Source organism: Nycticebus coucang, chromosome 19 (genome assembly GCF_027406575.1).
Source record: "Nycticebus coucang isolate mNycCou1 chromosome 19, mNycCou1.pri, whole genome shotgun sequence".
Taxonomy (NCBI): domain Eukaryota; kingdom Metazoa; phylum Chordata; class Mammalia; order Primates; family Lorisidae; genus Nycticebus; species Nycticebus coucang.
Window position 1 is genome coordinate 53,287,255 of NC_069798.1, and position 72,089 is coordinate 53,359,343.

Genomic DNA, 72,089 nt, shown 5'->3' on the forward strand with positions numbered 1-72,089 from the left:
TTAAGGCCACAGATCAGATAGGAAGAAAAGGAATCTGCTCTTACTTCCTCAGTGGCCATGTGGCAGCTTTGATGTTTCTTTCTTAAGCAAGAATATATATCATATAAGAACCACAAGTCTGTCAAAATGTTCTATGCAAAAAGCTGAGCAATCGCAAAAAGTGATATACCTACTTCTGTGAATAATTCATGGGAGCAAGGCCTGATCTCCAAGCATTGGGTCAGCCCAGAAAGAAAGAGCAGATGGCGTGGTGAATGCACAAGATTTCTAGCAGAGCTGGGGTTAGAGTCTTACACCCTCCTATGAACCAGCTGTGTGCTGGAACTTGTGCTGTAGCTAGCTGGCATGTCTGTGCAGGGCCTGATCCAGTCTGAGTCAGCACCAAACTTCATACCTACCTACTTGCTATTCTCAGATCTTTGCTGTGGCAAGACCACTCTGGAGCAAGACAGAACTGACTCCAGAGGTTTTTCTCTAAATGCACGAGATCAGGAGTTTATTTATGAGAAGGAACAGTGCTATCCAAGACGAATCTCCTTCACCCAGAAGCAATATCTATAGAAGATCAAAATACAAAGCCATTTCAGTCTGTTTGGGCACAAAGGCAGTTAATCCAACTTTCCAATGCACAGAGAATTCGTTCCAAGAATACTGAATTATTAATGAACTTAATGATTTGTGTTTTGTATAGATATCACCTTCTATGATAAGCAATTCAGTCACTTTACAAGCCTACTTAAATTGAAAGTAATTGTTTCTATTTTGTGCAACATGAAACAAACTGGATTTCCCATGCTGCATCGCTCCCCTCTGCTGTCTCCTCCCTTCAGTCAGTCACAGCTTCCATCCTGCAGTTCACTGCGTGGTGGGGGAAGCAGACACCAGGCAGATAAGCACTCCTTCCTGTCTTGTGGGGCTAAGATAAGGGAGATTCAAAGCAAAAAGTCCTGGCCCTTTCAGAGCCCAGTCGAGCTTTCATCTCTTCCCAGCTTGCCAGGCGCAGTCTCTATTTCCTGGTCTCCCCACCTGCCCACCGCCCAGGTGTCCTATTGATTTCTGACTGTGATGTAAAATGACATATCTTGATGTCCTGCTGAGCTAAGCTGACAAAGGTGAAAGGAAATTCGCCCTGGCTCCTGCCGAGAATTCCTTCCCTCACACCCACCACCCACCCCACCAGAGAAGCCAGTTCCTGGGTTACTTTGCGGCTGGGAGGGGGCAGCAAAGACACCCCATGGAGGGAGGAAGACAGATAAAATTTCCCTCTGACCCATTGATCTCCTGTCTGAGCAATTTACTAGTCAGGGAGGTGGAGAAGCAGCAGGGGAAGTGCTTAGGGCTGCTCTTTATCACACTTCTGGGGGGGGGGGACGTCCCTAAGTAAATCTGCTCCTTGCTGAGGCCACACTCTTTGCTGACAGTCCTTTGGTGACAACCCCCTAACTCTGAGCTTGAAAACAGAGAAAACAGGAGGCAGAAACAAATTGGAATAGGACAGAACAGGCACAAAGGAGCATGAGGTGATGGGAATTAGACAGGTGGGATGTGGGCAGGTCTCCCTCCTGGGGGCACAAGGGGTCTGGGACTCAGGCAGCCCCCCTAACCTAGGTGGAAAGGAACAATGACTCATCTTCCTCCTAGCAAGGACCAGCTGGCACCAAGGGAATGTTTGCTGGCCTTTCCACTGACCCGGGCAAAGTGCAGCTTCTCATGAGGAAGAAAATCAACCTTCTTCCTTTGAGAGGTCCTGTTGCCTCATTCTTTCATCCAGGGGCTGTGCTGAGATGGGTGGCTGCTCTCTGAGCCCATCTCAGAATTTTAGACAGCCATCTCCATCTCCTTGAGATACCCATCTCCCCCTGGGAAAATCCTCTACCTTCATGATGACATTCCTTAAGATCTAAACTTGAGGGCGGCGCCTGTGGCTCAGTCAGTAAGGCACCGGCCCCATATACCAAGGGTGGCAGGTTCAAACCCGGCCCCGGCCAAACTGCAACCAAAAAATAGCCCGGCGTTGTGGCGGGCGCCTGTAGTCCCAGCTACCGGGGAGGCTGAGGCAAGAGAATCGCTTAAGCCCCAGGAGTTGGAGGTTGCTGTGAGCTGTGTGAGGCCACGGCACTCTACCGAAGGCGATAAAGTGAGACTCTGTCTCTACAAAAAAAAAAAAATAAGATCTAAACTTGAATAGGGATTTGGGGGCTTTTCCATAACTACCTGAGGACAGGAAAGAACTTGGACCAAATGCCATGAGAAGCACCTGAGAGTGGCTGGGACTGGAACTCACAGAAGACTTTCACCTTGCTCCTTAAGCATCCCCACCCTAATCTGGGTGCTGTCCTCACCTCACTCCTCCCTGGGCCCTACAAAGGCCCCCAGCCTCTCCCTGTGGCATCCACCACAGCCTCCTGGAGGCTGATCTTGGATTTCTCACTTATCCCTCACCAGGCAACTATTCCAGAGGAAATCAGCATTTTCACTGCAGTCCAGCCTTGAGAGGAAGGGAGGGAGCCCCAACCGGGCTGGGATGGAGCTTTCAGACATGAGAAGACATTTTTGGAACCTGGTGGTTCTGAAACCACACCACATGGCTTGTCACCTGTCACCAGGGTGTAGCCGGCCTGAGGGCTTGATGCTAATCAGATTGCCAGACCTCATCAGAGTTGAAGCCTGCAAAGCCCCCTGCTCTTTATCCCCAACCTGGCCAGATATGAGTGACAGCAATTATAGCCAATGGATACAGAACTCCAGGTGTCCACTGTGGTTCAGGAGGCCCAAGCTGAACTCTCCTCAGTGCAAACTTCACATATGTGCACACAGCTCTCCTGCCCCACTAAGCCCACCCCTTCCCAGGCTCAGGCCCTTAGTTTTTCCACTGGTCTCTAGGACTTTTACTCTGGACCTCCAGGTATGCTTCAGGTTGTCACATTTAGGGCCAAGTGTCCCAGCATGCTAGAGGAAGTCCTTTCTAGTGTGAGTCAGGAAATTTAAGGAGCTGATTTCTTCAACTTATCCACCTGGGGAGAAGATGGTTCCTATAGCCATCCAAGTGGTATTTCTTTTCTTTAGTGCAACCCAATTCAATTATCTCAATAGATATTCACTAGACATCTATTATATGCCAGGCTCTGGGTTGCCAACTACAGAAAAACTGACCTCATCCTTGCTCTCATGGAACGTTAGCATAGAAGATGAAAGGAGATGCAGATGAAGAGGCAGAACATTTCGATGCCACACCGTCAGGACGCTGGCATGCAGGCCAAGGCTGCAGATGCGCCTCCGAGCTCCCATGGAGGTCAGTGAGCAAGAACTTATGTCCAGACTGTCAGGCTAAAGCCTAGAGGATGAGCTGGACTCAGCAGACAGGGGGCAGTGGGGAAAGGGCTGCAGGAAGAAGTCAGAACATGCGTGAAGGACTGGAGGCCAGAGAGACCCGCATGGGAGGGTGAATGGCAGGCAGTTGAGCATGGCTAGAGCTGGGGTGGTGGATGGGGCAGCCTGAGGCTGGAGAGATCCTGAGGTGGAAATACAAAGGGTGTTGTAAGCCTGGTTAAGAGTTGAACTTCATCTCTCCCAAGGGCACTGAGAGAATAGTGGACTTATTCTTGTATAATTAATAATGGCCTCTACCATAATTAATTCTTATGGTATTTTTTAACAAATTTTTATTGAGGTGAAATTTACATCGCACAAATTTAACTATATTTGGAAGTATACAACTTAGTGGCATTTAGTACACAACTGCCACATCTAGACAAAAGCATTCTCATCCCTCCAAAAGAAGGGACCTAAGCCCTTACCCCTCCTCCCCTCCCAGAACAAAAGGCCTACCTGGACCTACCCCAAGAGTTCTGCCGCCGGAAAGATCCTAGCCTGCCAGAACCTTCCAGCAACCTGTGGAATCTTCCTCCTCCTATGCCCAGTATAAACCCCAACCATTCTTGGTGCAGCCACCATCTTTGCCTAAGCAGGTCTTAGTCCCCTTTCATTAAATTTGCCTTGAACCTCTCCTGGTCACCTCTCTGGGTATACCGCCAACCCCATTCAGGAGTGATAGATGCAGATTTGCATTTGAGAGAGAGCTTTCTGATTGCAATAAGGTTAGTGGGTAATAGGGAATGGATGGCAGAGAGATCTGGTTGAAACTTCCTGCCCAGCCTGGGCAAGAGATGCCCCAGGGAGCACCAGTGAGAATAGAGACAAGAAGGGTCATAGAAAAATGATGGAAAAGGACAATGGATATACTCACCAAGACCTGAAATAGGGACCCCAAGGAAAAGGAACCTGGAGTGAAACAAAGTCTCAACTATAACGCTAGATGCTGGAGTGTGACATGCCACGTGGCCTGTGCCATATCACGCACTGGGGACATTACATAGACAACTGAACTTGTCATTAGGTGAATGTATTTTACGCTCTGTGTCCCCAGAACTTGGCACATAATAGGTGGTTAAAAGTGTTTTTTAGAGGTGTTCATGAATGAATGCATTAATAAATGAATTTAAGACAGAGTCTCTACACTTCAAAGTTCTTACCATCTTAATGTAAGTCAAGATTATCCCACATCAAACAATTAAAGAACAGCACAAGATAGAACATCATTAAGTTCTAAATCATCTAGTTTAGGTTATAAGTCCTGGAGTTTCAGAGAAAGGGAAGATCGATGTGGGCTGGAGGAGTTAAGGATGGCTTAAATATAATTCCCTGACATTACAGGACTGTGGAAACAGCAGTGCTGGTCTTAAAACTAAAGAGATGAAAGCAATGCACAGAGCCTTGTTTGCCCAGAATTGTGCAGCAGACCACCATGCTGTGGGGGAGTGAATTAATAACATTGGCCTTAGGGGTTAACACTGTTCAAGTAGACTTATTCTTGTATAATTAATAATGGCCTCTACCATAATTAATTCTCATTGCATTTTTTAACAATTTTTTTTATTGAGGTGAAATTTACATAGCACAAATTTAACTATATTTGGAAGTATACAACTCAGTGGCATTTGGTACACCACTGCCAAATCTAGACAAAAGCATTCTCATCCCTCCAAAAGAAACCCTGTTCATTGTATTCTTGCATTAATGATGCAATATGATAGACTGAAAAGATGCCTGCATTATGGGACCTTACGTTCTCATGTGAGGCCTATGAATAAGTAACTCATAATTGACCCTGAGTGATTTCTGGGCCTCAGTTCCATCATTTGCAAAATGGGAGAATATGACTAAGGTGAAAGCCAATATCTCTTCTAGCTTTAAGACTCTATGATTCTAAATATAATAGATTCATTGATTGTAATATGCAAAAAAATCATACTGAGTGTGTGCGTGTGTGTGTGTGTATTAAGAAGCAGGAATGGAAGGAGGCGAGGACTATCTGAGGCTAAGGTAGAAACAGAAAAATGCACTAGAGAAGAACATGGAACTGAGGAAGATTGTCTAGCGGTCTGTCTCTCCTGTTTCCATTCATTGTGTATGTTGGTGTTGAACTCCTTATTGGATTCTAGTTGAATTTCACAAGTGGAGGGACTTGTTTCAGAGTTGCATTAGGTGCAACCAATGAGCTGTGTTTGCCTAAACCTCCCAAATTACTGGGAATACAAATGTGAGCCACTGTGTCCAGCCATCATTTTTCTCCTTTAAGTGTTTGCATTCAGAATAATTTCATTTGCAATTTTATTGCAAAGAATTTCTTTCTTTTTCTTCCTGCCCCAAATCTTTAATTACCACTTCTCTTTACCAATTTCTGACTGTACACTTCATGGAAAGAACATGCTCCCAGATCTCCAGATAGGCTCAAACTGAGGCTCTATAGTCCATGAGAATACATGGAATCTCAAAACCAATAGAGTAGAAAAGGGACAATCATATGCTAAGTCTCATGGGTTTATGGGAAGTCTTCTAAAATCCAGTTGCCAAAATAAAAAAAAAAATGTGAAGCTGAATTCAGTTTGCTAGGATTTTATTGAGATTTTTGCATCTATATTAATAAAGGATATTGGTCTACAGTTAAAAAAAAATAAAAATCAGTTGCCATTTTGAAGTTGTCTCTTGCTGTGATGGTTAATTTTATGTGTCAACTTGACTGAGCTAGGAGCGCCCCGATAGCTGATAAGGCATTATTTCAGGGTTTCTCTGTGAAGGTGAATCCAGAAGAGATTAGCATTTGAATGGGTAGATTCACCACGGTGGATGTCATCCAATCTGTGGAAGGTCTAAATAGAATGAAAACAGTGGAGGAAGGGTGAATTTGCTCTCTTTGCTTGAGAAGAGACTCCCATCTTCTCCTGTCTGCAGATGTCACTGTTCTGGTCCCTGGGCTTTCACTCTCAGACCAGGACTTACATTTCCAGGGCTCCTGATTTTCGGGCTTCAGAAGAGATAAATCTCTTCTTGTATCTCTCCCCCTCCATACGTATATACTATTGTTTCTCTGGAAAACCCTGACTAATACACTTGACAGAATTTGAAGATCAATACTGGAGCTCAGGATGGGATTTTACATAAAAGGTATGTAAAGACATAAAAGATTGATTTAGGTAAAGACATAAAAGATTGATCTAAAATATTGGGCTTAGGCACCATAGGGTTGTTAAGAGTCCTCAAAATCTTAAGAGCAAAATGCACAATCAAAAGACAGAATGAATATTTACATAGGTGGTTAATTGGACAGATTTGGGTGCAAGACTGACTAGGTTTCATTTCTAGTTCATTCACTTAATATCTGGGTGCTTTAAGATTTGGGGAAACTTACTTAATCTCATTCATGTCAGTTAGCCTAGGCTAAATTGTGCTGCAATAACAAACAACTCCTAAATCTCAGTAGCATAAAAAAAGAAACAAAAGTCTTACTTCTCTCTCACTACAGATTTTACTCTGGTATCCAGGAGGAGGAAGGAGCCCCTATCTGGGACATGAACCTTGTAGCAGAATGAAAAAGAAATGAGAGAATCATGCACTGACTCAAAGTTTCTGCTCTGAGCTGAGTCATATCACTCCTGCTGGCATGTTAGTAGCCAAAGAAAGTTATACACAAAGCCAAGCATCAACAATGTAGGGAAGGACAGAAAATAATGAGAACAAGACAATCTACTGTACGGCCACAGTGTATTCTGTTTCTCTATCTGTAAAATGGGAATAATAGTATTTGCCTCAAATTTCTAGTGAGATTCAATGAGATCATATATGTAAAGTGCCTGGCGGGCATTAAGTACTAAAAAGACATTAGTTATTGTTGTGATTCTGCCCCCATAGATTTTGTAAGTGGTTTCATTGAAATATTTTTATTGTGAAAATAATATAACCACAGAAAAATAGGAAATATGCATAAGCAAAGAGAAAAAAAAACAGTCACTTTTATTCTGACCATCTAGTAAAATGCGTAGTAACTATTTTAGAGAATATCTTTTAAATATGTCACACATATGTCACATATATGTCACACACACATATATGTCACACACACTCACAGATGCATGTTACAGAAATGAAATAATATCATATAAGTTGTGTTATAGTCTTCTTTTCTCTTAATGCTATGTTACAAATATCTCCAAGACAAGAAGAATACATTCAATTCATCATTTTAATTAGTTTTATAGAATTACATTCTTCCAAAACACAATCCATTTACGATTGAGGATATTTTGATTTTTTTAATACTGTTGCTTTGGTGTATTTGTTTATCCTTTAGCCAATTACACACTGTCTCAAGTCTTGATATTTAGCAGTGAAAGTTTCCCTTTTTTCTTTTATTTTCTTTTTTTTAGAGACAAGATCTCTCTCTGTCATCCAGGCTGGAGTGCAGTGGTGTGATCATAGCTCACTGCACTTTCATACTCTTGGACTCAAAGAATCCTCCTGCCTCAGCCTTCCAAGTAGCTGGAACTACGGGAATTCAGGTCACTACACCTGGCCTAATTTTCTTCTTCTCTCTTCTCATCTCATCTCTTTTCCTTTCTTTTCTTTTTTCTTTCTTCCTTTTTTTTTGTAGTGGCAGGGTCTCACTGTATTACTCAGTTAGTCTTAAACTCCTGACCTCAACAGTTCCTTTTGCCTAAACCTCCCAAATCCCTGGGAATACAGACATGAGCCACTGTGCCCAGCCATCATTTTTCTCCTTTAAGTGTTCAGTTCCTACAAGGGATGGTGTAAATCTGGTTGGCCCTTACTTTGAAGGCTTAGCCTTTTGGGTCCCAAATCTCCCAGCTTTCAGCTTGTGTCTCTTTTGAAATAGGCAGATTCTCCTAAGGTCAACCAAGTCCCTCGGGGCCAGGCTCATCTATCTAGGCCTCCTCTTCTGCTGTTTCTTGCCATCATGATTCTTCAAGACTTGGTTCAAACTGAAGTATTTTAAGCTATGTTCACCTTCTGTAAGTATGAGCAAGAAGTTTAGTTTGAATTAACTAGTCTAGTTACTAATATTACTAGTCTGGTAATATTTAGTATCACTGAAAGGCAAAACTGTTGTCCTCTGGAATAATGAAATATATTTAAAAATGCAGTAAAATAATTTTTAAAATACAGAAACAAAAGTGCTCTCAAATCCATATTACTTCAGGTCATTATATAACTTCTGAATCATTGGACACTAAGTATAACCTTTCTCTAACTAAATGCTAATAAAATATTTTGTTGCTGGCAGAGGTCCTCACACAGGGGCTGCTTGAGGCTTTCTGGCCTAGAGCAGAGATGCCACAAAAACCCAGGCAGAAGCCTGGAGCCACACCTAGAGGTGGTGCCACCTGCACAGACACCTGCGATGCTGGACATTTGCCCTGTCCAGACAGGCAAGGTATTATTTAGTGTCACATGCTAAGAACGAAAGAGAGAAAAACAGCTGAACTGACTGAAGTTTTCACTTTCCAAGGCACTTCTTTGAGCTACGTCAGAAGCACCTTACATAGGCACGTACCCTATCTATCACTGTGGGGTCTGTGATGTTCTCATGAATAGGCTTTTATACACAGAAAAGACTTTTTCAGGTTTGGTTTTAGAAATAAGATTTTCAGTTTTTCTGGCTAACAAATGCTAACATTTAATCAAGTTCTTATATGGCAGGAACTAGTCTAAGGAGATGATGTCTATTAATGAATTTAGTGCTCTGTTAATATTCTGTTAATGTCAGCACTCTCGTTTTACAGGAGAGGATACTGAGGCACTGTCAAGTTCATTTACCTGTCCAGGGTCATATGGCAATGAACAGCAATGTTAGGTTTAAACTCTAGCGGTTTGGGCTAGTAACTGCACTCAGAAACACGATATTCTACTGTTTTTCCCAAAGAGTCAAATTAAACCTACTTAAATCTTTACCTTGAGCTTATACATCTCATTATTCCATGTGTAAATCTAACAAACTTTAACAAGCACTTTAAAGGAGGCTTTGATTCATGGCTGGCTCCATTTATAAACTTGGTTAATTAAAGTCTTTTAAACTGCAGTTAAAAATGTAATATGTTCTGTTTCCTTTTAAAGTACTTATTTGATAAATAAATAAAATCCTTCCCAATACTTAAATTCTCATCAATCTAATAAATTAAACTTAAGAATATGGTAACCTCTAAATTCTCCTAAGTGGACTAACTTCATATGTTAATTTTCTAAGATATCCACTTAAAATCACTAGTTGAATGAATCACTCAGTTCACATATTAAACTAGTAATAGTATTACAAGATTGAACTGTTACCACAGAGGGCAAGTACTCTTAAACATTACAAACTTAAGATGCCCAAACCGCACAGAATTCCCTTGTACAAAGATACCAATGTTATCAGTTTGATTCTTTTAAACATCTGTATTGTTGATTTTAAAAATTCCAGGGGTTAACATGCTTACAATGTATGGAGATAATTTTGTCATCTTAAACAAATTTGGGGGTTAGCGTCTCAAATTTGTTTTTCTCTCTGCTAGCTGAGATTCCTTAAACGACCAAGGATGTTTACCATAATTTGACCAGAGTCTTATCTCTAACCCCAGCCAATGTTCAGGCTAGAGCTACTTTTTACAATCACTGTATAATGATTTTCGAAATTCAAGAGTGGGATGGTCACAGTTTCTAGGTCCTCACTTCCCCACCCCGCTACTCTGGGTTATGATTTTTAATTCACACAGTGCCTACAATATGTCCTCAGGTAGCCACATACTTGATTAGCTTCAATGATCTATTTGCCACTCTGTTCCATTCTAATGTATTTTTTATTCTTCTTCTCTGTTAGGACTATGCTACTTGTATGGATATTAATATAATGACTGATTGAATTCTGCATGTCTCCCATAGACTTTTCTTATTCTTAATTGTAACTTGTCCCAGTAATATACACACACATTTCACTCACCCACACGCCTCAAAGTATTTTTAGACCTACCTAACGTTATAGACAATCTTCTGGCCAAATTTGAATATCCAAGAGAATCGAAAAGGCAAACATTCTCTTAGGTGTTATAAGTGGAAGAAATAAGAATGTTTGTATAATTGAAATGTTGGCTGAAGAAACATGGATTTGATTGAAGATTTGAAATCAGATTTCAGACCAGCTTGGGAATTGCAGTATCCACCTTTATCTCCATCTCACCCGGAAAATATTTCCTTTGCATTTTAAGACTTTTAAAAACAGTGTGAGGAATTCAGGAGTTCATTCTCTTTCCTGCAGACCCAGCACTTAAGCCTCTTCTACTTGAATTATCATAAAGCCTCTGTAATTGCTTGAACATGTTAATTTATCCTGCAACCCGCTGGTTTTATCTGACTGTATTTAAGGGATTTAAGGGGTGACAGGGAACAGCTGGCAAGAGGGTGTTCTGTGAATGTGGGAACTGTGCTCAGAGACAGATGTGTAAGGACTCCAGTTTGCTAAGAGGGGAGAAAGGGAGTGGCTCAGGGCACAGCTGGGACTGAGTCCCCTGGCTTCTCTCCTTTCTCTCCTCCCGCTTCCCCCCTCCTTCCTCCTACAGTTCCATTTCTCCCTGCTCCCACCTTGCTGCTCCGTCACCTACCTTCCCTCAATCCAGAGATTATAACCTTGCCAGAGAGTGTTAGCTCGCCACCTCCTGCCACCTCCCCCACCCCCCAACCATCTTATTGCTGCTCCAATCCAAGCCAGGAGCAGTTTGAATGCACGTATTGATAATCACAGCTGGGAATGCGTAAGCAAACTAAAACCAGTAAAATACGAGCTAGTGGACAGTCAAAGACCATGAAAACCCATCCATTGTTGGCTGTGGCTTCTCTCCATGCAGCAGAATGAGCACGGAAGAGCTGAGCTCTGGGTAATTTCTAGCAGACAATGTGCTTCACCGTGTTATTTGTAGGTCCTGAAAATCGAAGAGGAATCCCAGATCCTGGCAGAACGTGCTTTCTTAGCGTGGAACAAAGGGCTACTGCTGGCTGGGCACAGCGCTTTCCCATTTCGAAGCATGGAGCGGGCTGGGGAGGGGGCAACAGGGACCATGGAGGCTCAGGGAGGCTGTGCTGACGAAGTCCCTGCATCAGACAGGGCCCCAGGCCCAGAAGAGGTGCCCTCTCCTCCGTGTAGACCCTGCCATTAGTGAGGTCAAAGACGACCGCCCTGTACCAGCCAGCCGTGGGGCCTTCAGCAGCTACTCACCCCAGGGGCCTCAGTTTCCTTCCTGTTTCCCTTGCAAGGATTTTGTGATGATCAGATATGACACGGTAATATAACAGCATCTATTTTTATGCATGTAGATGGTTTTAGAGATATGCCCAGCATTGTGATGGGGCTGAAGTACGTATCAGGGACACATTGGTCAGGTGCCAAGGAAGCCAGTGGCATGCTCCACTGGGTAGCTGGAGAAGAGTCTGGTGAAGGGACTCATATGAAGTGTGAACGGGATTAAGGGAAGCCAGCAAAGGATTATAGAACCCTGACTACGGTAACACAGCAGAGAGTTCTACCTTAAGACCAAAGGGCTGAAGGAGGGAACAGGTTCTAGAACTTAGAGCAGCAGCTGTAGATGCAGAATGGGGCTGCCACATAGAAGCTGTGCTCTTTGTTGGGACCCAAAGAGTGGGTAATAAGGAGGAAGCAGTTGGGTGTGTGTGTGTGTGTGTGTGTGTGTGTGTGTGAATACCCTGGCCTCATTCCCACACTCTGATCTCGCAGAGACTTGCAGTGTTCAAATCTGACTGGACCCAGAGCAGCTAAAGAAGCATAGAAAGTGTTTCTGGAGATGTCCAGCATTAGTGCCTCTGCTGTGTCCCCAAATCCCCATGAGGGATACTTATCCACTTATGTTCCATTTGTCCACATTAGACCCTTGGAAGCAGGGCTGTATCTACCCCAGTGGATTCAACACTGAAGTAGCTAGAAGGTTTGAGGCTGCTACTTGACAACATTGTCAGGCAGGCATCTCTGGGATTATGCTTGTCACCTCATGGTGGCATGATCCAGGCATCTCTGCACTCCATCCTCAGTGCCTTACCTGGTCCCTGGAAAGTTGAGGCGCTTGAGAAATTAGAAGGGGCTGAAGGAATGAGTTGATGATGGCCTTAACACCAAATGAAGATAGGACAGAGGAGAATGCTTCCTTTGCCTGTGAGCACCATCCTCTGGGGAGGCTTTCTGAGCACAGACCACACACTCAGGAGCCTTCAAAAGAGGCAACATGTGTGCTCTAAGGTCTCCACTGATGACATCCCCTTACTGGCTGTGTCCCCTGTATCCCTCAAGCACATCTGCCCCATGACATCTCTGCCCTGGGTAGTCCACCCCTGCTGTCCACCCTGCTCATCTCTAGCTCTGAGAGCAGATCTGTCCTGGCCCGTCATTCTCATGCCCTTCTTACAGAAGAGAAACTATCTCAAGATCCTTTTTCTTGGCCAGAAGATTCTTCATGATCCTCCTACAGTGAAAACCCTAGGCTTCATCTTAGGGGGGAAAGAAAAAAAAAAACAGCCTACTCTCTTTCTCCACCCCCAACCTTCTCCACCATCCCACAGCCAGATGCTCAGAACATAGGCCCTTTATGAAATCTTGATTCTTCAAAGAAACCAAAAAAGAGAAAGAAAAAGAAGGGAAAGAGAAGGGAAGAGAGGGGAAGAAGGAAAACAAAGAAGAGGAACTATAAGAAGAAATCATCCCCCTAGCCTCCTAAGATTAATGTAAAGGAGCCCAAATGTGCACCCCACTCCAGTTTCTTGGGCTACCGGCCACACTAAGTAGATTACTCTGCAAGGCAAGTGGCAGAGTTGAGATGGATCAACTCCCCCACTCTTCTTTCAGGTTTTTCCACAAAAATGTCAGTTCCAATGAGTTGTAGATACTGGGTCTTCTCTTCAAACCAGCAATTCACAGAATTCTCCCAGTAGGTGGATGATAGGTTAGAGCCAAAGTCAAAAATGCCATTTGTCTTGAGGGACAGACATGCTTTTCAACAATGGAAGGAGTTATTAGGTTAATTAGTTACTTCTATGCAATCTAGGCTTGTATAATCCTCCAGAACACCAGGCTCCAGGCCCCTGCTGTCTTGTAGGCCTGCCATTCCTCAGACTCCAAAATGGTCACCAGCTTGTCTGCCTATCTGCCAGTAAGGATGGGGAGTGGGAGAGGAAGAAACTCTCCCCTCCCCTTTAAGATCCATTTTTAGACAGGAAAATGTTCATGCATTATTTCTACTTTTAATTCTACTGGCCAAAATTATTTAATCACATGGCACCATTAACTGCAAGGAAGACTGGGAAATGTAACTTTTATTCTCAGTGGCCTTGTTGCCCAACTAAAAATTAATTCATTCTGGAAGAGAGAGGAAATATTTTTAGGGACAATTGGTTCCTACTACCACTGCCAAAATAGAAAAAGTGGACTATTTCACCTAAAAACATGGTTTCTAGACTTCGCTTTTAAAAGTTGGAGGATCTGACAACATTTGGAGATATTCCTGCAGGGTAAGAGTCAGCCAGACTGAGTGGAAGCTGAGCTCTTTTCAATAAGACAGGTTTTGCCCAGTTCCTACCTGGAATTGAGAAGAATGTGGAGCTGAATGATGTCCCTCAGTTTCCCTTAGGGACAGCAAAGCATGAGAAAGTGATGGTTTGGCTTAAACCCAGCCCCAAGAGATGCATCTGGTTCCTAGCATTCCTCCTCTCCTGCACATTTCACCCTTCCCATCACCACAGTCATCGCTGTAGGAACAATAGTGCTTAAACTCAACCTCGATTCATAGAATTCATTCATTTGATTTATTCAGCTCACATGACATAAGCCCCTGCCACTTCCTAGTTCTCACACCTAAGGAGACAGTGACCAATAAGATACTGATTTTATCTTCAAAGAGCTTTTACTTCGTTCAAACATTTGGAGTTCTTTAAAAATCTTTTTTGGACCCACAAGTATTTTAAAAATTAAATTAATTGCTATATTAATACATGTGGATTAATTCTCCACTGTGAGCTCAGCACAATATAACTAAAGCTGTCAGGGAGGTATTTATGTCATGTAAGATAAGAGCTAGTTTCTTAATGACAAACTAGAGAATCAGTTATGAAGACCTTCACCATGGGGACTTTGGGGGAGGTGCTTCCTGCCATCCTGATTCCCATTTTCTCAATTGTAGATATTTAGTAAGGTAGGCAGCATGCTGTTTTATAGTCTAAGAGACCATATTTGTTTCCCAAACATGTAGTGTATTTCTTCTTTTAAAGAAGACAGTATTTCCTTGCCAATTCCATTGGTTTCCATGTGTTGTTGAATCTTCATCATTAGGGTTGGGATAGCTGTAGCACACAAATCTGTAGATCACCACAGGACAAGCATTTGGGGCCAAACTTCAATTTCAATTCTGACCAATAAGTGAGCTCGGATCAGGTACAAGAGGAATGGCATGGACCAGGTGTATTGTAATTCTCTTGGCATGGAACAATGACAGCCTCCTGTCTTCCCTACCCCTGAGATTTTCTATGAGTTGTCTACTATTTGATCACTCTGAGTAGCAATTATGTGCACTACTTTGGAGTCACATAGATCTGAGTTCAAGTCTCAGCTTTATGACAAAAATCCTGGCAGCCTTTGCAGAGACATTATCTTTCTAAAGTGCAGCTGGCTTCTCTTTAAAATAAAGATAATGAAGATTAACAACATAAGATTGTTGGGAAGAATGATCCACTCATTTTCACAGACACTTTTGAGGTCCTGTGATGTTCTAGGAGTTATATATTCTAGTGCCGGCAAAACTGTCGCGAAATGCTGCTCTCTTGCAACTTGTAGTCTAGCAGGGGTGTCCAACCTGTGACCTGAGGGCCACATGCTGATTTTGTGAGGGATTTTTTTTGCTTATCTGTGGTGTCAGATATCATGAGAAGTATGCACAGACCTGCTTTTTACTCACCAGCTTTTGTTAGTGTTGGTGTCTTTCATGGGTGGCCCAAGGCAACTCTTCTTCTTCCAGTGTGCAGCAGAAAAAAAAAAAAGCTAAATATCTCTGGCTAGAGGGTAAATGAGTTAATGTGAGCAAAGGGTTAAGCATGGTGCCTGAAATGTGGTTTGAGTATTATTAAAACAGAAGCTAGGAGAAGTTTGTGCTCCTGGATACACTGAGGGTCCAGGGAAGGGACCAAAGAAGAAGTGCGATTGCCCTAGGTCACAAAGGGAAAAAGTATCCTGTCCAGTCATCCTCTAAATTCCACCGACCCAGTGTGTTGCCCTCCAGAGGGAGTACATCCTCCATGAAGATGTGTAGGAGTTGCTCAAGGATGGGGACCCAGAAACAAATTTAAGAAAAAAGAAAAAAGAAGGAAGGGAGGCAGGGAAAGGGAGAAGGAAAGAGGGAAGGAAAAAGAAAAAAAAAAGAAAAGAGAAAAGAAAAGAAGTGAGCAATCAGGCTAGCATATGCATAAATCATCTATGGTAAAACAGGGAGCACTCAGATATTTTGGGAAGTAAGATAATTTGGTAGAAAAAAGCCCAAGTAGCCATCCCCTGGGGTCACAGTAAGAAAGAGATAGACTCCCTCTGCCCCCACATAAGGCTATACCTGCTTCTTATTTCAAATAGAACACAAGACACCTCGGCCCCTTTGAGAAGTTAGATTTCGCGCTAAATCCTGCCACTGCCTGAAAGGGAAGGCAACCCCCGAGTTGCAGCACTTTTGTTGCATTTGGGCCATCTGCATGCTAAATTGAGTCAGAAACTATTGAAAATGGAAATACACTCCGAAGAGATTCTCTTGACAGTCTCCTGGCTGCCCCTCTCATGCTGGTAGGGGGCAGGTGGGAGAGGGAAGGAGAGTTTTGTTCCAAACGCCTCTCTGCCAGGCAAAATGGGGAGAACACGGATAAACATGTGCCTCGAATAGCAATGAAAGGATAGGATGAACACACTTTTGCCTGAGACCCCATATTCTAGTGACCAAGGATTTCCAGGAAAATCAAACCTAGTTGGCCGGCTTCCCAGGCACAGTGAATGGAGGCTTTGGGACCCTTGTTCTCAGCAATAACCCAGGTCAGTAGCAGGTATCAGGGTGTCAAGTAGGTCTTGTTATGTGCATTAAAGTATAAGCAGGGGGAAAGCTTAGCCACCTGGCAGACAGGAAAGAGTGTCTAGAAAATTAAAATAAACACAAATGGCCTAAGAAAGGGGAAATGAATAGGCCATTGTGTCACCCCTCAGAGCCTTGGGGTTATTTCTAAGATCTCGCTTGTGTTTTTGCTTGTTTTTGAGCTTAAATGTTTTCTTTAATCTATTAGTTGATGAAGGTTTCATTGATTATCATAAGATAAATGATGTCACTTTGAAAAACATTTTCTCTCTTTCATCTTTTTAAATAAAGGGGACGATACATCAAATGGCAAAAAACTCTCCCTGGGTTTGGGTTCTTTCTGGGCCCATATATTTTGCAAAATAGATTTTTCAACTCACTGGAAAGAAACCCAGAATGAAAAAGAAAAATGTAAGGGTTCCCTCTGCTCTTCTTGCCAATTTCCTTGGAGTTGAAAATCCATCTTGCCTGGCCGATGTGGGCTAATTGCCATATCGGGCTGCTGTCTCCCAGCTCGTCTACGTATTTAGCTCCTTGGATGGTCTCCAGCCCTGGCTCAGAAAGGGCCAGGAAGGAGTTGAAATGAGCTTTTTCCTGGGCCTTAACCAGGAGGCCCCTGGGGCTGAACAGGCTGTGTCCATGGCAACCATTTGCTCCCGGCAATAAATCCCCCTCTCTGCACTCAGGCCTGCCCGCCAGGGCTCTGGTCAATGTGGCCAGTGGTTTGCTCAGCTCTCACTGACCAGTCACCAGTCCCACGCTGAGGTTCATGGCCAAACATCAGCCTTTTGCAGGGCGGGGAGAGGTTGAAGGCAACTTTTTCTTAGGTGCCTTGAAGAATCATTTCTTATTTGAGTTATTTGCTAAATGCCTGTCAGCTATTTTGAAGACAAATATTGGGAAAACGACTTCTATTCTGGTTATATAAAAGGCAGATGTTGGCTCCTGTTACCTATTTATGTCCTTATATAGCGCCCTGGACTTGGGTCTGAAACCTGGTCTAGTGGGAGCCCAGCTTGGCCCCAGACCCGCTGCTAACTTGATGCACAAACTAGGCAAGTTAGTATCACTCCTCACTCCACCTGGAGTTGTTGTGGGACCAAATGAAGCCACAATCTCTTGGCCACAAATTTAAGAAAAGAGCCTCTGAGAAAACAGGACTTGGAGTTGAATGACCAACAACCAGACCCTAGTAGCCCTGGGGGTTGCAGGGACAGCTCCCAGTCAGGGACACCCCATGTCTTTTAGGTGTGGGTCTCACATCCTCAGTGAAAGTGTGAACGCTCAGGAGGGACTTAAATGGCAGTTCTGGGAATGCCACATTCATTGTGTCACTTCCCTGCTCAAAAGCCACTTGAGGTTTCCAATATTTTCCAACCCTGCTGGTTCAGCAGTGAAGGTCTGGACAACAGGACTCTGGCCTGGCCAACTAGGCTGCTCTCCTACTGTATGAATCCTCCTTGCCATCCAGACTGGTCCCCTTACTGTCCCCAGGACACAGCTGCCTTTGTTCCATTGAATCCTCTCTTTTCTCTCTCCTTTTTTGAGTCCAGATTCCATCTCAAACTCCCTGGTGTAGGGCATTTTCTCTCTCTACCCATCTACCTGCCACTCTCCTTGCTCTGGAGTGGAGTACATACACCCCTCACTAGGAAAAATCAGGCCCTGGCGTCGTGTTGGGATGTTTTGAGCTGTTAATCATCTCCTGGATCAAACTTCAACTTTTTTTTTTTTTTTTGAGTTTTTACTTCGTTTCTGCAAGTAGGTTGGGAACTCCTCAGGGGACAGGAACTACATCTAATTCATCTTCGTGTCCCCAGCAGACAGTAGGTGTTCAGTAAATGTGTACAGAGGGATCAATATGAAAATCATTCTATCTCCAGAACTTTGTTAAGATCCAAAACACACGAAGAGCACAAAACACACACACTTGCTGACCTAGCCGAGAGCTCTTGTGTGCTGTGAGCACAGGCCCAGGGAAGAAAGCTGTACCCCAGCACACCTGACACCTTCGGTGCCCAAAATGACTCCCACGGATGACTGATTACTGACATGATGCATTTCATAGAATCAGAAGGAGGAAACTCAACGGTGAGTCTCACTCTCCACCTCCTCCCTTTCATCTGTTCCAACATAGATGTACTTCCCATGTGCCAACCCATTGAGATGGGTTCCTTTCCTCATTGTTTTTTTAATTTCAGATTAATATGAGGGTACAAAAGATTAGGTTATAGTACTTGCATTTGTTAGGCAGAGTCCAACTTGTAGTTGAGCCCTTCATTCAAGATGTGTGCCATAAACCCTTGCATTGTGCACATTAGGTGAGAGCTCACCAATCACCCACTTGAATTTAATTGTGTTTTTCTTTCATTGGCATATAACTGTTCATCTACTGGTTTCATATCAGTGTCAGGTACATTAGATTCTTACTTTTCTATTCTTGTGATACTTTACTAAGGAGAATGTTCTTCAACTCCATGCAGGTTAATGCAAAAGATATAATATCTCTATCTTTTTTAATGGCTGAATAGTATTCCATGGCACACATATACCATATTTTATTAATCCATTCATGGGCTAATGGGCATTTGGGTTGATGTTTATTGCAACTCAATTCACAATCACTATTCCCCACTTTAAAGATATTGAAAATAAGAGTTTTGTTGCTCAGACTCACATAGCTAGTGGAAGAATGATTTAATCCCCCCACCTTGACCTTATTCTAATATCCCCAATTTTAAAACGACTGTAAAGCCACAGGCAGATTCTTTATCTCAGGGGGATAAGGATGCTCTAGATTGCAGTGACCTGTAACTTCCTAGATCCTAGAAGCCCAGGATGCAAGGCTTCAAGGTGGTTACCCTAGAGAAGAGAGAGAAGACACCCAGGAACAAGTCAGTCAATTCATTTAAGGGGTTCATCCTACCCTTCTCCATGCCATACCATAAGCAGTGAGTGGCATGATCACATGGTGCTATAGAAAACTCACTGCTTGGCAACAGGACAGATGTAGTATTCATTCATTCATTCATTCATTCATTTTTACAAGGGCTTACTGCCTACTATATTCCAGGCACTGTCCTAGAAGCTGGAAGAAAAACAATCAGTGCTTGGCCTTGAAGAGCCAAGCAAGAGCTTGCTACTTGGTGAGAAAACAAACCTGCAGACACAAAGGCACAGAGCCGAATCAAGGAGTGAATGCCGGCTGCAGGAATCTGTGAAGACCCCCGTGCTCTGGGACAGATAGGAGGCTCTCCTGTAGCCCGTGGGGACCTGCCCTCTAACCACACATTTTTGTGCATGTTCACATTTGACACCTAGTTGCTCCTCCCACCTCCCACCCTCTGCCATTACACTGACATATCCCACCATGCTTTTTGAAGGAGAAGGGAAATTTGATTGACAGTTCAGCCTCGAAGCTCTGGGAGCTGCCACAGAAATATGATAACAGCTCAGAGTCTTCTGGAGAGAGCAGAAGGTGTGAGCATGAGACAAAGAAGGGTAGGAGAAAACAGTGGGGAGGGAGAAAGAGCAAAGAATAGAATACTTACCTTGGCACACCTAAGACCTTATCCCTCTCCCCTGAAATATGCCCTACCGGGCCACTTCTACAAATAAACAAACTGAATGCATAAACACACACACACACACACACACACACATTCAAACACATTTATGCACACAGATGTATATGTATACATACACATATCAGAGCCTTATACTTCCCCACTAAGCCCAGTCTTTTTATCTGGTCCTTCTCACTATATACAACCAAAAATGGTCCAAAGCCTAATTGGAGGTGGTTTGGGATCTTATCTTGCTTTAAGCCATCTGGAAACCCATTGGCAGGCTTGCTAGTCTCTTGCCTAAGAAGCAATTATGGGAGAAGGTAATTCAGCATAGCTAAGTTTGTGATGGAGAAAAGAATCAATCAATCAAAACATATATATATATATATATATATGTATTTTGTGTGTGTGTGTGTGTGTGTGTGTGTGGTTTTTGGCCAGGGCTGGGTTTGAACCTGCCACCTCCGGCATATGGGACCAGTGCCCTATCCCTTTGAGCTACAGGCACTGCCCAACATTCATATATATTTGATGAATAAGAATCTTAAAGCACTAGTGTCATACTTTGAAGAACTTGAAAAAAAAATAGTACTTTGTTTCACATGGAACCAGAAAAAAACCCAAATAGCCAATATAATTTGTAGAAATAAAAACAAACCTGGAGTCATCACATTCCTAAACTTCAGGTTATACTACAAATCTATGGTGATTGAAACAGCATGGCACTGGTACAAAATTAGAGACATACCTCTATGGACTAGAATAGAGAACCTAGAGATGAACCCAGCCACATGTCATCATTTGATCTATGATAAGCCTAACAAAGGATGCACTGGGGAAAATAATGCTTATTTAACAAATGGTGCTGGAAGAACTGGTTATACATGTATAGAAGACTGAAACTGGACCCACATCTTTTACCATCGAAAATTGGTTCTTGCTAGATAAAAAATTTAAATTTAAGACATGAAACAATAAAAATTCTAGAAGAGAGTATGGGGAAAACACTTGAAGTATTGGTCTGACACGGCCTGGACCTCCGTAAGAGCTGCACGGCGACCACGATCAGCTCCCGCCCAGACCTCCGTAAGAGCTGCACCACCCAGACCTCCATAAGAACTGCGCAGAATGCCATCAGCGCCTGCTCAGACCTCGGTAAGAGCTGCCGTGTGACACCCAACTGGTGACCCACGCCCACCAGTCCTCCACATGGCTGACCAGGAACTGCAGTAGCCACACAAACCCGCATCCTCCCTCCCATACCCTCCCTGCCTTCACACTGGCCCGCTCATCTGGCTAGGGACTCTGGTAGCCACATGCCCTCTGGAGCCCTCCCTGCCTCTGCCTGGAGCCCTTCTCCTGGCCAGAGACTGTAGAAGCTTTGGGCTCTCTGTGCCAAAGTCACTGGGCACCAGGCACTCCCAGAACTGTACACAACACCTCCTGTCCTGTTGCTGAATCTGGGTGTGTCACACTCCAGAATTGCTTCCACAACCAGAACTCCCTGGCTGGGGCAGCCCCAGAGGAACAACACGGGGTCACTCCCTACAAAGATCCAGGAACAATAGAGTGATCCTGTTGGGTCTAATCTTGTAGAGACACCTCCCCAACTCTGAGGATGGCAAGAGGCAATGGTGAAAAACAATCATGAGGTAAAATCAACATAAAAACTCTGGCAATATGAAGAATCAGAGTTGATCAACTCCCCCAAGGATCAATGGGGCATACACAGCACAAGATCCCATGCACAAACAAATAGTTGAGATGTCAGAAATCAAATTCAGAATCTGGATAGCAAATGAGATGGAATTAAAATTCCAAGCAGTAAACCAAAAGATATCTCAAGAATTCAACAAATTCAAAGACCAAATGACCAAAGATTTTGACACATTGAGACAAGAAGTTGTAGCCCTCAAAGATCTGAAAAACACAGTAGAATCCCTCAGTAACAGAATGGAGCAAACAGAAGAAACAATTTCCAACATTGAAGACAAAGCTTTCAAACGCTCCCAAACTCTCAAAGAAGAAAATAAATGGAGGGCAAAAACAGATCACTGTCTCAGAGAGCTCTGGGATAATTAGAAGAAAACCAATATTCATCTTATAGAGATCCCCAAAAGCAATGAAGTGGCTTCACAAGGCACAGAGTCTCTTCTCCATGAGATTATGAAGGAGAACTTTCCAGACATGCCAAGAGATTCTGAAATTCAGATAGCAGACAGTTTAACTCCAGCATGACATAACCCAAATAAGACACCCCCCAGACACAGCATAATCAATTTCACTAAAGTTAATATGAAGGAGAAAATTCTGAAAGCAGGCAGACGAAAGAAAACCATCACCTACAAGGGCAAGAATATTAGAATAACTGCAGATCTCTCTGCTGAAACCTTTCAAGCTAGAAGAGGATGGTCATCGACTTTTAATCTCCTAAAACAAAATAACTTTCAACCCAGGATCCTGTACCCAGCTACACTGAGTTTCATTTATGATGGAGTAATTAAATACTTCAATGACATTCACATGTTGAAGAAATTTGCCATAACTAAACCAGCTCTCTAGGATATTCTCAGACTTATCCTCCATAAAGACCAGCGTAATCCTCCACCACAAAAGTAAACCCACACAGAAAATTTTGATCAAATTCCAACTTCCACAGTCATAAAAGGATTAAAAATGTCCACTGGACTCTCGAAAGGCTTATCAATATTCTCAATTAATGTGAATGGTTTAAATTGTCCTCTAAAGAGGCACAGGTTGGCTAACTGGATACAAAAACTCAAGCCAAATATCTGCTGCATGCAAGAATCGCATCTTACATCAAAAGACAAATATAGACTCAAGGTGAAGGAATGGTCATCTATACTCCAGGCAAATGGAAAGCAGAAAAAAGCAGGCATTGCTATCCTATTCGCACATGCAATAGGCTTTAAACCAACGGAAATAAGGAAGGATAAGATGGACACTTCGTATTTGTTAAAGGTAATACTCAATATCATGAAATTTCAATGATTAATATTTATGCACCCAACCAGAATTCACCTAAATTTATATAAGAAACTCTAACAGACATGAGCAATTTGATTTCCTCCAGTTCCATAGTAGTTGGAGATTTTAACACCCCTTTAGCAATGCTGAATAGATCCTCCAAAAAGAAGCTAAGCAAAGAAATTTTAGATTTAAACTTAACAATTCAACATATGGACTTCACAGACATCTACAGAACATTTCATCCCAACAAAACTGAATACACATTCTTCTCATCAGCCAATGGAACATACTCCAAAATCGACCACATCCTAGGCCACAAATCTAACCTCAGCAAATTTTAAAAAATAGAAATTATTCCTTGCATCTTCTCAGACCATCATGGAATAAAAGTTGAACTCAATAACAACAGGAACCTGCATACCCATACAAAAACATGGAAGCTAAACAACATTATGCTGAGGGATAGATGGGTTATAAATGAGATTAAGAAGGAAATCACCAAATTTTCGGAACAAAACAACAATCAAGACACAAATTACCAGAACCTCTGGGATACTGCAAAGGCAGTCCTAAGAGGGAAATTTATAGCACTGCAAGCCTTCCTCAAGAAAATGGAAAGAGAGGAAGTTAATAACTTAATGGGACATCTCAAGCAACTGAAGAAGGAAGAACACTCCGACCCCAAACCCAGCAGAAGAAATAACCAAAATCAGAGCAGAATTAAATGAAATTAAAAACAAAAGAATTATACAACAGATCAAAAAATCCAAAAGTTGGTTTTTTGAAAACATCAATAAAATAGATAAACCTTTAGCCAACCCAACCAGGATAAAAAGAGTAAAATCTCTAATTTCATCAATCAGAAATGGTAATGATGAAATAACAACAGACCCCTTAGAAATTCAAAAACTCCTTAACAAATACTACAAGAAACTCTACTCTCAGAAATATGAAAATTTGAAAGAAATCGACCAATACCTGGAAGTACGCCACCTACCAAGACTCAGCCAGAATGAAGTGGAAATGTTGAACAGGCCTATATCAAGTTCTGAAATAGCATCAACTATACAAAGTCTCCCTAAAAAGAAAAGCCCAGGACCAGATGTCTTTACGTCAGAATTCTACCAAACCTTTAAAGAAGAACTAGTACCTATATTACTAAACCTCTTCCAAAATATAGAGAAAGCAGGAATATAACCCCACACATTCTATGAAGCAAACATCACCTTGATCCCCAAACCAGGGAAAGACCCAACAAGAAAAGAAAATTGTACAACAATATCACTAATGAATGTTGATGCTAAAACACTCAATAAGATCTTAACAAACAAAATCCAACAACACATCAAAAACATTATACACCATGACCAAGTGGGATTTATCCCAAGGTGTCAAGGCTGGTTCAATACACATAAATCTATAAATGTAATTCAGCATATAAACAAACTAAAAAATAAGGACCATATGATTCTTTTAATTGATGCAGAAAAACCTTTGATAATATCCAGCATCCCTTCATGATCAGAACTCTTAAGAAAATTGGTATAGAAGGGACATTTCTCAAACTAATAGAGGCCATCTACAGCAAACCCACAGCCAATATGTACTAGATGCAGTTAAATTGAAATCATTTCCACTTAGATAAGGAACCAGGCAAGGTTTTCCATGTCTCCATTGCTCTTTAACATTGTAATGGAAGTTTTAGCCATTGCAATTAGGGAAGAAAGGGCGATAAAGGGTATCCACATAGGGTCAGAAGAGATCAAACTTTCACTCTTCACAGATGATATGATCGTATATCTGTAAACACTAGGGACTCTACTACAAAACTTTTAGAAGTGATCAAGGAATACAGCAATGTCTCAGGCTACAAAATATAAATACCAACAGCCTTTATATATACCAACAATAACCAAGCCGAAAAAACAGTCAAGGACTCTATTCCTTTCACAGTAGTGTCAAAGAAGATGAAATATTTGGGAGTATACCTAACAAAGGACATGAAAGATCTCTACAAAGAGAACTATGAAATTTTAGGAAAAGAAATAGCTGAAGATGTTAACAAATGGAAAAATATACCATGTTCATGGCCGGGAAGAATCAACATTGTTAAAATGTCTATACTACCCAAAGCAATATATAATTTTAATGCAATTCCTATTAAAGCTCCAATGTCATATTTTAAAGACCTTGAAAAAAACAATACTTCGTTTTATATGGAATCAGAAAAAACCTCGAATAGCCAAAACATTACTCAGCAATAAAAACAAAGCAGGAGGAATCACACTACCAGACCGGAGACTACTATAAATCGATAGTGATCAAAAGAGCATGGTACTGGCACAAAAACAGAGAAGTAGATGTCTGGAACAGAATAGAGAACCAAAAGATGAATCCAGCTACTTACTGTTATTTGATCTTTGACAAGCCAATTAAAAACATTCAGTGGGGAAAAGATTCCCTATTTAACAAATGGTGCTGGGTGAACTGGCTGGCTGTAAAAGACTGAATCTGGACCCACACCTTTCACCATTAACTAAGATAGACTCTCACTGGATTAAAGATTTAAACTTAAGACAAGAAACTACAAAAATAATTGAAGAAAGTACAGGGAAAACTCTTGAAGGAATCGGCCTGGGTGAATATTTTATGAGGAGGACTCCCCAGGCAATTGAAGCAGTATCAAAAATACATTACTGGGACCTGATCAAACTAAAAAGCTTCTGCACAGCCAAGAACATAGTAAGTAAAGCAAGCAGACAGCCCTCTGAACGGGAGAAAATATTTGCAGGTTATACCTCTGATAAAGGTCTAATAACCAGAATCCACAGAGAACTCAAACATATTAGCAAGAAAAGAACAAAGTGATCCCATCTCAGGGTGGGCAAGGGACTTGAAGAGAAACTTCTTTCAGGAAGACAGATGAATGATCTACAAACACATGAAAAAAAGCTAATCATCCTTAATCATTGAAGAAATGCAAATCAAAACTACTTTGAGATATCACCTAACCCCAGTAAGAGTATCCCACACAACAAAATCCCAAAACCAGATATGTTGGCGTGGATGTGGAGGAAAGGGCCCACTTCTACACTGCTGGTGGGAATGCACACTAATACGTTCCTTCTGAAAGGATGTTTAGAGAATACTTAGGGACCTAAAAATAGACCTGCCATTCCATCCTATAATTCCTTTACTGGGTTTATACCCAGAAGACCAAAAATCACAATACAACAAAGACATCTGTACCAAAATGTTTATTGCAGCCCAATTCACAATTGCTAAGTCATGGAAGAAGCCCAAGTGCCCATTGACCCACAAATGGACTAGCAAATTGTGGTACATGTATACCATGGAATATTATGCAGCCTTAAAGAAAGATGGAGACTTTACCTCTTTCATGTTTACATGGATGGAGCCGGAACATATTCTTCTTAGCAAAGTATCTCAAGAATGGAAGAAAAAGTATCCAATGTACTTGGCTCTATTATGAAGCTGATTTATAGCTTTCCCATGAAGGCTATAACCCAACTATAACACAAGAATATGGGGAAAGGGCCAAGGAAGGTGAAGGGATTGGGGAGGTTAGGGGGGAGGGAGGCTAATGGGTGGGGCCACACCTATGGTGCATCTTAGAATGGGTACAGGTAAAACTTACTAAATGCAGAATATAAATGTCTACGTACAATAACTAAGAAAATGCCATGAAGGCTATGTTGAACAGTTTGATGAGAATATTTCAGATTATATATGAAACCAGCACATTGTACCCCTTGATTGCACTAATGTACACAACTGTAATTTAACAATTAAAAAAAAAAAGAAAAAAGATAATATTGGTCTGGGAAAAAAATTTATGAGGAAGGCCCCTCTGGCGATTGCAAAAACACCAAAAATAAATAACTGGGATTTGATCAAGCTAAAAAGCTTCTGAACAGCTAAGGGAACTACAACCAAAGCCCACAGAGACAGCCTTCGGAATGGGAGAAGATTTTTGCAAGTTATAAATCTGACAAGGGCCTGATAACTAGAGTCTACAGAGAACTTAAATTAATCAATCAGGCACTCTTGAGCTGGTAGGAGTCAGCTCTCGCACGCCCCTGGGTGGGAGGTTAAGGAGTATTCTTGTTGTGATTAGGGACTGAGTCAATGGAGAGGGAGAGATGGATGATACAGAAGCAGGAGGGCAGTGCCATTCTGAAGGAAGCCGGGGAAGTGGAATAAAAGGCACAGAGACCACCTTGGAATAGAGTAGAGACACGACTGAAGACCATGATGAGTTTGGGGGTAGAAAGGAGAGGCACTGAGGAGGCGCAGGGCCTGCTGTGGGGCAGGGTATCCATGTTTACTAGATAACATCATTTGCAAAGAGCCAAGGCAGGAGATAAGAGCACATAGAAGGAAACACTGGGGAAGCCATGGTCCGGGTTGCAGGACCATGCCCCAGCTTACCTATGCAGCCTTAACCTCTCATCAGTAAAACAAGCATCTCCCAAGGGTTAAAGAAGTAAGTACAGGGTAGTGACTAAGGGAAAATAATAGCAGCTCACATTTTTTCAGCCCTTAGCTATGTACCAGGTACAGGGTAACACTTTCATGATAACCTCATTTAATCATCAAGGTAACTCCATGAGGTAAATTCTACCCTGTTTCCCTGAAAATAAGACCTATTTACAGGAAAGCTAAGACGTCCCCTGAAAATAAGACCTAGCGCATCTTTGGGAGCACACCTTAAAATAAGACACTGTCTTATTTACGGGGAAACAGGGTATTACACACCAATTTTGCAGGCAAGAAAGCTACCTCAAAGGGGTTAAGTAATTTTTTTTACATACATAGAGCTGGTATTTAGAAGAGCCAGAATTTGAACTTGAGAAGCTGTACACCTGTATTAACAACTGCACAAAACTACATTCTAGAACATCTGGGACATGGAAGCCAGTGGCACAATTTTGACCCTCCCATGAGATGAGGTAGCTGGGTCTGAAGGAGCTAACATATGACCCAGGAAAGGTATTTATTTAGCTGTGCATCAAAGACTCACTTCACAGTTTCAAGGGTTGAGATCAGAAGTCCTGAGCCAGTCCTGGTGCCAGTCGGCACGGTCTATGTCTGTTGAGTCGAATGAGGCTCCAGCCTCCTTCCTGTGAGCCAGTCCTGGGTGAGGCAGCTGGAAGTTTAGGGGGCCCCAAGAGTCTTAGCAGGGGAGGGCAGAGGAGGTACAGAGAGGAAAGGCTGGAAGCTCTCAGCTTTGTCCACTAGAGCAGGCCCTACCTACCCACCATAAGGTTGGCTGGGAGGACAAGCAGAGGGTTACATGGAAATTCAGCAGGTGCAGCCTGCCAGAGGTTTTAGCAGCAGTCATGGCCAAGCATATCCCCACACTCAGATCAACATCACCAAGGTGAATTTCCTTAGAACCAATAGTCTTGGTGCCTTCCCCTCTTATTTAATTTGGAATGGAAAAAGAAAGGTAATTCTTGAGTGTTCTGGAAACTTGAAGCCAGGACACTGACCCTAAATGGCTGTCACTTAGCACCACAAAGATAGCAATGGGGGCTGGGCTCCAGACACCTGGCCCTGTTGTCTCTTAAGTCAACAGGATCCTTGGTATAATGGCCACATTGTTTGGTCACTCTAGGCAGCTACTTATAAGACTTAGAAGCAAGAGAGATTTGAAGCACAGGTGTGTGGCCTAGACCTTCTGCTCCCTTGAGAAGTTCTTCACTTCCTACATGAGAAGGCAAGAAGAGGACTCAGAAAACCACCCGATTTTCCGTGCAGCTGCCAGTGGTGTGGTGTCTGCCATTTTATTTACTTGCTCAGACATCTGGTAAACTGAAGCCAGTGCTCGCCTAAAAGTAGCTGTCAGAAAAAAATGCCAAAGCCTGCTGCTTTGCCCACTGAGGACAAAACTCTTCACTGCCCCATCTTCCATGAGGAAGGGCTCAGGGAGGTTTCCTAGCCAGGGGCTGGTAAGTGGTGGGAGTGACTTGCCATCTCCTGTAATAAAGTGGTTGCAGGCAGGCCCAGCAGTTGTGAGTATGAGAAACCATCTCATATTTTTTAATGAAAAAACAATACTTCATCTTTCTAATGACAGAGAACTTGGATGTGGCTTACAGTAACACATACCCTTTTTAATACATGGCTCGCCATTTCGAGGCAACAGCAGTGTGAACAATGGCGCAGCAGACAAAAGGTTAATAGAGCGTCAGGCCTTTTTTAATTGAAAAAGTGACTGAGGGACCCCACAGCAGACCAAGTGGTAATAGTATTACAGACTGTAAGTACCGTTCTGGAGACTTATAATTCATTTGGGGGTAGAGTAATGGGCATCAAACCATGTCCCTACATCTCAACTTGAATGAGAGTCCATTCCCGAGGAGGTTAATAAGCAACACACAGTATTTTTCAAAAAAGATATATATCTATATGTACATATAGATATATTAAAGATACACATCCCTCCTTTTCTTTGTTCTTAATTTACCTCTAATAAATGAATACACCACGTATTGGCCCAATTTGTTTCAATTCTTCTTTGTCAAATGTCTGACCCAAATTTACTCAGATTTTCCACTAGATCAGTCCTCCTTCTGGGCAAAGTTTTACTTTTCTCACTTTGGTAATAGGAAAAATAAATAAATAACTTCAAATAGTGCTCTCTGAAAAGATCTAGCATAAAAGAGAAAATGAATCATTTGTGATGGGCTAAGGATACAAAAATGAGATAATGGGTGAAGAAGTGCTTTGAGGGTATAAATATGTCAATAGGGGCTTCTCCTTCAGTTCAAGCCTCAGGGAACTACCTTTGTTCACATCATGCTTTGCAAAATCCCCCAGAACACCTGGGAGTCTGGAGCCCAGGAGTCATGTGGTACATACGGCTGCACTCAAGAATAGGTGCACACATGAATGACTCGGCTCTAAGTAAATGAGGGTCCCCTCTTACCCTGGGGCTCCTTGGCAATTCACACCAAAATAAGATGAGTGTATCTGGAGGAGGACTTGGTGAGCTGGCTCCTTGGCAATTCACACCAAAACAAGATGGGTGTATCTGGAGGAGGACTTGGTGAGCTGGCTCCTTGACAATTCACACCAAAACAAGATGAGTGTATCTGGAGGAGGACTTGGTGAGCTGGCCAGCTAGAAGGGTGAGCTGTGGAGCTGATGGAACACAAACGGATCTGTCACAAAACTGTCCTCCACTCGGGCCCACCATGCTTCTGCACCACTCTTGGCTGATACACTTTTACCCTTTGCACAAGTGAAGAGAGATGCTGTGCTAAGTAGATGCAATAAACATTAGAAATCTACTCCTTATCCAAGGCCCAGGATGAGGTTCTGCTGCAGAGGACAAGTGGGCAGACAGAAATCTTCCCAGCAAAGAGCTGACTGTCAGTCAGAATCACTGTGATTCTTCTGGGACTTTTCCAGCCTGAGTTACCAGAACACGTGCTCTCAGCAATTCTCTCACACGGGGACAAACAGAAACCTTTCTAACAGACACTTGTGCGCCTTAGAAGCCAAGTGAGAATGTATTTACACTCATGATAACTCAACATTTCTCTGATAAATACTATTCTATAAAGGCAATGCTGTCAATGGACTTTGCTGGTTCTGGAAGTGACATGGGGCTCCTTGTAATGATTCCTGCCATCAAACGCTGGCCCTTAGCAATATCCTGGCAGGTCTTACAGGATACACAGAGATTCTGCTGCTGTTCCACATTTATTTCACAGATATACAATGATTTTCAAAAACAAAAGACATAAGTGTCCCTTTCTACTTTAAAACAATTACGGAGGTTTTATGCTCCAGTCTTCTCAGAAGTATCTCCAACAGATAAATAGGTGTGGAAGAAGGGCATGTCAGCTTTCTGAGGAGTTTAAGTTTCACATTTCTTCTGCGTAAGCCCTCTGCTGTCCAGAACAGAAAAGAATGGGGAGTAGGAGGTTTGCCAACATCTGCATGGACATTTTCAGGCCAGTTGATGAGGGGTTAATTGTGGCTAATTTTAAATTGCACACGCTAGAAACCTTCTCCCTGGAGAACGCAGGACAGCATCTTAGCTGTCTGCTGAGAGACGATGGCTCCCAGCTGACTGCCAGCTGCTCCAGGGATTTCAGAGAAATGATATGTACAAGGACCCAATAGAAAACATAAAAATAATAAATGAAACTAATAATGCAAAAAGCATTTGGGAAATAAGTAGTCCCTTCTGACGCGAGCAGTGCTGGAAGCCTTGGGGAAAGAAAGCTGGAATATTAAATGAAAGATGTAAATTATAGAAATTGGAGTCATAAATTTTCCTTTGGAAGAAGAGGGAGCCAACAGTTCTGTTCAAAGGAAACTGAGCTCCCAGGAGCTGGTTTTCTATCCAGGTTCAATCCAAAAAGGGCAACTCCCACCTCTACTTCCTCAAAGAGGCTGGGCTCAAAAGCAGAGAGATGTGGGGAGGGAGAGGGTGGTCGGTGGCTGATGTCCTGGTTAAATTGAATGTGCTGATGGCAACGCAGGGTGAGTGACTCCCTGTTACACCTTTCCTTTCTCAGACACTGCCCCCTCTCCCCTGAGATGGCTAACTGAGGAAATAATGCCACAGTGATCAAGTGGGGAACCTTGAAACCTAATGAGGCAAACCTGCTCAAATCCGATCGGAATGCATTTCCAAGTCAGTGCAGGGTCACGGGATAGAAACATGAAGATGTTTGCTCTGCTTTGCTCTAAAAAGAGAAGAAAGAAGGGAGGTTGGCAGGACTGTCTGTAAAGGGGAGACTGTCTGTAAAGGGGAGACTGCCTGTAAAGGGGAGACTGTCTGTAAGGGGGAGACTGCCTGTAAAGGGGAGACTGCCTGTAAAGGGGAGACTGTCTTGCCATTTACTTGTCTCTGTTGATGACGTTCCGATCTTAGTCTCTAGGTGCCGACTTAATTTCATCGAGTTGGTCATTTTCAGCTCAAAGCTCATTGGGAAAACCCAGACATTCACCAGACTTCAGCAATCTAGAGAAGCCAAATCGTACCAAATTCCATCCTATCATCAGGGCAGTTTTAACATATTAACACCCCTGAACAAGCCCAGACTTGTCTTCCCGCCACCCCTACCCATCCTCCTGTCAGCAGATGGAAAATGGAGAGCTAGGATGTGATGTCAATAGCAGAGGGCTCTCCCTCAATCTGAGATGCCGGGGTAAGCGCCATGTGGAGTGAGGACTCTCCTGTGACCCAGCAAGCTCCACCCCCAGAGTGAGTACCAGGTGCATGCACAGCACAGCCCTGGGGTACAGTCCTCACTAGCTAAGTATATGCATGTATTTTTGAACAGTGGAGAGATTGTCAAGCTCTAAGTGAAGGAAAAATTCCAAGGCAGTGTGTCTCTGTTTTACAGAGGAGAGAAGATGGCTTGGCCAAGGTGAGTGGTAGAGCTGGGACCAGAAGCTGTGTCTTCCAGCTTTGAGTCTGGCGACCGCCTGGTTGCAGGATGCGGGGAAGTACGCTTTCTTAGGGGACACTGGCCACTGCAGTGAGTCCATCTTGGCCTGTACCTCCTCTATGCTCTCACAGCCACAGTGCAACTCAAAGAATCCTCCTGACCAGCACATAGAATTCCTGCAAATATCTCTGTCACCTGCCTCCATGCCACCTCCACATAAACCAGCAATCTGTAACAAAAAACACCACAAAGTGAAAAACAACAGAAAATTATTTCCTCGGAGTCTGAAAGGCTAGAAGTCCAAAATGAGGTGTCTGTGCTTCCTCGCAGACTCTGATTGGACTTCTCCTTGTCCCTTCCTAGCTTCCGGTAACAGGTGGTGTCAAGGGCACTCCTTGGCTTGCAGCTGCATCTCTCCAATCTCTGCCTACATCATCCCTGTCTGTTTCAGGTCTGTGTCCAAATTCCCCTCTTCTGCTTATAAGGACATCAGTTACATTGGATTTAGGGGCCATCTGCCTAATTGCATCTATTTATGACCTCATCTTAACTAATTACATCTGCAACAACCCTATTTCCAAATAAGTCACATTCTGAAGTACATGGGGTCAGGACCTCAACGTATCTTTTCTGGGGGGACAAAATTCAACCCGTAACATCAGACCACAATGATAAGATCACCAAGAGTCCTTCAAGGAAGCTTCCAGAACTAGGTCTTGTGAGGGAGGAGAGAAGCAGCGGTCATCTCCCTGATCCCAAACCATGATCACTGCATATCAGATGTATACAGAAGACACCTTGAATCAATATTTACTGAATGACACTTTCCAATCTCCTGATATCCCCTAAACAACATAGTATCTGTTTTTAAGACCACAGTGGTAGCTAAGTCCCTTGAAAGGGGAGCTCAGTTTCAAAAAATCCCTATTCACTTCTTTCTTCGATACTTATTATGCAAAACTCTTGGAAAGACACTAAGGTAAAGGCTACAGTGTTTTTTTTGTGTGTGTGTGTTTTGTTTTGTTTTGTTTTTGTTTTTTAGTAATGGTGGCAAAGATGAAAGAGGAAAACAGCTGACCTTTGGCACGGCACGATTTTTTTATCTCCTGCTTTCTCTTCTCCGGGAGGTAAGTTGACATTTTGATGAGACATGTATTTGAATCATGCACCCTTCCAAAATATGACTGCAAAAACAGGGGTTATTTTTAGCCAGTGAGTGAGCCGAGCTGCCTCCCTATGTGATTCTCTTCTTGTCAGCATCTTTGCCTGAACTATCACCAAAAGGAGGGTGCATCTGATTAAAAAATAGACTCATATGGTTACCAAGAAAGTGGCACTGAAAAAAAATAAATTCATAATATAAATGATGTCTACTAATCCATATATAAGGCACAAAAACCTGACAACTGTTAGTAAGATAAAATAAAAATTCTCAGTGGGATCCATTTTCCAACAGCCCACCTTTTTAGGTACTTTAACAGCCTTCATATCTACTAGTTTTTTCTCAGGGGTTTAGGAGTTAACAAATGGGAGACTCTGCTTCTCCAGGCCTGGTTTTCTTCAGGAGTTGCCCTCATGCTCTACCTCACCCAGACTAAGGGGGTGATTCTAATATTTGTCAAAGCAACCAATTACTGTGCATTTTACCAGAAACCACACACTGTGCCAGACACCTGCTAGGGACCCCTTGCATTGAAGGTGACATTCCCTTATTTATCACTCCCTCTCCCCTTTTGAAGGCCAAGTCCTTCCTGAAGATGTCTGTGATCCGTGAGACTTACAGGTGGTCTCTGGGCTCTGGGCTGGATCCAAGGCTCCCAGCCCTTCAGCTGTGTCCATGAAAGACCAGGCAGGGTGGCTCATGCCTATAATCCTAGCACTCTGAGAGGCCTGGGCAGGTGGATGGCCTGAGCTCAGGAGTTTGAGACCCTATGTCTACTAAAAATAAAAAAATCTAGCTGGGTATTGTAGCGGGCATCTGTAGTCCCAGCTACTCGAAAGGCCGAGGCAAGGGGATCTCTTGAGCCCAGGATTTTGAGGTTGCTGTTAGCTGTCATGATGCCATGGCACTCTACCCAGAGTGATAGAGTGAGACTGTCTCAAAAAAAAAAAAAAAGAAAGAAAGCAAGAAAGCAAGAAAGTGCCTCAGCAAGGATTTCTAGGATGTTTCCGAGTCTCTGGAAGATTTGGAGAAAAGTCACTTGGAAGGGTGCTGCTTTCCACACCACTCCCCATTCCATTCACTCTTTCCTTCCCCCCATCCCAACCCGTGGAATCCTCCCCCTCCCCCCCCACGCCCACCGCCCAGTTTCCCTGCCTTTCCTTTGCAGTGCAGGCTCTGGCTTCCTCTGAAGCCTGGATGCAGTCGATACCCAGGCCCGGGGCACTCAACCCCAGGTGAGCTAATCAAGGCATCCTTTTTACGTCAGAGGCTCTCTCTTGTATGAGCTTGGAAGAAAATAAAATGTTCTCCATGTCAATTCATATTCAGTGTGCTGCACAATCTCAGCAGCTCCGTGTGTAGTCACACTGTTTGCTCTCATTTTGCAAAGGAGGAAACTGAGGCTCTTAAGGGTTATGTGATATGCTTAAGGTTACAGGGAAGGGAATTAAGGGCAGGGAAGTGAGCAGACACAGGCTCACTGGCTAGTTCCAAAGCCCTTAGCCTGACTCACCCACTGCCTGAATTGATCTGGTACCTTATCCCTAAGCTGCCTCCAGCAGAATTGGGGCAAACCAATCAAAATACAGCGGGGTTAAGGATACATCGGGGGTTAAGGAAGCTCTTCCCAAGCTGCTTAAAATGACTAGGAACACAGGGCCTCTGGAAGACATGCAAGACAGCACTCAGCAGGAATTCTAAACAAGCTCACAGGCTCTGCTGTGCGCGTCTGGGCTGTATCTGCTGTGGGCCAGGAATGAGGGATTTATTCCGCTCATGAATCAGAGAATAACTATTATTATTATTATTTAGCATTGATTAATTGTTCCTCCAGCCCCCTAGGCCTCCACACAGTTCTCAGAAAATCATTAAGCTTCGGGAGTTGCCTGGACCTTGACATTCTGGGTAAAGGAGCTGCACCAGGAGCCCTTCTAGAAAACGGCAGATCTCAGAGTGGCCTGGCAAGGAGACCACACAGATGAGGTGGCCCAGCCCCCAGCAAGACCCTCCACTGCCCCCTAACCCTTGTTCCGGCAGGAGGTCTGCATGGTGACACAAGCAGAGGGGCAGAAATCACTGGCCTCCACTTCCTTACAGAGAAAACCAAGCGGGCTCTGACCCTCCTCCACACTGAGGATGCTGGGAAATGCATAAAAATGGTGCAATTACTAATAAGGGCGGTAGCCCTTCAGGGGTAATTACAGGAGCCGCCGCCTCAGCCACATCCATGTGGACCTGATTGAATGTAACGTTGTGAAGGCACCACGAGCTGTGAATCTCCATCCTGACATCCAATGACACTTCCTGACCCTTTGAATATTGTCCTCCCAGAGGTCAAAAATATGAATAAATTACTATTCTGACAACCTTGACATGGAGTAGAGGTGGGATGAAAAGCTCTCTGGGAAAAAAAAAATCTGGCATTACATTTGTTATCACAGAGAATAAAGGAAAATTCATATCTTAATTTTGCTAAATTTAAATTTGATGGGAAGAACAGAGAATAACCTTTGATGCTATGTTTTTTCAGAAGGTGACGGCCTCTTGGAGCTCAAAGACAAGATACACACTCTGTGGTTGAAGACAAAGGCTAAATTTACTACTTCCACTGACAATGCCTTCCCAAGGAGTTGGCTGAAAACCAGTGTTGTTAAACATCCGTGGTGCTTCCGGTTAGGTAAAACGTTGTGTCCTCAGCATGGGGCCATCCATCAAGACCAAGGAGATTCCCTTGCAGAGAAAACTGGGCTCAGGCAATCAGCCTGAAATCCGCTAAGCTGGGGATTTATAAGGGCTCAGCAAGGGAAGGTTGTCTCTGGTTTAGGTTCTGTCAGTGGATGAGGAAGGAGCAGAAATCAAGGCGTGGAAAGGACAGGTATGAATTGCTCAGGTAGCCTTGGGAGGGCGCCTTCAGCGTGAAGGTAAGGGGTCAATGTAAAGAGGCTGTCCATCCATCCATTGCAGCCTACAGCATATCAGACTCAAGTTCAAAGACCCAGCACTGGGTGCCTACCAGATTTGTCATTTAAGCATCTGGGAACAAGTCCAAGGAGGGGCCCTCCATCACTCAAGAGTCTGGAGTGATGGCAAGAGAGAGACAGATGAACACCCTCGTCCTTGGATGTCATTACCTTGATCTGCATCCACAGCAATACAGGGTCCAGCCCAGCAGCCAAGGCAGGCACCCTACTCTCCTGATCAGAGCCCACTGGGGTCCATATGCCCACAACACAGGCCTGGGACACTGTGACCCAACTCCCAGCTGCTGGCTTGTATTTACCTTTCACAGATCAATGAGTAGATGTGATTTTGCACCACGACACTCTGTCCCCACGTTTCCTGAATCCTGGTTCATTTCTTTACCTAGAAACACTTCCTCTGGCTGCTTCCTGGCAGTAGAGGGCAGTGGCTGAGCACCCAGGGCAGAGTCCTGCCGCCTGGTTCTGGACCCAGCGTTCCTTCTTTCTGGGTGTCACAGATGTCTTGGTGCCACCTAGGTATCCCCTTCAGATCCAAGGCTCTCCTTTCCCCAGCTGTAGGGGATGCCATTCCAAGCCACATTGCAGCCTGCAGCAAAGGCAAACATTGGCACTACTGCACCTGTTTTATTTAAAATTGCGAGAGATGCTGGTCCATCTTGGGTGGTTGCATTAATTTTAATATTTTTAAATCTTGCATTGAAATATCATTTACCTCCTTGCTAAGGTATAGCAGCCCCTGGAATTTTGCACCTGGGGTGAATGAATGCCTCAATTCGCTCACCCAGGTCTCAGCCCTGGCAGGATGGCCACAGTGGAGCCCCTCTCCGGGAAGAATCCTTGACCAGAGGGACCTGTGTCACCTGGTTTGTGCCCTTCAGAGGTGAGAGGGGTCAGTGAGGAGGTTCAAGGGCCTGACCCCCAGACCCAACTGGGGTGGATCCTGAGTGGCTGTATGAGTTTCCAGGGTTGCTATGAGAAAGGACTGTGAACTGGATGACTTAGAATGACATTCATATTCTGCCCACAGCTATGGGGGCCAGAGGTCTGAAATCAAGGTGTCAGAACGGCTGTCCTCCCTCTGAAGGTGAGAGGGGAGGAGCTGTCCCAGGCTTTTCTCTGGCTTCTGGTAGCTCCTTGCCAGGCTTTTCTCTGGCTTCTGGTAGCTCCTTGACATGGAGCAGGAACTACCATCTAATCTTGACCAAATAAGGTCACAGTATGAGGTCTTGGGGGTTAGTGTTTCAACCTGTGAACTTCAGAGACACAATTCAACCTGTAGTATCAGGTGGACTGCACCATAACCAGGCTCTCGCTCTGCCCATCCTGCCCTGCCTTCTTTTTTTTTTTTTTGAGACAGAGTCTCACTTTGGCACCCTGGGTAGAGTGCTATGGTGTCACAGCTCATAACAACCTCAAACTCCTGTGGGGAGTGATTCTGTGGTCAAGTGGGCTGTGATTCTCTTGCCTCAGCTTCCTGACTAGCTGGGACTACAGCACCTATCACAACACCTGGCTGTTTTTAGAGACTGGGTCTCACATTTGCTCAGGCATGTCTTGAACTCCTCAGCTTAAGCAACCTGCCCGCCTGGGCCTCTCAGAGTACCAGGATTATAGGTGTGAGCCATCGCACCCAGCCTTTGCCTCTGCCTTTTGCCACTCCCTACTGTAACCCAGCACAGCATCCCAATTCCTTTTTGTTTTTTAAAAAGATCCACCTACTCCAAGTCAATCCAGGTTAAGACTCCAGTGTTGTACTCAATTTATCACTCACACACTCCTCCCCCCACCCTATATCTTGGACTTGGGGAGATGGTGATCACAATTACTCGTCCCTACCAGCCCTCCTTCAGCCCTTGGGTTGCCCCTTCCTTTTCTTCCCCTTGACCCTCTGGGCCCTTCTGCCTCTGATGCATTAGGACAGGAGGAATAGCTCTTGGCCATTTGGAGCTATCAAGGTCTTCTCTCTACTAATCCCGACTTGCTGCTCATACCCCTGTGTGATAGGCTTCAAGTTGGGGACAGGAAGTCTTTGCCCTGGGCACCCACCCCAGCCAGCTCCGGCCTCTGGGTGGGTTTGAACAACTCAGGCCCATCCACCTTCTGCCATGTCTGTCCGGCCCACAGGCGATGCCTGGCCTTTGCCTCGCCATGCCATGGGTGTCCACCTCTGTCAGCCCACCTATCGTCTCCCGCCAGCCCTCTTCTTCCCTCCTCAGTTACACTCAGGGAGAAGGTCATGAGCATAAGCGACGGGAAAATGGGCAGTCAGGTCTCTTTCTGCAGACATACCCACTCTCTATGAGGGATGCTCTGAAAGCCCCATCCCTTTCCCGTCCCCTGTGGGGAGGAGGGAATCACAATGGTCTCCACTGGACTAATAAATCCCAAACTCTCACTGGTTCTTCTCCCTGTCCTGTGGTCACCACATGGTTGTGTACTCCTGAGGGAGGGGAACAGTGAGGACAGGGCTGGGGGTGGAGGGAGCCACTGGGGACAGCAGAGTCACTGGGCCATCGCTTGATAGGCCAGTGGATGCCCTGGCACTCCACTGTTTCTTCAGGACCTTTGTCCTGACCTGTGGGCCTTAGTTGCTGTTTTGGATGCCACAGAAAAGAACCACTGGACATCCTTCCAGTGGTTCTTTTCCCCAAGCGACCTGATCCCTAAGCCCCTGGAGGCAGTCCTGGGGCAGGAAGACTCCCTCCCCGAATACAGGCTGTCATTGTTGTCACTGTTGTCATGACCACAATGGGCAGTGATCTGGCTTTTCACTCAACTGGCAGTGACTTTTACTCAGCCCAAGAGACACCTTGTCCCTGTGCCTTCAGCATGGCTTCCAAGAGGACCATTGGCACAGACTCTGCTTTCTGCTTATTCCATGCAGTTTCAGCACTTCCCAACCTGATCAGGAATTGATGACTGCCAGGTTGACCCTGAGGCATCTCAGCCTCCTCTGCCCACTCTGGCCCACCCAGGGGACTACCCTCAGCTAGTTTTCTGGAGTCATTTCCAATGCAAAACTCAAGAACAAGCATTAGCCCCAACTTGGCTTCCCAGAGGCCATCATAATTATACTTGCTTCAATAAATGTCATTTACTGAGCCCTTCCACATGCCAGAACTTCATATGCATTACTTCATTCATTCTCATAGCGACCCTTATTATCATTTTCCTCATTTCACAGATAAGGAAACTGATTCTGAGCAAGGTTAAATTATTCACCAGAGGGCAAACATCTAATACACAGTGGAGTCTGGATTTGAACTCATCTCTCACTGACATGAAGTCAGTGCTTCACCCTGCTGCCTCTCTGGTGCTTTCAGCTTGTGCCCCATGCCCCAGTGGGAGCAAGGAGGCTGTAATCTCAGTTCCTCTGGTTTCAGAGCCTGCCCTGTAGAAGTGGAAAGTGGGGTGCTGTCCTTAGGGAGGGGCAGGTCTGTGGGGCTGCAGTTCCTGGGCCCAGCCTGTGTGATCCCTGCCCAGCCCCCTCAGTCAGATGCTTCCAGGCCTCTTCTCCTCTTTAGTTTTCAAATGGAAAGAAATCAATCCTCTGCAGACTCTGCTTCCTTTGAATTCTGAGCACATATGTTGAAAAGGAATCTCAAATGCAGCATGAGCTCTGTGGGCTCAGCAGGGTGGGTGTAAGTGAGAGGCTCAGCAAACAGATGTTCTGTGGACATGAGGGCTTGTTTCGTGATACACGTAAGTTTGGAGACACACATGGATGCTCACAGCTACTGACCCTCACCTTCTGTGAACCTGAAAATGTGGGAATAAAGAAAGAAAACCAGAGGCTGGGTTAAAGTTTTGTCTCACTTATTCCTTGATCTCCTATGCAGAGATCAAGTAAATGAACTTGACCTTGAAATCTCCATCCAAACCCTTCCTATCTAATAGATCCCCAAATTGCCATCCTTTTGCCTCTTGGCTTTGTTCTTGCCACCTGTTCTGGGTCTGACCCAGCTGTAGGACCATCTCCTGGTGCCTCAATTTCAAGTTAAGTTCTTGGTTGAATGGCTTTTCCTCCTTGGCACTTGTTCCAACATTAGCCGAGATTCGAAAAGTTGGGTTTCACAGGAACATTCCTGGAACTGATCTGTGTAGAAAATATTGCCCCCTCAAGCCCTTTCAAATGCCATTCTCTCTGTCTGTGGAGTAGGACAACCCTCCCTGTCTTTTCAGGTAACTTTAAAACCTGAGAGGGAAGGAGGACTATAGGAGCCAAGCCCTCTACACCGTGTGTTAGTCCTCCTAACACATTCCCCAGTGCCACCTCAGCCTCTCCCAGACTCCAGGAGCTTAGTCCTAGAGTTTGAGGTGGGAGACAATCCCCTCTTGACTCAGTGGCAAATTGTGGACAATAGGGGATGAATTTTGGAGTCACTTAAAACTGGACTCAATGACTAAAGTCCAACTCTGCCATGTACTAGCTACATGACCACGACCGTAAGGGAGAAACTTAATCCTGCTGAGTTTCTGGGGTCACTATTTTTATGATGGAGACTACACAGTGGCGAATTCATCAGGGTTAGGTTTAAAGTCAGAGCCCAAGGAAGGAATCACTATTGGTCAGAGCTGCCCTTGGGAACCCCTGAAATCAGCCATGCTCCCAGAGCCTCCCTTCTCAATGGAGATCAACACGGCAGCATCTTTGTTACTGAGCTGCTACAAAGAGGAGGCCAACACCTAGAGGACGTTCTGTAATGAATATTTTATAAATAAAGGTCCATTTAGCTACAATTTCCCCTTCTTTCTATGTATATGACTTTATGGGCAGCTTTTGGGACACCTATTTTCTACTACATTGTTACCCCAAATCCTAGGACCTATACAGAGCCAGCTTCATCATTAGCTAGGCTCAGGGCAAGATGAAAATGAGGTGCCCTTGCTGGGGTGGACACGTCCATCTCCCCTTCCCATACGCCTGGCTCCCCACTCCCACAGGTGGGCAACCACCAAAGGATTGCAATTACTGCACCTGGCCATGCTCAGTGTCTGGATTAGAGGCAAATGACAGCCCCCAGCTGAGCCCTCTGCCAAACACATCATGGCCCTGCCAGCCGGTTAGGGATGACCACCACCAACCTCAGAGGCTGAAAGACACACACCTGATCTCTACCTTCCCCGTGCCCACACTCAGGCCCTGCCAGAAGCAATACCCCGGTGGAGGGTGGGTGGAGGGGTTGAGAGGAGGGGAGACGGAGAAGGAGAGGGAGGTTGGGTGGGGCCTAAGATGCCAAGGGGCAGCTGAGAACCAGTCCCAAGGAGACAGGGAGGTCATAGGGGTGACATGATGCTGAACCAAGGTCTAAGTCCCCAACACACGCACCATTGTCCCATCATACTCATTCACGAAATTCAAGACAAAATGATTAAGAACTTCAAGTCCCAGCACCTAAAGATCATTAAAGCCTAAACCTAAGGCCTTTCCTTATGGGAAAGGCCCAGCTCAGAGCCCTGTGGGATGCAGTATGCCCACAGTTCAAACAAAGGCTGAGAGGCAAAGCCACAGGCTTTGGAGATGGGCCAGGGCTCAGTTCATACTCTGCCTCTCCCACTTTCACCCTGGGTGATCTAAAGCTGGAGATCAAGGGTGCGAGGCGATGGCCAGCCCTCAGTAAGGGCATGGGAAGTACAGCTTCTGACGGAGTGACAGGTTTCCAGCAATGATGCTTCAGAAGCTAGATCCAGCCCTCCTGGTGCTCCAGTGAATGTGGCAGCAATCCAGGAAGAGGAGTTTAGACAGACACATAGGAAAGACAGCACATAGGAAAGCTTATCAGGGGGCGGTAGAGCAAAAGTGAGCAGCAGTGAAGTCACAAGGCTGGGGTTATTACCAGTCAAAAAGACACTTTACTTTGGTTTCTAAAAACAAAAAAAAATAGACATCTGGTAGGTGACAAGAACTAATCAGTCATTTGGGGAAAATTAAGCTTGTTGTCTGTGAGTTCAAATATCCATTTGAATATCATCAAAATGCTTTGGAATCCGGTGCCTGAAAGTAATTACAGTGATGTAGTTAGCGTTTTGTCACACAATGCAATTAAGGGTAAGGTTTTGGCCAACATCTTAAGCCTATTAGGAGATCTGTATGGAAGCTGGCCATGTTTTCAAGGATGTGGATGAGACTGAGGCTCAGTTGTGCTGCTTTCCTGCAAAATACACCTTGACCATCCAGCCCTGGTCTGGTCCCTGGGTGACCCAAACACACTATCTTGGTCCACACGCCAGTGGTTGCAAAAGAGTAAGAGGAGCCTGGTCAACCTGCACCCCCCATGACTCTGCAGCTCTTTAATACATCACTGTTGTGGCCTCGGTCACTTCTGATAGCAAATATGATTTTAGCTGTTAGGTAGCTGATAGAAAACAAAACATAATTTATAGCCAAATTCAGCCTGCAGCAGCACACACGTGGCTCCCAGCAGCCTAAACTGCACAAACACACCCAAGAGCAGGTTTGGGTTGGGCCAAGGAGAGTGGATGAGATGTCCCCCCACACACACTCGGGGCTTTCTGTAGGAGGAAGGGGAGAATGGAAATCTAGTTACTATTTCTTACAACTACAATTTTTGAAATACACTTTGAGAATTTTATTACTAATACGTTCTGCCATAATTATGCAGGGTGGCCATAAAGTTCGCGTGCAATTTAAAATAGACAACTATTTTAAATTGTGAACTTTCTGACTGCCCTGAATTATTAATAATAAATAACCTACTAAAGTGAGGCTTTTGTTTTTTCCTAATTCCAAAGAGAAAACAATTCTTTATTCCTTTCATTGCCTGCTTTGCAGATTCAGTCCTCTAGGGTGACATTAGGGAATGTCCCTGTGCCCTTGGAAAGGACATGATTTGAAAGCCCTGAATTCTCATGCTGGCTGCATGAGGTTGGAGGGATAAGAAGGGGTGAGAGATAATCTGGGAAGGGATTGAAACTCAGAGGTGTCAAGCTCTGGGTTCAAGCTTAATGAGCTCTCAGAACTGAACAGCGTGTATGCATGTATGTGCTTGTACGTGTCCCATAGGAAAGTGGCTTCTAGCTTGGTTTGTTTTCAATTCCTCACACAGACACCATTTTAAACAGGGGAGTTGTGAAGCACAGCCAGTAGCTGGTCCAGTTGGGCCCACCCAGATTCTAATCCTGCCTTCATTACTTATCAGCTCCATGACCGTGAACAAATTATCTAACCTTGATAAGCCTCAGATTTCTGTTAAATTAGGATGAAATTCTATTGATAGCATAAGATGCAAAATTAAATGAGATGAAGTATGTTAAGATACAAATGACAGTTGCCGCCAAACAGTAGCTGCTCAATAAGTGTTATTATATGTGCTCCACAGTTATGCATGGCTTAATGACAATAATACATTCTGAGAAATGTGTCAGTAGGTGATTTTCTTGTTGTGCAAACATCATAGAGTATATTTGCACAAGCCTAGCTGGTATATCTTACACACGTAGGCTAAATGGTATAGACAATTGCTCCTGGGCTACAAACATGTACAGTATGTCGTCGTACTAAATACTGTAGGCTATTGTAACACAATGATATCTATGTATCAAAACATATCTAAACACGGAAAAGGTACAGTAAAAATACAGTGTTATGATCTTATGGGAACACAGTCATATGTCTGACAATTAAGTTCTCAAACTCATCCTAAGAAAAGTGCTACATACCTCTTTGCTGAATATCACCATAGTCAACTTCAAAGTCCTCCCCTTGGGAAACTATGCACTGATGCCAGTGCCTATGCCACCTTCAAAGCAAATTTGGAACTCTTTTTCTGGAATGACTATCAGAGCTGTCATTGTAATACCCTTGATGTCCTGGATGCTATCAAAATGTCTTCCTTTCAATATTTCCTTTATCTTTAGGTAAAGAAAAAAGTCACTGGAAGCCAGATAAAGTGAGTAGGGGGGCTGTTGCAATACATTTGTTTGTTTACTAGCTAAAAACTCCCTCACAGACAGTGCTGTGTGATCTGGTGCATTGTCATGATGCAAGAGCCATGAGTTGTGGGCCAAAATTTTCAGTTAAGGTTTTCCTATTTCTCTATCAATATTTACTCGATCTGCTATGCTTCCCATAGTCAGCTGATTATTTTGATGCACAACTCAAGGATTTTTTGCCATGTTTCATCAGTTCTGTTCGTTACTGGCAGCCCTAATCTTTCTTCATCAGTGATCCTTTCTCTCCCCTCAGAAAAGCATTTGATCCATTTGTACACAGCTGTTTTCTTCATGGCATTATCCTCATAAACTTGGACTAACATATCCATGATTTCCCTTCCACTCTTGCCAAGTTTTTTTTTTTCACTCTTGCCAAGTTTAACAAGAAATTTACAAATGTCTGTTCATTGCTCTAATTCAAGCTCTGATATTCTCACAACAGCACACAAAAACATACAACAATAATGAACACCACTCAGCAAGACACCACTACACACTGACACAAACACAACTGTGAGACTCTAAATATACCAATGTTAGGAAACCTTACTGAGCTGTTTGTCCAGTGCTGCCAACATAAGGGTACAGTGACAAGTTTATGAACTTAATTGTCAGGCCTTATATGTATGTTTATATTGTATGTATGTATGTATGTATCCATTTTTTTACTGAAATGTATGTATCCATTTTTTTACTGAAATGAACAAGGCTGTACAACAGTTGATTCAACAAGTAATGTTTGAGCGCCTCTCATGCACAAGCAAATAGAATTCTATAGCAGTTAAACATGCGGGCCTTGCTTTCAAAGAACTCAACAGGAGAGGAAGTAACACAGGTAAGAAGAGGTAAGACCAGCCCCATATGCTGAGGGTGGCGGGTTCAAACCCAGCCCCGGCCAAACTGCAACAAAAAAAAAAAAGAAGAGGTAAGATCCAGGGGAGTAACATGTGAACAAAGTGCTCTTGAGTTGGGAAGACGGAGAAGGAAAACCACTCAGGGAAATTGTGCCTATCACTCAACCTCTTAACCCATCTGCCCTTCTACAGCAGGGATTAATAACCCTCTCCTTCACTCTTAGAGTTGGTATGTGGCCCAAAAGAAATTTACATATAAACAAGTACCAGAATATATAACACACTCTTAAAACCAGTGAGTCTCGCAAGAGTAATGGAGACAGATCATCGGTAAGAATAGAAGGATACTTGGAAACTTTGCATATTGGTTGTTTACAAAAACCACGAGCAGTCCCAGGTGTTCCAACTTCACAGAAGTTGGCTTGATAATTTTTATCAGGCTTTCAAATTTCCAACTCCACTGTAGCGAAGGCTTTGAATAGAAACATGTTCACAAGAAACTGAGTACACACTTATAAATGGGAAGTTGAAATATTCCATGGAAAAAGAAGTGTATAGGAAATGCTTGCCCCTACAGAAAGGGCTTCTATGAGTCCCCCAGTGAGCTCAAGAACATAGGAAGATAAGAAACCCAAAGGCAGTCTATGCAGCCACCAGACCTTGTGATGACTCTGGTTTGAATCATGAGTTTGATCATCAATAGCCACCAATTTTATTTTAAAAATAGATCCACCTGTTTGTGTATCATCTGATAAAACTTCCATGCCTATTTGTGTCATGAAAAAACAAGGAGGAAGAGAGTTTGTTTATAAATCAGACAGAGACACAGATTGCTGTCTCACTAGTACCTCCATTTAATCCTTGACAAACATCGACTGAGGGTGTTTGGGGCCGAATTGTGTTTCTCCAAAATTTATACACTCAAATCTGAACTCCCAGCATTTCAGCATGTGACTGCATTTGGAAACAGAGTTTTTAAGGAGGTGACCAAATGAAAATGAGCTTATTAGGTTGGGCCCTAATCCAGTAAGACTGCATCCCTATAAGAGATTTGGACAGACTGGATGGAAGACTGTGAAGACATGGGAGATGACAGGCATTTTCAAGGCAAGGAAAGGGTCTGTATTGAGGCCAGAACCCCAATTTTTAAACCAGCATTAAGTGATACCAATGGCCGCATGTGGAGAGATAGAAGAGAAGAGTGCAAAAATCAAAGGGAAACCCTCTTCTTGAGGACTCCCACACAGGGCTACCATGTACTGGGAAGTTGCTGCCAGGGTGTTGGAGAAACAAGGAAGATCAAGACACTGTACTCATCTCAGAACTCACAATCTAGTGAGGGAGACAAAGACTTATAAACACAGCATAGCTGATGCTTGCTGGAGGCCCTGCCAGAGAGCAGTGGGGGCATAAAGAAAGCATGAGTGCTCCATGCTGGAGTGGGGAGAGTGGCATAGAGGGCTCTCACAAAAATGAGTAGATCCAAAATTGCAATATGCTCTCCTGTCCCTCTGTGTTGATGTTTAATGAATGCATCATGCCTCTTGGTGTAGCAGTAGGCTATTTACTTGCCAGACTTGTTCTTTTGGGCAGTAAATAAGCATTAAGTTCATTGGACTGCAAAGTCTCTAGAGTTTTCTAATTCTGTTGGGCAGCCTAGGAGAGGCAAAGCCAGATGCTCTTCCAGACAACCAATAAATGAGATTGGACACCTCCATGGAAAGACAGCAATAAGGTAAAAGGGAGGGAGGGAAGAGAAGGAGGGAGGAAGAAGGGAAGGAAGACAAGGGAGGAAGGGAGGGACGGGAGACAAGGGAGTGAGGGAAGGGAGACAAGGGAAGGAAGGGAGGGAGGGAGGAAGAGAGACAGAAGGTAGTTGGGGAGGACCTTTGTCCAGATTTCACACAATTGCACAGAATGTCCAAACATCTAAAGATCACATGAGTAATGTCAAGTGTTAGAATGTTTGGTCTATAAGCAGCCAAACCAACGTCCAGAGGTTTGCCTGAGGTTTCTGCACTCCTTCTGGACAGGAAGTCTTGCACACGCTCACCAGAAGAAGGCCATGTGTTTCAGAAAAGTGAACATGATGCAACTAGGCATTGAGCCCCACCCCTCCCTGATGATACCCAGAAGACTGTTTTCCTTTCTCTTAAAATAACTCACCATAAAGTCCAGACCCAACCACCAACATATACACTGGGACCAGCCACCCATACTCTGTCCCCACTGGCAGCATGGGTTTTAACAACACAGGAAGAGGGGGTATTCATCCAGCCAGTGGTCCTCAGATGGCTGGGTGTCTAAATAGCACCAGCAGGTGAGTTACACATATGCAGAGTCTCAGGCCTGCCCCAACCATTAGAGGGTCTGTACTGAGGCCTCTGATTTTGATCCATATTTTTAAACCAGCATTAAGTGATGCCAATGGCCACATGTGGAGAGATAGTCAGCCAGCAGCATCCTTAGAAATACAGATGAGAAAATTAAGGCCAAGATCATAGAGCTGTTGGTGGTAAAATTTGTTAGAACTCTGTCTTTCTGCCTGGAGGGCACCACAATAGCAACTCAAGACACCAGTTCATTGGCCCACAGGACTCTGCTACTTCCCTATGGCTCTGTGCCTCACTCCACTTCCCAAAGTCTTTCTGACCAAATGGAACAAAGTCGGAGGCTGGGAGTGGTGGCTCACGCCTATAATCCTAGCATTCTTGAGAGGTCAAGGTGGGTAGATCTCCTGAGCTCAAGCATTCAAGACCAACCTGAGCAAGAGTCAGACTTCATCTCTACTAAGATAGAAAACTTAGCTAGGCATTGTGGGGGTACTTGTAGTCCCAGCTACTAGGGAGGCTGAAACAAGAGGATCACTTGAGCCCAAGAATGGGAGCTCACTGTGAGCTATGATGCCACAGCAGTCTACCCTGGGCAACAGAGTAAGACTTTGTCTAAAAAAAAAAAAAAGTCAGGCACAGTGGCTCATGCCTGTAATCCTAGCACTCTGAGAGGCCAAGGCAGGTGGATTGATTGCTTGAGCTCAGGAGTTCGAGACCAGCGGAGCAAAAGTGAGACCCTGTCTGTACTAAAAATAGAAAAACTGAGGCAAGAGGAGCACTTGAGCCCAAGAGTTGGAGGTTGCTGTGAGCTATGATGCCACAGCACTCTACCCAGGGGAACAGCTTGAGGCTCTGTCTTAAAAAAAAAAAAAAAAAAAAAGAAGGAACGAAGTCAGAGGCAGGTTAAAATTTGGGGGGAGAATTCTCTGAATAAATGCTAGGGGTGCTGTAAAGCGGCAGTGAAATTTGAGGTGTGGGTGGTCATTGGAATGAACACAAGGCTCTGAAATAGTCAAAAAGCCAAAAAAAAAAAAAAAACCCTCAGAATTCAAATTGAAGTGAAAACTGAGATTGTAGCCTAAATTAATGTACGTAATCAGTACTTATCCTCCTTTCAACTTCTATTCATGACCACTTAGTATCATAAGCTTTACCTTACAAAAGACCATTCTATACGTATTTGTTTAGGGTTGAGAAAATAATCTTTTCAAGATTATCAGAGGGCTCCAAGGGGAAGGTGATTTCCACCCCATGTTCGTGAACTTGAGAAGACTTTCAACATAATGGTTGACATATAAAAGACATTTATAATAATTACTTAGGCACTCAGGACAGCTTGGACAATAAGAAGCCTGCTTCCAAACTTCCTTGATCAGAAGTGTTTGCTATGACTAAGGGCCCTGTAGACGGTAGGCACTGACTTCACCTAACCTTTGCACTTGTAATAAAAATGCAATAAAGTAATTGGTTAAAATAGAGACATGTCTGATAAAAGGTATTTGCTTTTTAAGGTAACTGATTAAAATAGGAGCGTATCTGATAAATGAGTTTATGGGGGGGTGGAAGGCCATGCCTTGCTAATTAGTCAAGATTCTATTTCCTACATAGATTCCTTCCTTAACTCTTTGAAGAGAAATGAAGCAATGGAACAGTGCAAATGCTCAATGATACTAACCAATAAGTAACAGGTGCGCTCATCAAGGAGACAGTTGTTTACACGCTGTAACATGTGTTTTTAACATGTGTTTACCTTCCCAGCACTAGAAGGTACAGCACTCTACGGCATATTTAATCATGAAACTGTGGTTCCCATCAGGGCATGAATATTCTTTGACCTTCTTTGCCATAAAGCAGGAGACACTGACAGTTAGGAAAAGAGACTCTCTGAATACTCCCATCACTTCATGCATTGAGATCTACCCGGGAGTTGAAAATCCATGAATGTCTCCATCAACCTTATTTCCCTGGAGCATTTTCTCTGCCTTAGTTCCCTTTAAAAATGTTCCAATTTTTAATTAAAATTTTATTTCCTAACAATTAAATGTATGAAGAATGACACTTGGTATAATTATGAGCAGACCAGAATGCATTACACATTGCAGTAGTAATAAGCATGACAAGAACAAGGGTATCATAAATAAGCATGCATTGATTGCTCACCTTTTTGTGTCCCCTAATAGCAATTAATGAAGCTGGAAGGCAGCCATATTGACTCTGGGCACTGTATAAAGTGAAGGCCACGGGTGCCCAGGAATTGATGCTCCCTGAGCTGCTATGGGCTTGGCCCTAGGGACTAACTTTATTTAACACAGCTGCTTGAGGTTACAATCTTTTCCTGCTGGATAAACTATATTTTCCCTTGAGGCCCCCAACCTTAGACAGATCTGGGGGGAGCAGAGTGACTGCAAGTGAAACAATCCTTGGGGATCTGCTTTTACAGCAAAAGAGCTATTCTTTGCAGAACCCAGCAAAGGGAGAGAGAGACTTCCCAAGTCATGGTGCAACCTGCCCTGGCACCGAAACCAGGGAGCATCAAATAACACTTGCAGACAAGATAAGCCTTTCATAATCAATTGGGTACTTAGGGAGTGTCTGCATAGACACAACACTCTTCTGGGAAGAAGCATATCACCCGATGAAACCTCTGAAATGCTTGATACTTCCTAACCCAACAGTGTTGTGCGTTCTTCTCTCTTACAATTAGAAATTACTTATTTTTCAAGACTTGGCTGTTTATTGAGGTTTCTCAGTTAACCAGAACCCACCTAATTAGAATCTTTGTTTGACTGGATATTCCTCTCCCTTTGAATATTTTTTTTTTTTTTTGTGGTTTTTGGCCAGAGCTGGGTTTGAACCTGCCACCTCCAGCATATGGGGCCGGCGCCCTACTCCTTTGAGCCACAGGCGCCGCCCCCTTTGAATAAAAATTTTTAATAATTTTAAGAGCAGGCGGGAGAGATAAAAGTACGGGTCCTGAGAGGTGGTTTGCTCCCTCCGAATTGAGAGAAGCGGGGTGGCTTCAGAGGTAGCTGGGCTTCTATTTAAACCGCCTTTTCGCTAATGCAGACTCCCGCCCGAAGGGTCACAACGGTCCTGTCCCCGCCCGGGGTGCACGGCCTTCTGCGGATCACGAAGGCTGGTCCTGCTCTGCTGACCGCCGTTTCCCAGCTCCGACTTGGAACAAGTAACGTGACCCTTCAGAAACCTGACTTCCAGGATTACAAAAATTAAAAAGGCCTTCGACATTGCAAATAGACTAGCGAGAAGTGAAAACAAATCTAAAGATGAAGGCATTTCAGAGCGTCTGCAGGCAGTTCCGAAGTTCAAAGGGGTTTTCCGTGAAAACTGTTGCCCTTGGGGGTTTCTCTACTTCCTGTTATTTGTGTGACAGGAAGAAAAAAGTGAACCCATATGAAAAAGTGGACCAAGAAAAATATTCTCATTTAGTACAGTCTGTCTTGTCATTCAGAGGCCTTGTGCATACCCCAGAATCATTGTTCGAAGAAGATGCTTTACTCTATGGACCTGTGAGTAAGCATAAACCCCCAAAGCAGGAAGAGGAAGCAAGAGTTCCACAAAATCGGTTTCCTATCTTCAATCCAAAGAGAAGTGTTAAATCAAATGCAAGTGATCCTTTAATTCCTTTGAAAATCCCTTTGCAAAGGAATGTGATACCAAGCGTGACCCGAATCCTTCAGCAGACCATGACAAAACAACAGACTTTCTATTTGGAGAGGTGGAAACAGCGAATGATTCTGGAATTGGGAGAAGATGGCTTTAAAGAATATAATTCAAATATATTTTTACAAGGGAAACGGTTCCATGAAGACTTGGAATACATACTTTCACCTTCACCCCAGGGAAACCTAAAAGAGAGAGATGAAAATCTCCTTGAATCTGGTTACATCCAAAGTGTCCAGCATATTCTGAAAGATGTCAGTGGAGTTCAAGCCCTCGAAAGTGCCGTTCAACATGAAACCTTAAAGTATACAGGTCTGCTGGACTGTGTGGCTGAGTATCAGGGCAAGCTATGTGTGATTGATTGGAAGACATCAGAGAAACCAAAACCTTTTATCGGAAATACATTCGACAACCCACTGCAAGTGGTGGCATACATGGGTGCTGTGAACCATGATCCCAACTACAGCTTTCAGGTTCAGTGTGGCTTAATTGTGGTGGCCTACAAAGACGGATCACCTGCCCACTCACATGTCATGGATGCAGGGCTTTGTTCCCACTACTGGGCCAAGTGGCTTCTTCGACTAGAAGAATATACAGAAAAGAATAAGGATGAGAATATGCAGAAAACAGATTAGGGAGCAGGACACCATTTGGGAACATTCAGCAGTCTGGAAGATGTATTGCTGTTTACTACAATCCAGAAACTTATGTAGGTGCTACCAGATCTGAGTGCTACATTAACATAAGTGGAAGTATTAATTTCTTGAAACATATTGCTATCAAAAAGACTGAAAAGCCAGGAAAGTCTAGATTTAAGGAGCTGGACTTGAGCACGTCAACTATGCTACCTCTGTTATTTGCCTGAAAAGAGGGCAAGCAGGGTAGGCAGTCACACTGGCAGTTAGACTCCCTCGGTGGACCTCGGTGTCCTGGGAAGGACACCCAGTCTTTGAACTGAGATTGGAAGTTCAATGAGGCTGAACGTGCCAAGCCTTTCCCCAGGTTCACCAGGAGGAAAGAACCCACATACTCCTGCGGTATGTAGAGGGGAAAGGTTCGGCCAACTCTCACTACCAGTGCAGTTTCTTGAAACTTTTATATATTGGGGCTCTATATATTTCAGTTGGAGGGAAAGCTAACATTGAGCCTTTTTAAAAATAAATATGGGATTATTCAGCATCAAGTAAATGCTGCTGTCTGGAAAGATGGAATGTAATCCAAGCTGTTGGCAGTATGCCTTGGCATACCACCAAATGACCCCAGAAGTAGCCAGGCCCCAGTTTGCAAAGCGTAATTGTAGGTGTTTTAATAGCTTTTTCTGGTGTGAGTGAGAGGATCATGAGAGAAATTTATCATTTGTAGAATTGTTCAGCTATAGGGAACAATAATAAAATTGATTAATTTTTGTTCTGTGTTTGATAGGTAATAAAAATTATTAGTTTCGGGCGGCGCCTATGGCTCACAGGAGTAGGGTGTCGGCCCCATATACTGGAGGTGGCGGGTTCAAACCCAGCCCTGGCCAAAAAGTGCAAAAAAAAAAAAAAAAAATTATTAGTTTCATTGGATTTGGGAAATTTACATAAATGCCTATTATAGCCTGTGAAGGTCTCCTATTTTATTGAGTGAATCTGTTAGCATTTGAGTTACATTTGCTGCCTTAAAATAGTAGGCTGCTATAATGACTTTTTTCTGTTATTAGCTGTTATTTATGAGAAATAAAATAACAAGAAATGAGTAAAGAGTTTTGTTAGTTTTAGTTTTGTTTCTTTTTATTTCAGTTTGTGTATTTATAGGATAATTTCATAAACCTGCAAATGGTTTGGACTTTGTGGTTTTGTTTTTGTTGGGAGGGAGGTTGGTCTCACTCTTGCCCAGGCTGGAGTACAGTGGTGCAGTCATAGCGCATACAGCTTTGAAGTTTTGAACTCCTGGGCTTAAGTGATTCTCCTACCTTATTAGCCTCTGAGTAGCTAGTACTACAGGTATGTGCCACTATGCTGTGTAATTTTTTTTTTCTTTGTAGAGACAGGGTCTCATGATGTTGCCCAGGCTGTGGATTTTGTTTTTAAATTTAATATTTTACCACTGGCCTAGTGGCTTTGGTCCTCACTAAGCTCTCCACCATGGTCACCTGGCAAAAAAAGCAAGGTTCAGGTAGGAGATAATAGCATTAGGGAGACCTTTGTATTAACACTACACACCTCTGACTTTAGGTGTTTTTTTTTGTTTGTTTTTTAAACTAGTATATATTTCTGTAGTCTGTAATTTCCAAAATCAAAAATAAAGGAAGATAATTAAAACAAAAAAAATAAGAATTTTAAGAGCAAACATTTACATAGTACTTACTAATATTGTGATATCAGAGTTCTGGCTCATATTCATTAGAAACCAGTACTCTGTGTTTACTTGGGTGACACACCCCATTCAAAGATTTTTTCAATAGACATTCCTGGTCTCTAACGCCCAGAGACATCCCTGTCATTACCCTCTCTGTAGTTCATTTTCCCCATGATGCTAATTCTCTGGCCTCTTCCTCCCTGAGCATACTGTTAATAACCAAGGATAAAGATACAAAGACCTATAGGAGACCACGGCATGATTCTACTCAACTTGGGGAAAAGCAAAGAACTGACTCAGCGAAGACTCTGATTTGCCCCTACACCACAGAATTACCAATTTGGCTGGTACTGTTTACTAAATTAAATTCTTTTCCCACTGAATTGAACAACTCTAGCATCAACCAGGGCATGAACAGTGTATTAGGAGGTTAATTTCTCTTAGTAAGTAGGTTAGGTTCACTATAAGTTGTCAGGCCTTAGCATGGGATAGTCCCAGCCATAAAATGTTTACCTCCAACCGCTCAAAATCATTGCCCTTTCTGACTGCTTCCAGTGTGTGAGCTTTTCGACAGCTCAACTGCTCCACTGACCTATTTATTTCTGGTTTTCGGCATCTTTTGCAGCAAGGGAAAGAAGGAGGTATTTTAGCAACAGTGACCTCAAAATCCCAAATCCTTCCTAAAAGGAAAGCAGTAATAATTAAAATGCAATCTCATTAATGTTAATCTATTTGTGGACACAGGGATAAGCTCATTAGGGAGTTAGTGGCAACTCACAAAGAAATGAACAGCGGATTCTTCTTTCCTTGGCTCCTGAGTCTTTGACCAGCCTCGCTGGGATTCCCCAGGTTCTAATGAGCTACACCAAGCTTCCCAGAGGCTTCCTGGAGTGCAGAAGCAGGTGGAGAACCACAATTAAAACACAAGTTAAGATGCAAACACAGTTTAAGTTCAAAGTGCTTCCCCACCCAGGCAATTGCTCAGGTGGGAGTAATTGAGGACAGGGAGAAAAGTGACAGGTGCTAGACACCAGCCTAACAAGAACAGGCTGCGACTCTGAGGATTGCAGGGCAGGAGAGCGTTGTTCATGCTCTTTTCAGCCAAGCGCGGGGAACCGCAGCGTGCTCGCCATGTAAAGTGAACTCGTGGCAGCCTGGGCGTGGGGCTTCTGAGCAGGAGACTGACATGGGGGCCAGACAGACCAACCCCTCTCAGATTCCTGACCATACTCAGCAGGCCGATTTGGACAGATAATTTCCCTTACCCTGTGCCCAGTGTCCTCAGACATCAAAGGGCCTGGCCTCACATGGGTGTTTAGACAAGGACGGGAGAGTAACACCAAAGCCCTTCCTTTTATACCTATCGCCCACCTGGCATGGGAATCATGCTCCCTGGTTAAACTGAGCCATGGGGGAGGCCATGAAACCAGCCTTGGCTCATGCAGGCAGCGTATACTTCAAAGATGATTCAAGACCAAGAGGCTACTAGGACTACAAAGTTATTCTTTACCTTCATTTTCAAAGAAGAAGGGAATTAAGCTGCTCACATGAACCCACTCACCTTGTCCTGATAGAAGTCCTCAAAAAGGAAGAACCACACAGCTCAGACAGGCATGTTCCCCACCTTCCTAGCCTCTGCTACCCGCCACCTCCGTCATGTCAGGAACGCATGCATTCACCTCTTTCAAACTAAGGAAATGGCCCTATTAACCTATTAGGAGTCCTTGACTGATTGATGGAGGAAAGTTAATCTAATCGAAATAAGGTTGACTTCTAGAACCCACACTGTTAGCAGCTCGATCCTTGGATGCCCATAACTGGTCCATCCTATGGAGTCTCCAGCGGCCTGCAGCATGCAAGCTGTGGGAGGCTGTCCTGCCATGTGGGCATGTGAATTGAATTGGATCATTATCTCCACTGTCCTTGCTTTTCACACCTTTAAAGATCCCTAAGGAGAAGAAGGATCTGTGAGTTTTCTTGGTTGGCAGCAGAACCTGGAAACACTGGCAAGTGGCCTTGTAAGAATTTGAATAGAAACAAGGAACTGGGAGAGAGAATTTATAAAGCCCTTTCCCATTTAGCATTTTCTAACTCTGTGATGCTTTTGAAAGGAACGATTATTTAAAGTCTCCCGAGGATTTAGAATTTGGAGATCCAGATGCTTCTTGGGAATGGGCATTTAGAATCAAGACCTAGGCTCCCAGGCTGGCCAACGAGCAGAGGCATGGAAGGGAACTGACAGACAGCAAATGTCTTTTACAGTAATTCAAAGCAATTATCATGTACCTTCTGATTCATCAGGGATTCAGCCCCCCAGCCACAAGAGTTTAAAAGGAATTTTAGGCCATGTTGCTGTTTAACATGAAATCTGAGAGAGAAATTGGTGTCATGGTCTCTGTCCTTGTTACTACAAATTGGCAGGTACCTTTCTATCAAAATATCCAAGGCTTTTGTTGTAGAGCCAAAATTGATCAAAGGTTACTGCAATCTAAAAACAAAAGAAAGAAAGAGAGAGAGAATTCTCTAGTTGCCTGGTTGCTAAGCAACCACGGTCTGTTCTGGTAACTGGGTCTGGGGGTCTTTGCTTTCATTTGCTGCTGACTTTCCCTCCATATATGATATATACCAGCATGTTTATTCTCCTGTAAATGCCCAGAAAATTAAAAGCGATAAAGCCTTTTCACTGAAATTATTCATGTGCTAAAAGCTTTTATCCACATCACTGGTGTTGACTGACAATGTCAGAGCAGCAAGCTTCCTGAATTAGTTCTTGTTCTGGTATTGTACTCCTGGGCTTTCTTTCTTTAATAAAAGAAAAAGAGCTACAGTTTTATTTAAGCTTGCTATAGTCTGGCATTATCGTTCCTCGGTACCAATGATTAAGATGTCATGTCTATTCCAGGCACATTTATTTTCCTAGTCACTGTCAACTTTCTAGAGAAACTACCTTTCACATGAATCCCCCCCATCCCTTAAAAACTTCAGTTTGCCTTTAAAACTAACCTGCAGGAGAGAATTTGAATGCGTTTTCTCCATTCTGGGAGTCTTTAAGGAAAACCCAAATGGTATACAATCCTCAATACTGTTTCTCAAAGCCTGTACCAAGGATTGCTTATATCAAAATCAAAATTCAAGGGTCAGAACTGGGAATCTGCACTTTATCAGTCATCATGCCATCCTCCCCACCAGGTAATTTTGATTCATGCTGAAGTCTGAGCACCACTGCCTCAAAAATCCTAAATGGTTTTATTGGCATAAATTAACCAAACTAGGGGCAAATCTGCATTCTAAATTCAGAGACAGGAGCCTGGTCACCCTCTTGCCAGGGAAGGATGGTATCCACTAGATAAAAGCCTCAAGGTACCTGTGGTTACACGCACAGAAGGGGAAAGCTAGTTGTGAATTGATTGCTAGTCAACCTCTTTCCCCTTTTCCTTTAACTGAAGAGTTTACCTTGACACTAAAGATCGGTGCCCAAAAGGATATGGAGTAGATATAAATTTCCTAAATCACAAACTCAAAGGTGAGAGAATATAACATTTTTTTCTCCCTCTAACAGGATTTAACTTCTCTCTCAATACCCTATTTCTTCCTGATGGCCAGAAATTCCTGGGAAACACTGTCAAACTTGGTAATGTCTCAACCACTTCCCATGTAAAGCTCATTCTCATTCAGGATTTCCCACCCTTCCTGTGCCTTCCTGGAGTTGACCCTAAACCCCAGGGGAAGAGGAGCAGGGCTTTGTGCTGTGTTATTATGGCCTTAGTCAGGGGCAGAGGGAGCAGACTTGCTGTCGTCAGGCTTTGTGGATATCACAGGTGGCCTACCCATCCTCCCTGGTTCTGGCCATGAGAAGACCCTGCAGGCTGGCCAGTTCTTGTTCCCCAACTAGGAAGCCGGAGATTAAGCTGGTTCACCCTACTCCATACATAATTTCCACTCTACCATTATCCACTACCCCAATTGTTTAGAGCTGCGGTCCCCAACCCCCAGGTAGCAAACTGATACTGGCCTGTGGCCCGTTAGAAACTGGACCCACGTGGCAGGAGGTAAGTGGTGGGTGAGCTTCATCTACCTTCATCTACATTTACAGCCGCTCCCCATCACCCACATCACCACCTGAGTGCCACCTTCTGTCAGATCAGCAATGACATTAGATGCCCATAGGAATGCAATCCCTACTGTAAACTGCACATGTAAGGGATCGAGGTTGTGTGTTCCTTATGAGAATCTAACACTTGATGTCTAAAGTGGAGATTTAATGCACTTGAATCATCCTGAAACCATTCCCATCTTCCCAAGGGTCTGTAGAAAAATTATTCCATGAAACTGGCCCCTGGTGGCAAAAATGTTGGGGACCACTGGTTTAGAGAACTTCTCTCTGAGCCAAATCGGATCCCTGGGCTTCGCCAGGGAAGTTAGTTTCATGAGTCCTCTCTGCTCTCAGATTTCCTAATCTTGGAAGGAGTTCCAAGAAGAAGGGTGGGTCAGGCTCCCTACCCTGAATCTAACTCCCTGTCTCTTCTTTCTCCTCAGTGTATTTTCCCCTCCTACATCCTAAAAGTTTCCACCTCCTTGTCTGGGTAAACATAGGGCAGATGCCTGGTTCACATCAGAACCCAACTGAGGGACGCCTAACCCCAAAGGAAATGGAAATGGAAATAAGTGAGGGGTGAGTAAAGGACGTGGAGGAATAACAAGAACTACCCACAAAAGAAAATCCTGCCGTGTCATCACACCACATGTATACTGTGTGCATTTATGATACAAAAGGAAGATACACAGGGTGGATGAAAACACTTTTCAGTTTACTAAGACTTTTGGCTAAGATAGAGCTCCTTGATTAAATATCCAGCGAAGTGCCTCTGCAGTTGATTTCAAAGTCTTTCTTATCTTACTGTCAAGTTGTAGCAGTCGCGGAGACTTTTGTTTTTGTTTTTTTCAGATTTTTTTTATTAAATCATAGCTGTGTACATTAATGTGATTATGCGGCACGATACACTAGTTTCATAGACCGTTTGACACATTTTCATCACACTGGTTAACATAGCCTTCCTGGCATTTTCTTAGTTATTGTGCTAAGACATTTACATTCTACATTTACTAAGTTTCACATATACTCTTGTAAGATGCACCGCAGGTGTAATCCCACCAATCTCCCACCCTCTGCCCACCTCCCTCCTCCCTCCCCTCCCTTTCCCCCTTCCCCCTATTCTTATGTTGTAGCTTTCATGTGAGACTTTTGAAAGAGCCCCCTAATTAATTACACTAGCCAGGACTGCCATGGTTCCATGGGACAAAGCTCTACCTCCAAGTGACTTAAGCTAAAGAGGACAACTTAACAACTTGCATAATAGAGACTTGTGGCAGTTGCAGGCACAACTTGTTCTAGGCCAACATGTTGTCAGGGCTCAATTTCTCCATCTTTTGCTCTGCATGTGGCCACCTGCCTTCAGTCTCCCTGCTGTGCTACGCAAGATGATTGCTGATAACTCTAAACTCACATCTCCCTGGCTGGGCAGTGCCAGTGGAAACAGACAGAAGCTACTGTGTCCCTGGCAGAAAGTCCCAGGGAAAGTTCTCATTGGCTTAGCTTGAGGGTACTCCCAATTCCATACTAGTTTCTGTCCCAGAAACATAGGTATTTGGACAAAAAGAAACAGGTTCTGCCCTAGAAGGAGTTCTGTGGTCCGGTGAGAAAGTGTGTTCTGGCAACTAACAGCTGATGTCCACCCTGGAGATGTGCCTGCTTTTCTTTTACCCCTTCACCAAGAGTTACTATTCTCAAGCATGAATAGAACCTCATAATTCCTCACCTCCATTGTCATTCTTACATTTAGTAAATATTTATTGAATGCCTATTCTATTCCAGCTGCTGGCTGGATCTTGAAAACAGCCATAGCAAACAGAATAAAGAATCTACTTGTTCTACAATCTGCTTGTTCTGTTCCAAGCACCAGGCAGAGCCTATGACATGCATTCTGGTTTATGCCTTCAACCCTGAAGTAGATAAGATGATCTGTCCTTCATAGGTGAAGAAATCAAGGGTCAGAGAATTCAGCAACATACCCAAGAACCCCCAGCTAGGAAGTTCAAAGTAGGACTTTCCGCATTGAACCAAGACTGTTCTACTTCGATGCCAACACTCCTCCCTCAACAGTGTATGTGCCATCATTATGGGGGCTGGCACCCCAAGCTTCTCCCTGTGATCCCTTCCTTTGGGTTGCATTGTTACCTGAGGAAGGTCACTGTTCAAATAAAAACCAGTAACACATAACTTGGGATGAGGAAGGCCTCAAGGTGATGGGATATTGGTCAGATGTTCTATGATGGAGGAAAGAAGGCTGAGGGAAGGTGTGTAGGCTTAGCCAGGTCTAAATAAGATACCACAATGGATCCAGGACCCCAGAATTTTTGGAGTGTATTTGAAAACAGGGCATAATAGGGAGACAGCAAGAAACCTTGCAAGAAACCTCCATTGGTTCAGAGTTCAGGTTTGCCTTGGCCCAGCATTCTTTCCCAGAATCAACCTTTGAACAAATTCGAATCTGTGACTGTCTCATTGCTTCTTTTCCAATTAACAGGCCCCTGTAGTCACTAACTCAAGAGTCGGAGGAATCTTCTTCCTGAATGGGTCACTATGACCAATATCCCTGATGAAAGCCTCAGATGCTTTGCAAACTTCGAGTGGTTTCAATCATCATTGCATTCACACATAACCCTTTTCCATAACAATCTTTCATGCAGCATTAATTATTTTTCCTTTTATTTCATCAAGAAGGCTTTCAACCAGACAGAATCCTAATTAATTTGAGGCAAGAATAATTTTTCCTACATCTTACTGCGTCCAGTCTGTGATTAAAAGGAACAATTTCAAAGTAGGCATCTTCAACCCTCACATGTAATATTGAATGGTTCTGCTAAATAGCTTTTAGATGTGCTGTTCGTGTGTTATTTTGATGAGAGCCAGGGACGGTGCTAATTTCTGATAGAATACTACAGACGCTGGATTCTCTTTCTGACTAATAGATATCTTTGTGCAAGGGAAGGAATCCAGCACCTCATTTAGTCAGATCCAGTCATTTTTACCACAATGGTGCTCACAGCTCCTCCTAACAGGTTGGCTTGGGATGTATTTCTTTCACGGACATATATTTTGCCTTTTCAATGAGATTATAGTCTTCTTCAGAGTAGAGCCAAGCTTTTTCCTAACATAAGACATTGGATTATCTTGGATTGAAAGTACCCTCTCAATTTTGCTAGCTTGAATAGAAAAAAAAGATCGAGCCGAGTAACAGCTTCCTTGCATCTGGGCACCGTGAGTCTGGGGAGATAGGACTCCAGGCATCTCTGGCTGGTGGGATCTGCCTATCATCACCCCTGAGAGGATACAGGGAGTCAGCGAGAGACTTCTGGACCCCAAGAGGAGGACTAAAACAGTGGAAAACCGGCAAGTGGTCGCATGTGTTCAATCTGTCTAAACCCGCCCACAACTGTAAGTTCAGTAGCAGCGAGACTACAAACCAGAAAGGCCTTACCTGTGAACTGTTTTGGTGTCTTTGGACTTGGCACTCAGCTGAACTGCCTTGGGGAGAGCCTGAGCGGGAGTGCGAAGAACTTTGGCCTTTGTCTAGGGCCCCAGTCTGAGCCGCTGAGCCAGACGGAGCTAATAGTGTTTGGCTCTGGGTCACAGGCAGCCATTGTGAGCGATCTGCCCCGGCAAGCTCCGCCCTCAGGGTCACAGAGCTAGAATTGGGTGGGAGCTGGTAACCCAGCGACCAAGTAGCCTAAGGGCAGGGTCTGAGCCGCTTTGCAGCCCTAACCCTCGGGGGCAGAGGGAGACCAGTTTTGGCACACAGGGTAAGTGGATAGCCACTTCAGCAGTGATTCCAGCGACAAGCACTTCCCTGGGAAAGCTTCTGCTCAGCAAGTGAACAAGATCAAAGTGCCTTTTAAGTGGGCTGAAGAGAGATTTAGGGTGTCTACCTGCTGGGGTTTGAGAAACTAGCAGCCTCCAGTCGTATCAGAACTGTGATTAACATCTCAAACCCCAGAAAACCACGTGTTGCCCAGACAATATTCAATAACGTATACATACTGCTTTGTTTTTGGTTGTGGTTTTTTTTTTTTTTTTTTTTTTTGGTTTGGTTGGTTTTTTTTTGTTTATTTTGATGTTGTTGATGTTGTTTTGTTTTTTAAGTTCAACCTTTTCCATACAGATCCTTTTTCTTTCTCAAATTTCTAGTTTAATTATAATTTCCCATTGCTGCCTATTTCAATAATTAGAACTTCATTTTTGTTAGTGTTTCTACCGCTATTATTTGGTTTTCCACCCAATTTTATCCTGTAAAGTTTTCTGTTTGCTTGTTTTGGTTTGATTTATAGCATTTTTGTCTTTCCTCTCTACTTGGTGGAGGTGGGGTACTGTGTCTGATCAGGTTAGCAAAGAGCTGCTGACCTCAAGGGAACCACCCAACTGGGCACCCCCAGAAGGTGGTTTTTTTTAAAGGTTGTATCAAAGTACCCTACTGTACACCTATATTGCTCTGTCTCCCTTTTTCTGTGCCTCTCTTTTTGTCAATATTCCTTTTACCCACCCCCTCTCCTTTCTCTATTTTTCTTTTTCTTTTCTTAACACTCGGTCCTCCTTTCTTTCATCCCTTTTTTGCTCTTCAACCTTCTCACCCTTCTGGTCCTGTAACCCTTAGTCCACAGGCACGAGAACTTAAAGGGCAAGAGGAAGTGAAAGGAAAATTAGGGCAAGGAAACAGATAAAAGAAATCACTCATGAGGAAGAATCAGCAGAAAACTCCAGGCAACATGAAGAACCAGTCCAGAACAACGCCACCAAGGGACCATGAGGTAGCTACTGCAGAGGATTCCACCTATAAAGAAATGTTAGGAATGACAGAAAGGGAATTTAGAATACACATGTTGAAAACAATGAAAGAAATGATGGAAACAATGAAGGAAATTGCTAATAAAGTGGAAATTAACCAAAAGGAAATTCAAAAACAGAATCAAATAAGAGATGAACGATATGAAGAATATAAAAAGGATATAGCACAGCTGAAGGAAATGAAACAGTCAATTAGGGAACTTAAAGGCGCAATGGAAAGTATCAGCAACAGGTTAGACCATGCAGAAGAAAGAATTTCAGAGGTAGAAGACAAAGTTTTTGAGATAACTCAGATAGTAAAAGAGGGAGAAAAGAAGAGAGAGAAATCACAACATTCACTGTCAGAATTATGGGACTTTATGAAGCGTTCCAACATACGAGTTATAGGAATTCCAGAAGGGGAAGAAGAATGCCCCAGAGGAATGGAAGCCATACTAGAGAATATTATAAAAGAAAATTTCCCAAATATCACCAAAGATTCTGACACACTGCTTTCAGAGGGCTATCGGACCCCAGGTCACCTCAACTCTAACCGACCTTCTCCAAGACACATTGTGATGAACCTTTCCAAAGTCAAGACAAAAGAAAAGATTCTGCAAGCTGCCAGGAGTAAGCGCCAGTTGACCTACAGGGGCAAATCCATCAGAGTGACCGCAGACTTGTCTAATGAAACTTTCCAAGCAAGAAGACAATGGTCATCTACCTTTAATCTACTTAAACAGAACAATTTCCAGCCCAGAATTCTGTACCCTGCTAAGCTAAGCTTCAAAATTGACGGAGAAATCAAATCATTTACGGATATACAAATATTGAGGATATTCGCCACAACAAGACCAGCTCTACAGGAAATACTTCAACCTGTTCTGCACACTGACCACCACAATGGATCAGCAGCAAAGTAAGAACTCAGAAATTAAAGGACAGAACCTAACCTCCACACTGATGCAAAAGATAAAACTAAGCAATGAACTCTCACAAAATAAGACGAATAGAATACTACCACACTTATCAATTATCTCAATAAATGTTAATGGCTTGAATTCCCCACTGAAGAGACATAGATTGGTTGACTGGATTAAAAAACACAAGCCATCCATCTGCTGTCTCCAAGAAACACACCTGGCTTCAAAAGACAAATTAAAGCTCCGAGTCAAGGGTTGGAAGACAATTTTTCAGGCAAATGGAATTCAGAAGAAAAGAGGAGTTGCAATCTTATTTTCAGATACATGTGGATTTAAAGCAACTAAAGTCAAAAAAGACAAAGATGGTCACTTTATATTGGTCAAGGGAAAAATACAACAAGAAGACATTTCAATTCTAAATATCTATGCATCCAATTTAAATGCTCCCAGATTCTTGAAACAGACCTTACTCAGTCTGAGCAATATGATATCTGATAATACCATAATAACAGGGGACCTTAACACTCCTCTTATAGAGCTGGACAGATCCTCTAAACAGAAATTAAACAAGGATATAAGAGATTTAAATGAGACCCTAGAACAACTGTGCTTGATAGACGCATATAGAACACTCCATCCCAAAGATAAAGAATATGCATTCTTCTCATCACCCCATGGAACATTCTCCAAAATTGATCATATCATGGGACACAAAACAAATATCAACAGAATCAAAAGAATTGAAATTTTACCTTGTATCTTCTCAGACCATAAGGCACTAAAGGTGGAACTCAACTCTAACAAAAATGCTTGACCCCACCCAAAGGCATGGAAATTAAACAATCTTCTGTTGAATAACAGATGGGTGAAGGAAGAAATAAAACAGGAAATTATTAACTTCCTTGAGCATAACAACAATGAAGACACAAGCTACCAAAACCTCTGGGATACTGCAAAAGCAGTTTTGAGAGGAAAATTCATCGCTTTAGATGCCTACATTCAAAAAACAGAAAGAGAGCACATCAACAATCTCACAAGAGATCTTATGGAATTGGAAAAAGAAGAACAATCTAAGCCTAAACTCAGTAGAAGAAAAGAAATCTCCAAAATCAAATCAGAGATCAATGAAATTGAAAACAAAAGAATCATTCAGAAAATTAATGAAACAAGGAGTTGGTTTTTTGAAAAAATAAATAAAATAGATAAACCATTGGCCAGACTAACTAGAAATAGAAAAGTAAAATCTCTAGTAACCTCAATCAGAAATGATAAAGGGGAAATAACAACTGATCCCACAGAGATACAAGAGATCATCTCTGAATACTACCAGAAACTCTATGCCCAGAAATTTGACAATGTGAAAGAAATGGATCAATATTTGGAATCACACCCTCTCCCTAGACTCAGCCAGGAAGAAATAGAGCTCCTGAACAGACCAATTTCAAGCACTGAGATCAAAGAAACAATAAAAAAGCTTCCAACCAAAAAATGCCCTGGTCCAGATGGCTTCACTCCAGAATTCTATCAAACCTTCAAGGAAGAGCTTATTCCTGTACTGCAGAAAGTATTCCAAAAAATTGAGGAAGAAGGAATCTTCCCCAACACATTCTATGAAGCAAACATCACCCTGATACCAAAACCAGGAAAAGACCCAAACTAAAAGGAGAATTTCAGACCAATCTCACTCATGAACATAGACGCAAAAATTCTCAACAAAATCCTAGCCAATAGATTACAGCTTATCATCAAAAAAGTCATTCATCATGATCAAGTAGGCTTCATCCCAGGGATGCAAGGATGGTTTAACATACGCAAGTCCATAAACGTTATCCACCATATTAACAGAGGCAAAAATAAAGATCACATGATCCTCTCAATAGATGCAGAAAAAGCATTTGATAAAATCCAGCATCCTTTTCTAATTAGAACACTGAAGAGTATAGGCATAGGTGGCACATTTCTAAAACTGATTGAAGCTATCTATGACAAACCCACAGCCAATATTTTACTGAATGGAGTAAAACTGAAAGCTTTTCCTCTTAGAACTGGAACCAGACAAGGTTGTCCTCTGTCACCTTTACTATTCAACGTAGTGCTGGAAGTTCTAGCCAATACAATTAGGCAAGACAAGGAAATAAAGGGAATCCAAATGGGAGCAGAGGAGGTCAAACTCTCCCTCTTTGCTGATGACATGATCTTATACTTAGAGAACCCCAAAGACTCAACCACAAGACTCCTAGAAGTCATCAAAAAATGCAGTAATGTTTCAGGATATAAAATCAATGTCCACAAGTCAGTAGCCTTTGTGTACACCAATAACAGTCAAGATGAGAAGCTAATTAAGGACACAACTCCCTTCACCATAGTTTCAAAGAAAATGAAATACCTAGGAATATACCTAATGAAGGAGGTGAAGGACCTCTATAAAGAAAACTATGAAATCCTCAGAAAGGAAATAGCAGAGGATATTAACAAATGGATGAACATACCATGCTCATGGATGGGAAGAATCAACGTTGTTAAAATGTCTATACTTCCCAAAGCAATCTACCTATTCAATGCCATTCCTATCAAAATACCAACATCGTACTTTCAAGATTTGGAAAAAATGATTCTGCGTTTTGTATGGAACCGGAAAAAACCCCGTATAGCTAAGGCAGTTCTCTGTAACAAAAATAAAGCTGGGGGCATCAGCATAACAGATTTTAGTCTGTACTACAAAGCCATAGTGGTCAAGACAGCATGGTACTGGCACAAAAACAGAGACATAGACACTTGGAATCGAATTGAAAACCAAGAAATGAAACTAACATTTTACAACCACCTAATCTTTGATAAACCAAACAAGAACATACCTTGGGGGAAAGACTCCCTACTCAATAAATGGTGTTGGGAGAACTGGATGTCTACATGTAAAAGACTGAAACTCGACCCACACCTTTCCCCACTCACAAAAATTGATTCAAGATGGATAAAGGACTTAAATTTAAGGCATGAAACAATAAAAATCCTCCAAGAAAGCATAGGACAAACACTGGAAGATATTGGCCTGGGGAAACACTTCATGAAGAAGACTGCCATGGCAATTGCAACAACAACAAAAATAAACAAATGGGACTTCATTAAACTGAAAAGCTTCTGTACAGCTAAGGAGACAATAACCAAAGCAAAGAGACAACCTACACAATGGGAAAGGATATTTGCATATTTTCAATCAGACAAAAGCTTGATAACTAGGATCTATAGAGAACTCAAATTAATCCACATGAAAAAAGCCAACAATCCCATATGTCAATGGCAAGAGACATGAATAGAACTTTCTCTAAAGACGACAGACGAATGGCTAACAAACACATGAAAAAATGTTCATCATCTCTATATATTAGAGAAATGCAAATCAAAACAACCCTGAGATATCATGTAACCCCAGTGAGAATGGCCCACATCACAAAATCTCAAAACTGCAGATGCTGGCGTGGATGTGGAGAGAAGGGAACACTTTTACACTGCTGGTGGGACTGCAAACTAGTACAACCTTTCTGGAAGGAAGTATGGAGAAACCTCAAAGCACTTAAGCTAGACCTCCCATTTGATCCTGCAATCCCATTACTGGGCATCTACCCAGAAGGAAAAAAATCCTTTTATCATAAGGACACTTGTACTAAACTGTTTATTGCAGCTCAATTTACAATCACCAAAATGTGGAAACAGCCTAAATGCCCACCAACCCAGGAATGGATTAACAAGCTGTGGTATATGTATACCATGGAATACTATTCAGCCATTAAAAAAAATGGAGACTTTACATCCTTTGTATTAACCTGGATGGAAGTGGAAGACATTATTCTTAGTGAAGCATCACAAGAATGGAGAAGCATGAATCCTATGTACTGAATTTTGATATGAGGACAATTGATGACAATTATGGTTATGGGGGGGGAAGCAGAAAGAGGGACGGATGGAGGGGGGCGGGGCCTTGGTGTGTGTCACACTTTATGGGGGCAAGACATGATTGCAAGAGGGACTTTACCTAACAATTGCAATCAGTGTAACTGGCTTATTGTACCCTCAATGAATCCCCAACAATAAAAAAAAAAAAAGAAAAGATCAATTTTATGAAGAATCATGTATGTTTCTTGGCCTTCATGGGAAATGGATGCTAGAAATAAAAGGCCATTCTGACTCCAAGAGGTGGCCATCCTGGGGTTCAAATCTAGGTGTCCTTGGCAGTCAGAGATTTAGCAGATTTAGATTAATGACATTGCCCAAGGAGGAAGCACAAGGTGAGCCAGGAATGGGAGGCTGGGTTCTTTCTTGGGCAATACTTTTCAGTGGCGGGATAGAGAAGAATGCCTGAGACAAAGGGGCAGAATACACCAGGCTGTTGTGACGGGCCTTCTGTGTTCAGTGCTGCCGAGGAGGTGAGTGAGGGGACGGACGTGCGATGGACTCAGCTACGCGGAGACTCCAGTGGGAAATGTCTCTGTGGAGTGATGCAGGTGGAAACCAGGGGCAGGTGAGGCCTGAAAGCAAGTCCAGAAACTACAGCAAGGTTTTCAAGCAGTCTGTCAGCAAAGGGGAGGAACAAGGGTGGTGGATGAAAGAGACGAGGATCTGGGGAGGTTACTCTGCTGCGTTTAGAATGATCCCATCACAGAAAGGGAAGGGTTCCAGAGATGCGATTACAGGGAGCATCCCCTGTAACACATACGCCCCACCCCACCCTGCCCCACACCCACAGCGACACACTAGCTGTGCAGAACATCAGGGATGGATTTTTCCAGCAGAAAAATGCTCCAGATGAAAAAGTAAAACCCAAAGCTATTGCTTTGGCGTCCATATCCCATCTGTTGTGGAGGGGGAGCCAATGACTTTTGAAATGCTTCTGTTAAGCAGGACAGGGGCCTTTCTCTATGGGGAATGAAGGGTGCAATCTCTTGATGCCAGGATTCCCAGTATTTGCATGGTTCTTGCTCAGGAAGTCTCAGAGGTCTAATTTCACCAGACTCCTAAACCATATACTTCTTATCTTTTTCATAAAGCCCCCACAGCACTCCCTGTGTGTTTTTAAGCAGTAATTTGCTCCATCTATTGTTAAGTCAAACAGAGAGGCCTGGGTATGGGGGTGTGGGGGTGCTGTGACTTGCCACTGACAGTGGCAGAATTGGGCCTGGACCCCACATTCCTCAAGGCAGGCCAGGGTGCTCCCCTAGAAGATATGGGCTGCTTCATTCCCCTCCTCTCTTGGTGGCACTGGCTTTAATCCTGACTCACAGAGAACATGAACTTGAAAAGCTCTGATAGGTACTTTTCCACACCCATTATTTTACAGATGAGGAAAACTGAGGCACAGAGAGGGTAAATGACTTAACTAAGTGCTCCGAGCTAGATCTGAAACCAAGACCCCCCAGCTCAGACAGCGTGCTTCTGTCTGCCACGTGCACTGACGTGTATAACAGACAGACCTCGGTGCATCCCAGGGCTCAGCATAGAGGAATAAAGGCCTACTTTTCTTAAAAACCTCAAAACCCTCCAGAGATTTGACATTATGCAACTGATTCCCTTTAGAAGAGCCCCTAGGTTTCCTGAGCTATAAATATTGCATCCTGTGAGGTTTCCTCTCAGAGCTGAGGGGCAGCTAGTAAGTCTCAACATCTGTGCTGAATTTACCTGGAAGAAAAGAGTTTGAACTTTCAGGCCCATCAAAAAGAGGGGCCCTTTTTGCCTATTCCCCCCCCCCCACCAACAAGACCTTCCAAGAAATAAAACTCCAGATGTGTAAACTGTTGAGGCATGAGTGTTCACTTCCAATCACCATGGAGATCCCCAAACCATCGTACCTCTCAGTGCCCCCAGGCAGGGCTGCCCCACCTGGTGACCACTTTCTTCTCCAAGGATGAGCTATTCTGAGTCCTTCAGCTTTTATCTGCTGCCACAGTCAAGTGCATGCCCTGCACATCTGCCCCTCCTTGGCTTCTTCATGGCTTTCATTACTATTGAGATCTATTGTCACCAACCTGGAAGATTTCTGTGGCTTACATGTCTCCTCTGATCCCACCTTCTTGATGCCCTACAGCCCTCTGTTCACTGCCAGGAATCCGGTGAGCTCCAGGTCAACATCTTAAATCTCCTCCTCCATTCCTGAAGCAGGCACTCTGCAGTCCTCCCCCAGCACCTCCCTCTCCAAGGGCAATTTCTCATCTAAGAGCTTTGTCTACAGGCTGCCAGAGAAATTAAAGGAGGGGGGGCTAGATAGACCTATACCCTTTGGGTCTATCACCTCGCCTGCTTTGCTGCCACTTCTCCCGGAAATCTTTGCAAGATGACAAGATGATCAACCCTATTGTCTGTCCCCATAGCATTAACTGAAACTGTATTATTATTATTATTATTATTATTTTTTTTTTTTTTTTTTGCAGTTTTGGCCGGGGCTGGGTTCAAACCCGCCACCTCCAGTATATGGGGCTGGCGCTCTACTCCTTGAGTCACACGTGCCACCCTGAAACTGTATTCTTTAAGGTGAGAGCTCAAGTGCTTTGTTTAAACACCCTGCTCCCATTTCTCTCCCCCTGAGGCATACACTCAGGTGCACACACACACATGCACACACATACATGCACACATGCTTCCTTGAAATTTTCTCTCTCTGGCTTCTGTGGCTTTCCCCGCAACCTTTCTAACACATCTGTCTTCTACCATCTGATGGCTTTCAAGCCTTTCCTCTCAGATAGTCTCAGCCTCAACATACCAGAACCAAACTCATGCTCTTTCCTTCAAACCTACTCCTCTGTGTCTTGAATGCCATTACCATTTCCCAGCCTGTCAGACTGGGCACCAGGCATCATCTTTGCCTCCTCCCTATTCTCAACCCCACACGCAATGAGTTTCCCCCATTGTAGTGATTCTTCCTTCAGAATGCCCCCCAACTTACGCCAGTGTCTTCATTACTACTTCGTCCTATCCCCTCTAATTGGCCTTGCCCATCACCAGTGGATTAACCTCCTACCATACGTGTCTCACCTCTCCGACAGTGACTCCCACTTCCCATAGGAAATGAAATTCCTAAACATGCAGGGCCTGTCCTGCGTAATCACCTAGATTTCCCATCATCCTACAGCATGAATTCTTTGCTGCAAATTCTGCTTCTTACATTTCCACACTTATGCAGATGAACATGACTTGCTCCCTCCCAGCAGGTTGAGGGTGGTGCTTCTGTGTTGGAAACACCCTGCCCCTCCACACCACACTGCCTCATATTACTCAGCCTGCAGGACCCTGTTCGAGCCTTGCTTCCTCCCTCATGACACTTGGCAACATCTGGCCACTCTGATTTCATCTCTAATTCTTCTTTCTTTCACTGCTAATGATGCCTATATCAGTACATAAGGTTAATTATTTTATGATGGGTGTAACTATTCAAGTCAACATATGTTGAAGATTTGTGTGTGTGTTCTTGTTTGTTTGTTTGTTTTGAGACAGAGTCTCACTATGTCACCCTCAGAAGAGTGCCATGGTGTCACAGCTCACAGCAACCTCCAACTCTTGGGCTTAAGTGATTCTTTTGCCTCATCCTCCCAAGTAGCTGGGACCACAGGTGCCCACCACAATGCCTAGCTATTTTTGTTGTTGTTGCAGTTTTCATTGTTGTTTAGCTGTCCCAGGCTGGGTTCGAACCCTCCAGCCTTGGTGTATGAGGCTGAAGCCATAACCATTGCGCTACAGGCACCGAGACTGAAAATTTGTTTTGACCAAGTCACTAAACTAGGAAATACAAAATGTGAGGAGGGGCTATAAAGATTGTTTTTAATGGTCTGTATCAGTGGCAGACTTGGGGGTAAGGAGGATTTTAGCTTTCTCACAATCACCCTCAGCCATCCCTTCCATTCTTTAACAAAGGATACTTGACATTTCTTCTATTTTAAGTAAAAGCTATGAAGCCAATAGAAGTGCAGTATTCCTTTCCATCCAGATGAAAATTCTAGAACCTGTCGTGTTCTATTAATAGACCAGAAAAGAAAAATTGTTTTTATGTAGAGTATTCACTAACTATAGTGTAATATAAATGAAAATCTACAATGAATTGATAACCACAAAAAATTATACTGAAATCTTAGAGCAGATTTTCAAATAGCTCCCAAGCTGAGAAGAAATGCAAGCAAATTACAAACTGTTTATAACTTAACAAGAGTGGCAAAACTTGTGGGAAGCAGCCAAAGTGGTGCTCAGAAGCCAATGAATAGCATTAAACATGTTTAATGGCATAAACGATAAATTGAAGTTAAATGAACTGAACTTACAAACCAGAAAGTGCAAAAAAAATAAACTCTAAGGAAAGTAGAAGAAAAAATAATTTACAAATAAATCATAAATTAACAAAAACGAAACTGGTCCTGTAATGAGATCAATTTCAGGTGAAGTTTGAACTAAAAAAGAGACAAAGCACTAAGAAAAGCTGGAGGCTGAATTTCAGTTACAAAACAAAACAAGAAACTATGTAGTCTCACTC

The 72,089-nt window shown here is 43.4% G+C and overlaps 1 protein-coding gene across 1 annotated transcript; it reads left to right on the top strand.

Annotated features, from left to right (window-relative positions):
- Positions 1 to 32,247: 32,247 nt before the first annotated feature.
- On the top strand, positions 32,248 to 53,729 carry LOC128571718 (mitochondrial genome maintenance exonuclease 1-like). Its single transcript, XM_053571350.1, has 4 exons — positions 32,248 to 32,294; positions 33,524 to 33,608; positions 50,831 to 50,953; positions 51,025 to 53,729. Exons 1-4 carry the CDS (start codon positions 32,248 to 32,250, stop codon positions 52,078 to 52,080), a joined length of 1,311 nt encoding a protein of 436 aa, XP_053427325.1. The 3' UTR covers positions 52,081 to 53,729.
- The last annotated feature ends 18,360 nt before the right edge of the window (positions 53,730 to 72,089 follow it).

Coding starts and splice junctions, on each gene's coding strand:
- LOC128571718 (XM_053571350.1), top strand. CDS start 32,248: ATGTGGAGTGAGGACTCTCCTGTGACCCAGCAAGCTCCACCCCCAGA. Junction 32,295..33,523: donor CAGCAAGCTCCACCCCCAGA/GTGAGTACCAGG, acceptor TTTGTTTTTTAG/TAATGGTGGCAAAGATGAAA. Junction 50,954..51,024: donor TCCGACTTGGAACAAGTAAC/GTGACCCTTCAG, acceptor CAAATAGACTAG/CGAGAAGTGAAAACAAATCT.